We start from the raw sequence: 72089 nt of genomic DNA on the forward strand, positions 1-72089 counted from the left end.
CTAAAGTGCGCGTCATATATCTTGGCGGCCGAGTTTAGGTTCGTTCTGCGCATCTGACGTCACAAAACACAGTCAGCCAATGAACAGAGAACGACGTTGTCAGATCTCGACAGCAGTGCAGAGCACAGACGAGTGTCTTCAGTTTTAGAAACGTTCAGTCATAAATAAAGTAATAGAACAAAAGCAATGTCTTGATAGCAAACTTTCTTTTGCAGAAAGTTTGGAAAAAGCATTCTTTATACCAATTGCTTCATATTATATTAATTAATTAAACTAAACAAGCAATAAGACTCCTAATTCAGGCGATAGCAAGAAAAGGTGTTTGTTTCAGTCTCACGAACTGCTTTTTCGCAATAAAGAACAGCGGTAATTGTTTATTTCCTATTGTACTTCGACGAAGCGTGAGTAATTCATAGTCATACCAACAGTGTTTATAAGGAGTTGCGTGCGCTGTTAGAGTCCATATGGAGTTGCACTATTCGATCAGCTGAGGTAGCGCAACGATTAATGTCTTGGGCTGCAAAGTGAACGGTTATGAGTTCAAACCTTGTGTGGAGCTTAATATTTTCTTTATTTATAAAACAATATTGGAGTGCCTTATTTCACGAATTTTATTCGTTTGAATGAAATTTCTAGTGTTTTGCCTCTTCATTAACTTTTTCGCTGCTGCAGACACGTGGTGCCCGCATTCCGCGCTGTGCGCGATTTTGTCATCACTGTACTTCTAACCTGTGCAGACACATGGTGTTCCCACTGCTTTGACACACTTATCATTCGATTTCACAAAAACTATTTGGCCAAAAAATTTGATTTTTACACGTCTTCTTGCCTGATACCTTCCCCCCATAAATGACTTAATTTTGTTTTGATGTGCAGCATTAAATGTAGTAAACCATTGCACGAAATTTTGAAGAGTTTGCAGAGGTAAAAGTCCATAGCGTATACTTTCCGTATGGTCGATTTTAGTTGCCACAATGTTGAGAATGAAATGTGGACAAGATACCTAAATTTCATATAATATTTACTGTATAACAATATCTCATTTAATTTAAGTACCACATAGGTGTCATATGTAATATTGAGAAATATTCCGTCTTTCGCGACTGTAATAAAAGTTTTATATACACACGACACGTTTGACTTTATTTTAAAGCACTTCCATCCGTGAAAGGTATGGCACATACACAATGGTATTCATGTTCTATTTCTTGTTTTTGTTCCACAGTCGCAGTTTTACCAATGGTTTTGAAATATATCCCTCTTCTGCAACTGTAATAAGCGACTTATTTAGACCAGACGCGTTTCTCTCTTTTGAAGCATCATAAGAGGACTGTATTTTGTGTCCTCCATTGCCAAGTCACCTTTCGTAGTTTTGTGCTGCGGTAGCTCAATATTCAACGTTTGTGTTGGCTCATCAGTGTTTTAGCAAATAAATGCTGTTTGTGTGTGCCACACACAAAATTATATTTGACATAGCTCTGAGCACTTCACTGACAGACTGTATATTCATGTCCTAATGTTTTTGTAAGTCCACAGTTTTGTTTAATGTATTTTGTCGACTTCCTTTTGATTGATTGAAGTGCTTTGAAATACAGCCAAACGTGCCCAGTGTAAGTAAAACTTTTGTTACAGTCGCGAAAGGTGGAATATTTCTCAATATTACATACGACACTTATGTGGTACTTAAATTAAATGAAATGTATAGGTATCTTGTCCACATTTCATTCTCAACATTGTGGCAACTAGAATCGACCATACGGAAAGTATTCTCTATGGACTTTTACCTCTGCAAACTCTTCAAAATTTCGTGCAAAGGTTTACTATATTTAATGCTGCATAATAACTGCGTTGAACATCGAAACAAAATTAAGTCATTTATGGGGGGAAGGTATCAGTCAAGAAGATAGGTAAAAATCTAATTTTTGAGCCAAATAGTTTTTGTGGAATCGAATGATAAAGAGTGTCAAAGCAGCCGGAACACAATGTGTCTGCACAGGCGAGCAGTGCAGTGACAAAAGCGCCCACAGCGCGGAATGCAGGGAGCACGTCTTTGTAGCAGCGAAAGGGTTAATGCGGCCGTGGTGGCTTTACTTCATGAACTGCGCGCTCCCCCTACACGTAAGCTTGCGAACTATGCTATACTATGGCGCTGCTTCTATTGGCGCGTGCGTCGTGTGCAACTGGCAACGCAGCAATCTCCAGGGTCTGGGCGGGCATGCGCGAGCCGCCAAGATAAAAGAATTGAATTATAGACCGAAAGGCATACTTTCGACGGCTGCCGACTATTGTGCATAGTCTGGAACTTAGCGTACAGTCGGTATAGTTCGTATATGTTCATACCTCTTCGGTTAAGCCAAAATTATTCATCTATTCATTAATATCAACGTTTCCTGGCATTGTAATATTGTTGAAAGATAGTATTTATGACCCATAGACCCTAATGTCTAAGTAGCAAAGGGCAACAGTTGTTAGCAAGTATTTATTGATAACAATTACTGCGTATCTGTTTGCTGACGTCACGAGCGATATCTGCATCGGCACCCCATTAGACTGGCTGTGACAACGCCAGACAGCCAGAGCGCCTCTGCTGGGCTATCATGGGATTCTGCGGCTCGCTCCTTACTCCGTACATATTGCAACGCTGATACATTCACTTCACCGATGTGAAATAGCATAACTGAAAATCAAGTATAATGAGTTCTCACCCGAAAACAAGGAGTACCTTACGCACACAGTCTATGAGCCTCCACGGTTCTGCAAGTCTCCCCTTTCATAGTTAGTTTTTGTTTGCTGTGGCAGTGCTGTTCATACACTCCAATGACTGTAGACTTGGCGTTCTTCAGGCGGCGGATCACTGATGAATGGGGGCGAGGGAGAGTGGCGCTACTGCAGCTGTTTTAAGCTTCCTACCGTGGAGGTCTACAATGCAGGCATGGGACCGTGCAGCTGTTCCTTCTCCGCCGTCTGTGCAGGCAACCTTTATCCTCACTGCCTCTGCACCAATGGGCAGGCTATGCGCCGGCCGTTGTGACAGAGCGGTTCTAGGCACTTCAGTCCGGAACCGCGCTGCTGTTACGGTCGCAGGTTCGAATCCTGCCTCGGACATGGATGTGTGTGATGTCCTTAGGTTAGTTAGGTTTAAGTAGTTCTGAGTCAAGGTGACTCAGAGAAATTTGAACAATTTTTTGCTGGCTATGCGTTTGTGACCTGCTCGTTCTACATAACATCCACGGCATGATGCTGCACGCCACGACGCACCTCGTCCAGTGCTGCTTGGCAGCTTCTGGGCTGCACGAATAACGCAGTGTGCTGATTTCGCTGGGTCTGCGGGCATACCGTGGCGTTGGTGTCATCGCTTCCTCGCCTGTATCGGCGCATGGCTTGTGGCCGCGTGCTCACCGCAGCGCCTTCATCGGCGCATATGTGTTACTTATGCCCTGTGGGGGTTGGCTTCCCACGGCACCACTCGCCCACTGTAATACTGACAATAAATGAATTGTCCACAATGCTGTTTCTATGCTGTCTCGTCAGGCGTCTACCCATAACCCACACATTGCTCTACAGTATTCTGACCTGGGCGGTGTACTGCTGTTATCCGGAGCATGGTGTAACCCACTCCTCCATCCACCAAAGTGGCCATCTAACCTGGCCGCTCAAGTACTGTAGCTATTGCGACGATTAAATGAAATTAGTGATGAACCGGGCAATTAAGCTTTTTTCCTCCCCCGATCATTACGAAAACTGAAGAGCAATAATCCTTAATACGAGGTACAGTGTAAAGATAGGACACTTTTAGATGTACTTCACAGAGATTCACTATGCGCGAGTCAATATATAGATTTTGTTGATAATTTTTTGGAATATTTTGCACGTTAGACATACAAGGCTCACTATTATATAACTTGTATAGACCCATATGTAGAAAAGGTTTAATGTATCAGGCTCAGTAATGGTATATCCTTGAATGTATTCGGGTCGGGTGGAGTATGTGGGCCAAGTGGTTCAAGTATCAAGTTAAAAAACATTCAGTGAAGTCCTCTCAAAAGGTTGTTCAGCTTATGGTGAATACTAAGTAATGGTTCAAATGGCTCTGAGCACTATGGGACTTAACTTCTGAGGTCATCAGTCCCCTAGAACTTGGAACTACTTAAACCTAACTATTCTAAGGACGTCACACACATCCATGCCCGAGGCATGATTCCACCTGCGACCGTAGCGGTCACGCGGTTCCAGATTGAAGCGCCTAGAACCGCTCGGCAACACAGGCCAGCTGAACAGGCTAAATAAGAGTTGAAAACGTAAGCTGTTGCCAGATTTTTCTCTCTTGAATGAATGAAAAAGCATCAATCCGCAATAAATAGCGTTTGGACATTTTTCGGATATAGACAAATGAAAAAGTAAGCATTTCTTGATTCAGGAGAGATTCCAACCGAGAATTTCCATTTTTCTCAAGAAACGTTGAATGGTTGTTTCACGTCCTTGAAGTGTTTACTCTTAGATCCAAAATAATTTTGATGTATCCGAATTACAAAAAAAAAAAAAAAAAAAAAAAAAAAAGGCTCTGAGCACTATGGGTCTCAATTGCTGAGGTCATTAGTCCCCTAGAACTTAGAACTAGTTAAACCTAACTAACCTAAGGACATCACACACATCCATGCCCGAGGCAGGATTCGAACCTGCGACCGTAGCGGTCTTGCGGTTCCAGACTGCAGCGCCTTTAACCGCACGGCCACTTCGGCCGGCACCCGAATTACAGACACATCTAAGAAATATTCGAGAAAAGGGCTGCACAAGGGCCCATAACACACTAACAGCTGCCAAATTGGTCAACATAACATCTGTCTACTAGAGACTTGAATCTGATGCACTACTGGCGGGATACACTGATGGATGGAGATAAAATGCAAATGAAAGTACGTACAGTGTCATTTGGTCCTAATGTCTCAAAGAAAAAGGAAAAAGAAAAAAACCGAAACATTTTGGTCTTGTGGGTGCTATCCCTGTATTCAATATTGGATGTTTGAAGAAAGTAGGAATCCCAGCGACCCTTCATCACCATACCTGAAGAAGATCTGGTTATATAGAGACCAACGACGGATCAAATAGCTCACAAGACGTTGCCTGGAGAGCGAAAATTCCAATAAAAATGATGTACTGAGCAGGAAGGGAGTTTTGGCTAATTTTAATGGATATGAAACTTCCTGGCAGATTAAAACTGTGTGCCGGACCGAGACTCGAACTCGGGACCTTTGCCCTTCGGGGACAATTGCTCTACCATCTTTTTTTTTGTTGATATCATTATTGTTCGATATTGTTCGTTGAATATGTTCGTGGTGGACGTCCAATGACAGCCGTTCGGGTTGTTCGTTGATCCGTTCACTCAGTTTTTTTATTACAGAGGTTAGCTAAACTCTCTGACCGAAAACGCTGAGCTGCAGTGCCGGCGTCCATCGGAGCTACCGAATCACGACTCACGCCCTATCCCCACAGCTTTACTTCGGCCAGTACCCCGTCTCCTACCTTCCAAACTTTACAGAAGCTCTCCTTCGAAGCTTGCACGACTAGTACTCCTGAAAGAATGGATATTGCGGAGACATGGCTTAGGAACAGCCTGGGGAATGTTTCCAGAATGAGATTTTCACTCAGCAGCGGAGTGTGAGCTGATATGAAACTTCCTGCCAGATTGAAGCTGTGTGCCGGACCGAGATTTGAACTAGGGACCTTGGCCTGGCCGAAGTAAAGCTGTGAGGACGGAACGTGAGTCTTCCTTGGATAGCTGGCGGTCTGCCGCTGGTAGTGCTGCGAAGCGGTCTCGCGGCAGAGCGCTGCGGCCGAGGCCCGCACCGTGTGTTTGTGTTTAATTCGGCCGCTGTAAGTGCCGTTTTCCTTCTAGACCACCGTGGCGCACAACTATTGGAAGAAGTCATTACGTTTCAACTTTTGTTCCGACTTCGCGCGACCCAAGGCCCTAGCGGTAGAACGATTTATTCGTGATGAAGTTAAAATACCACCAACGGATCTAATTGGTATCTACTTGTCCATAGTTAGCAGTACCGTCTACGTCAAACCGATCAACGATGCGGCGTGCGACAAGGTGCTTCAACAGGCAAAACATAGACTGCGCTTCTGCCATTCCGACGGCAACGTCGGACCCGTTACCGTCGATCACGCAGGTCTCGGCACACGGACGATAAGGATCTTCGAACTGGCCTTCGAACTACCCGCAGACGTCATCATCGAGGCGCTCCGCCCTATGGCAACGTTCTGGAACATGTTGCCGAACGATTGGTACAATTTCAAACGTATCCCGATATAAACGGTGATAGACAGGTCCGCATAGAGTTGCAGATACACGTACCTTCCTATCTACGTATCAGAGGCTGCAGTGCATGTACGACGGCACCTCGGACCTGTTACGGTTGCAGGAAAGGTCATCTACGGTCTGAATGCATTCAACGACGTGTCTCGCAGCTCCCGTTGTCGGAAGCGTCCGTCACTCACATGATGTTCGCCCACCGGTAGCTTACGCAGCGGCTCTTGCCACGTCTACAGTTTCGTCCAGTCCGTCGCCCGGTCCTTCCGATCGGGACGTCCCACCACCGTTCCAGTCACCTACGGACGGTGCAGACGTCCCACCTGACAACCTTGCCGCCGAACAGGCTCCCGCACCGGACACTCAGGAGACCAGTATTTCTTCACAACACCTGTTCGACAATTTCACTGTACCCACCGACGCCTTCAAACCAGGTCGACGCTCCTCCTTGCCGTCGTCGGACACTGAGGAACACGTGCGCAAAAAACACTCGCGACGTAGGTACAAACGCCGCAGTCGTTCACGCACGGACTTTCAAAGCGTCGCCACCCGCGACGACGAAGGCGACACCCAACCAGCCGGCATTTCCACGCAGAGGTCAGCTGACAGCTTTCACGATGAACAAGACGTTTCGCAGGACGGGACCACCATTCAGGTCGCCACGCACAATGTAACGATCGGTGCCCATGTTGAGACCCCTGTCTCTCCGTCAACAACTCCAGATCTCTCTCACCACAACGCAATTACCATGGACATTGGACAGACCGACGGCAAAGGAGCATGGGCCGACGACTTTGAGAAAGATACACACCCACCACCGGATGAGTTACCTCCGCCGGACGAGGCAGCCTGTTAACATCAAAAGCGAGGCACTGCAGCTGATGGGACGGGACTTACTGTCGGTGCCCTCTTCATACTTCCCTTGGTGATGGTAGATGCGCGTCCACCACCACTGAAACAAACGTACCGGTTCGCCACACTGAATATCAACATGATCGGCACTGCATCCAAGCTGCAGCTCCTTTGTGACATGGTTCGGGCCTCTGACGTCGACGTCGCCCTTCTTCAGGAAGTACGCGTTGTCACACTACCACCAGTCTACGGCTACTTCTCATACACGTCCACATCTGATCAGTCAGGGCGTGGAGTGGCTTTCTACATGCGCGAAGGAATCCCACTTAAGGACACGACCATCCTTCTCTGTGGAAGGGGCATGGCTGTTACCATCTTCGACACACGCGTCATGAATATCTATGCTCTGTCTGGCTCCAGGAACCGTCGGCATCGGTCCTCTTACTTCGGACATGACGTGGCGCCCCAGTTTTCTGGACGCTATGATCGCCTCATCATGGCAGGCGATTTCATCTGCGTCCTCCATCCGCAGGACCAAATGCCTGGTTATTCGCCATGCCCAGCGCTGCTCACCTTAATCGCATATTTTCATTTAGTGGACGTTTGGGAGAAAATTCATGGCAATACCCCCAGTTTTACCTATTGTACAGCAGATTCTGCGAGCAGACTGGACCAGTTTTATGTCTCTGCCCACCTTGGCTACGAAGTCGCCCAAGACGAACGATGGCCCTAGCATTTTCGGACCACTGCGCTGTCATTTGCTCCCTGGCTCTGCCACCTCAGTTAGTGTGGTGCAGCAGAGGTTACTGGAAGCTTAATACCTCACTCCTTAATGATCCACATTGCCGACAATGTATTGCCACTACATGGGCGTCTTGCGAAAGACGCCTCCCGCAGTACACATCCAAGTTCCGCTGGTGGCTCAAATGTGTGAAACCTGCGATCAGAGAGGTCTTCATGCAATGTGGCAAGGAAGCAGCAGCATGCCATCGAGACACCACAAATTTTCACTACGCCATCCTCCGTGAGCTCGAGGCGCTCTCTCCATCACCTGAAATCCATAGGAAACGACAGCGTACTAAAGGTCGCCTCCTCTCTCTCCAACGTGGAGACTTCATGGTGTCATGGTGCGTTCCCGACGACAGGACCTCCACCACGACGAAACACTGTCCACAATCCATGCCGCATCCGACCATAGTCGACGACTTTTCGTCCCCAACATCAAGATCTCCGACGGTGTTCACCATAAAACATAGGCGGCAGTGGTGTTTGCCTTTGCAGGACATTATCGCCCATTTTATGATGATGAACCAATGGCAACGACAATTCCTGATGATCTCCGTCCTTCCCATGACTGGACCCTCACCGTAGCGGAGTCAACGTCCATGATGTCTGCAATCACCGCAGAAGAGGTGGTAGATGCGATCAACAAGGGAGCCAAGAACAAATCACTAGGACTAAATAGTCTCCCTGTGGAGTTTTACCGGGCGTTCACCACATTAATGCTTCCTCGCTGGACGGAAATGGTTCAGGACCTCTTTACTCCGTCATTCCCAATTCCACGTGAATTCGTCACAGGCATTCTTCTACCTGTGCCTAAGCCGAACGGAGGGTCTCATGTCTCTGCATGTCTCCCCCTTACACTGATGAATGCAGACTATAAAATCTATGCAGGCCTCTTAGCAGCACACAGACGCACCGTCTTACCTACAGACCTTTAACCGGAGCGGACTGCACGTGGTTGTGGGGCCACCTTACAGACAGCCCTGGGAGAATGCCGTGACCTCATTGCGCTGGCGTCGGTTTGTCGCCTTCATGCAGCACTGGTATCCATCAATTTCACGAGTGCCTTTGATTGCGTTCGACAACCAATCCTCCTCAAGGTGGCTACACGTATGGTGTCCTCATTACTTTTTGTCGATGCCATTTGCCGGTTACTACTTCCCGCGATGGTACAAGTAAATGGGAGGCTTGTAGGACCGATTCCTATACGCCACTCTGTGCGTCAAGGATGCCCTATGTCTACTTTACTATATGCCATTGCACTTGAGCCCCTCGTCACTGGTCTTACCTCTAGACTGCAGGGTCTCGCTTTATGTGACTACACCTCTCACTGCAGGGCTTATGCGGACGACCACCTCTTTCTCACCTGCTCCTCCACGGAACTCAATGACGCCATCCAATGGATCCACCAGTACGGACGTCTTTCTGGTAGCATTCTTAATGTCCGTAAACCGACTATGATGCACATTGGGCGCGGCCTCCCGGCTATGGTGCCGACCCCACTCCCAGTCAGTGATATCGAATTTACGAGCTCCACACACTGCACAGTGGCCCTCGCTTACCGACAGCTTTTGCAGTTGATTCGGCACCATGTCTGCGGTCAAGTGCACCGTAACTTAAACCAACTCCAACGTGTGTCCTATGTCATGTCGCCCCTAAACTGGTACACGTCGCCCAGATCCTCCCAATGCCACTACTCCTAGGCCGCCGCTTACAATCTGCGTTTGGATATTTCGTGTTACCAGGGGCACTTTTCAAAGTCCGCTACAACACTCTAATACCGCCTCCAGCAAAAGGTGGCCTCGGACTCGTCAACGTTCGGGCACGATCTTCTGCACTCTTTGTCCATACTATGTTGCCGTACTGGCTGGGGCCGGTCCCGTCCTTAACACGCAGTTTCTTAGATATCCTCCGACCAGCTCCTCTCGATCCACCGATCAATGTGGCACCTATTTCTTCATTATTGTACAACGTCGCCAATTGTTTCATGGAACTCAGCTACGTTCGGGCCGACCTTCCAGTCACACGTCCTCTCCGTACAAAAGATTATTATCGTTTGTTGATGCTGTCCAACCCTTGCGACCCCATGGTGCTACAGCACCCTGACATTAACTGGCGAACGGTTTGGGGGTGTGTGCATGCACCCTTTTTACCGTCGTCTGTGTCTGCACTCTGGTATGTTTCAGTCTATGACAAATTCCCGACTAATAGTCGACTTTATCGCATAGGACTGGCCACATCCCCACTCTCCCCTGACTGTCAGCTCGAACACACCGACGAGCACCGTCTTATGTGCCCTCTGAAACGGAAAGTATGGTTCCTCATCCAACGAATCGTGGGCTTTTACCTCCATATCCCGTCAACGATGGTAACTCCGGATTTCTTGTTTTTGCCCCAGACATTTCAGTACCGTCTTGCTAAGCACCATACCCTGATCTGGTTTCGAGGACAGGCTTTAGAATACCTCTATCAGAGTGATCCGTATATGGTCCTTGACTTCTGGTACAAAGTTGTGACCGCGCATAGCACCCTCATCCGAGAACCATTTTAACGACAAATTTTTGCCGGTTATCTCCGCAGCGTATCCCATGAACCCCCCCCCCCCCCCCCCCAAAGTTAGGATGTGCCATGCCTACCTGTCACATGAGGCAACACCCTTATCTACGTTCTCATGCATAAAAAAAAAGGAGAGAATATGTTATATTTTGTTGTATTTAATATTTTTCTATTTTTTTGTTTAACTAACAGTCATTTGTATATGTTTATTTGGTACCTTGAAAAACTGTTGCTTCGTGTATATATATGTACTTTCAGTTTGTTCAATAAAGATTATCATTAAAAGAAAGATGGTAGAACGCTCGCAAAGAAAGGTTGGTTAGTGCGTCGTGCTACAAAAAAAAAAAAAAAAAAAAAAAAAAAAAAAAAAAAAAAAAAAAGTTGTCAGCGCAACGGAATGTCATTCCAAACGGCCCGGGTTCGATTCCCAGGTGAGTCGGAGATTTTCTCCACTCAGGGACAGAGTGTTGTGTTGCCCTTATCATAAACATTTCATCGCCATCGACACCCAAGTCACCGAAGTGGTGTCAACTCGGAAGACTTGTACCAGGCGAACGGTCTACCCGGCGGGAGGCCCTAGCCACACGGCATTTACATTTTACCACTATTGTCACAAGTAAACTGAAACATGAACTCTAAAGATGTGTTTACGTGCACAGTGCTCTGATATTGGCGTTAAAATTATTTAGTATTTAGGTAAAGTCTTTGTAAATGGTCTGAATATGTAAACGCAAAAAAGCACTTGTCCGCAAAAGTCAAAGGTATGGGTATGAGTATTTTTCTTGTATTGGCAGTTTGTTTACAATAATCCGTTTTCCCGTACGTTTGTTTCTCTAAGTCCAAAGCCAGCTTTTTGTATACGAAATATTAACTAATCTCAGTTTTTGCAGGACGTAGTCTTTAGGTATTTGCGTAGTTCAACGCGTTAATACTATTGAAAATATAGTCTGTATGTTTTATTATAAAATTTATCTAGCGAGAATTAAATAAAAACTGAGTTTCAAATACGATAAAGTACTGGAAGAAAATTAATAATATTTCTCATAAAAAGAGTGCTCGGAAGTGTTGAACAGTTTCTTCTGAATGTACCTAAAAATCAGGAATGTGACAATTGAGGTCTGAGTACCAGAAGTCGGGTTTCAAAACTAGCTTTAAAAATCATATTAAATTTCAGAACTCAAAAACCATTTAATTTCTTTACTTGGTACATCTTTAAATGGTACACACGATTTTAGAATTCGGTAGAAATCGATGAGTTGGATGGAGTCTCCGCTCAAGAATCAGGCCAGATGGGCGAGAGACATTGATTTCTAACACACTAAGCAAGGATGCAGATTTGATTTTCAGCTGTCGAAATTATTTAAAATAATTAGCAGGATCTGTCTTCTGTAGTATAATCAGGATAAAGCAGTACATTCTCTTTTCAGTCTGACAAGAGTTCTTTTAGTCTTTTGTGCCACACAATCGCAGCGTAATTTCAAGCTGTGTCCTTGTACCTGTGACGGATTACATCCGCCTCTTTTTCTCTTCTACTCCACATCTGCCTACAACTCCACTTCAAGATCCGTCTCTTGGTGCACGTTTATCCTCAGCTACATACCATTTACGCGCGTTGCCAGAGTTCCCAGTACAAACTACACTACAGGATTTAATCCTCTGTGCGGAAAGCGCACACTCGAAATGAGGAGGCAAGAGGATTTCATGCACACGGCTTGAGTTCTCGGAAGAGAGCGGAGCAGTTCTGCCGGCGGAGGGGACGGCGGCAGAAAGAGATCAGTTCCGCCAGCAGAAATCCGCGGTGCGCGACGTAGCGGAGGGAAAGCGCTCCCCCCCTTCGGACCGCCACGTTCCTCTCATCGAGCAGGGCCCGCGCACTTAGCGTCTGTTAATTGCTTAAATACTGTGGTGACGTCGCTGGAATACTGTGAAGGCGTACGACGCAATACAAGATATTCATTACAGGGAGTGCTTTGTGTAGCCGCTTACATTTTCCAGCCGCGGGGGAAGAATCTTTTAGCGAAAATTCAGAAGAGCTGCGCAAATTGGATCGAGAATAAGAGCAGGCGGGAGTAGCACGAAAGCAAGATTCCCGTCTCATCTCGCAAGATGTGAGTTACACTGCGGCCATTAAAAGTACAACGCTAGGAACGGTGGAAAACAGCGAAATTTTACTTGTCCGTGTAAAATGTTTGCCTATATACCACAGGAGGAATCATTTCATTTTCGTGAGGCCCTAGCCCACTTCAACGCCGGGTCGGCCATTTTACTAGAGATTGGGCGATGTTAGTGTCAGAGGGTGGAATGAGTGTACCCCAGCTGTCTGCGTCTAGTGGAAACCGTAAAATAATGCGAACGGTTTTCAAATATCTGCCAGTCGTGTAACTGAGGTGGGACGTGAGGACTAGCCCGGTATTCACCAAGGAGGATGTGGAAAACCACATAAAACGACATCCAGGCTGGCCGGCACACCGACCCTCGTCGTTAATCCGCCAGGCGGATTCGATCCGGTGTCGGCGCGCCTAACCGAGTCTAGGAAGCAGCGCATTAGCGCTCTCGGCTAAAAAAAAAAAAAAAAATGGTTCAAATGGCTCTGAGCACTTTGGGACTTAACATCTGTGGTCATCAGTCCCCTAAAACTTAGAACAATTTAAATCTAACTAACCTAAGGACATCACACACATCCATGCCAGAGGCAGGATTCGAACCTGCGACCGCAGCGGTCACGCGGTTCCAGACCGAAGCGTAAAAAAAAAAGTAAAAATGGGTCTGAGCACTATTCGACTTAACTCCTGAGGTCATCAGTCGCCTAGAACTTAGAACTAATTAAAACTAACTAACCTAAGGACACCACACACATTCACGCCCGTGGCAGGATTCGAACCTGCGACCGTAGCGGTCGCTCGGCTCCAGACTGTAGCACCTAGAACCGCATGGCCACTCCGGCCGGCGACTGAAGCGTCTAAAACCACACGGCCACACCGGTCTGAGCTCTCGGCTAACCTGGCGGATATAAAGCCGATCAACATGTGAGTAAATTAATAAGTAATTTGGCGGTATATATGGTGCGAAATTCGGCAGCAAATTCCAACACGGGGGTGCGATTCGAGATGAATTTCGATACACGTATTGGCACGTCACTGGTCATGCTGCTTAACCTCTGGATCAGAGCTCGTACCGAATATCACAAGCAACGAGACAATCATTACATCTAATGAATACATCATACTGGGAGACGAATCACGAAGCTTAGGTTTGGAGGCTCCCCTCTGGCCTATGGCACCAGTCAAGGGAAACAGACTAATGCACGCAAAAGTACAACATACTAACACACACACAACATGTAGAACTACTTTTACATCTGGCAACACAAATATTGCTGTGGATATACCCTACATGCGAATAAGCATTTAAAAGATGTAAAGAGTAGTACTAGTTCTCAGACAGCAGAAACAAATGCAGACACAGTCATTCATGACGTGTCTCATTTAGTAATATAGGAAGACATAATTCTATATGCTACATCAGGTGGTACAGGATTGATGTTTCTGACGACGCGCACCTGCCTGGAATATCAACAACGCGAACCATAATTTGTAAGTCAACTTTCTGCTTTTTTCTTCCAAATAACTAACATTTATTATTTTAACATTCCGTTTCCTATAAGTAATTTAATTTTGTTTGTAAATCATTCTTAATACCCATGATTTATTGCTCATTTGTCAGTGATATGGAGCAATGTAATATTGTATAATGTACGACCTGTGTTTTAAAATATCAGGCAGCATGTAACTTAAATATGTAATATGTGAAAAACAGTCATACACTGTGACAGTACAAATATTAGTCAACAGATTAAGGAATGTTTAGTGAGCCTTTTTAACTCATGATAGCGTTTAATTAGACCTCTGGAACTTCTCTTAATCTGTCACACAGGGTACTGACTTCTCTACAGAAAAATGTTTGCAGATGTTGCTACTATAAAGCTATGAGAAAATCATTCTCATTCCTTCGCCAAACGATCACTCAGTGATACAAAATTTCTTAGACTGATGTTCTGGTAAACTTAACCTTCTTCTCTTAAGCAGCACAGAACAAAACAAATGTTCCCTCCAAAATAATACACCAGAAAAGAAATAAAAAAATAAGTAAGCTTTAAGAAATAAAAATGTAAGTAAGCTTTAAGAGCCTGTGTGTATCCATTTGTTAAGTAATCACTGATGTAGACAGAGCAGTTAGGCAACGCCTTTTGCTACTTATTGTTCATAAACAAGTGTTTTATACGGACACTGTATCCTGGCAGTTTTAGGGAGTGTATTGAAGTATGCTTGCGTGAGATACTGGTAGAGATCGGGCCTGAACTACCACTGCCAACTGCAGCAGAAAACTGCTCTGTAATTTCTAGCGAATGCTTTGTTACCCATTTCGCCTTGTGTTGCTGATGGTTTTTTTCTTATTTTGATATGAGTGAAGAGACTAATCCTGTCCCATCAAGGGATTCGAATGCGACTCTTATCACAACAAAAGCTATCAGCGATTCTTCTGAGCGTTATGTAAGTTATGTTTTCGTGGAAGCACAGAGCGCGAACGTAGGATGGCAGCCCTTCGAAAGGGAGGCGGGATTTATTCCCCTGCACAGCTCCTCTCCTCTCATGCAGTAATAAGTTCTCGTTTGTTTACGGTAGTGGCCGAATGCCACAATATACTTTCCGCATCATTGCGCAGTGTTTCAAAACATGAAACACATAGAGAAGCAAAACGTATTCTTCGTATTTATTCATTTAGTATTTTCATACCCATATTACAAATTTGAGCTCCTATGTTATGTTAGAAATATATAGTGCCGTCTATTTTGTATGCAATACAGCGGTCGCTTATCGTTCTAATACACGGCGGCTTCAGGAATGAGATAGGGGGAGGGTGAACGGGGAGAGAGAAAATTTCGGCATAAACACTACTTTTACTTACGAGCAGCACGTAACTGTGAGTTTAAAATGTGCACAAAGCCTTTAATTAACGGAACGTAAGAATGACGTGTAGTGTTATACCCGATTTCATTGCTTCTTCTTTTTTCTCTTGTTGGAATTTGCGCTAAAAGTACAATCAAACGTGACGTCATTTATCGATTCGTGACCATGTAGCCGGTGAAAGAGCTATTGTATATGTTTTACTCGTCGTATCGTCGTGCAAGTAAAGTTAAATGTTTTACTTTTTGAAAACTTAGAAAATTTCTATGGCTGCAGTTAGCTTCACATATTAGCCACGCACTGGATTCTTTTCCTAGTTAGTAAGAAATAGTACTGCCACTAGCTACTTTAAACAGCTCTCACTGAAGCAGACCGTTTCGATTTTCGATCACCGTCAGGCTTCTTACAGACAGTGCTTTTGTTGTTCTATACGCCCTAACATTTCTCCAAATTTTGGCAAACAATACTTCCTGCCTTTTTTTTTTTTTTTTTTGGTCAAGAACCAGCGTATTTCACTCATGAAACAGCACTTCACTTCTTGTTGAAAGGCATTGTGAGTAATTCATAAGATACCAATGTCATAAATGTGAGTGTGACTCTGTCACTTTATTAAGTCTGAACCAACGAATCGAACATAATGCAGTTTGCTATGGACATATCTCGAACCCTGAGGAAGAACGTAGGCTTCTCATAAAAATTAAATAAGAATACAGGGGTGACAATAGTCGATAACAGTGAATCAAGCCAACAAAAAATGCACTCTTTCACAGTACGTTGCACAGGCTATAAAAACTACGTCAAATTGAAATTATTCATCTCAAAGATAGGCAAAAGTCCATGAAAGTATATGCTTTCGTTTTACGGCTCACCCGTGTTCGCCATTTTTGTCTGTTGATTGCACATGGCACAGCGAATCCGAAAGCCATCACAAAATTTGTGATTGTGAGTGAACCATGAGAAATGAACATGTTCTTCCAGAATTTTTTGTACATATTTTTCAGATCTGTGTTTTGGTATGAAATCAATCTATGTACTACTTAATGATTAGGCAGCATGTTGCTGCCAGGAAACTCTTTACATTGTATAGCAGGTTATCTTTATAGGACTGAACAATCTTTCATCAGTTCTGATTAAAGTAGCCTTCAAATAAATAAAAAGTCTGCATTGGACTCAAGGGATTCGTGTCGGACTGTGATGCCACAGACATACAAAGACGATAAACGTACACTGAAGCGTCAAATAAACTGGTATACGGATGCATATTCAAGGACAGAGATCCGTAAACGGGTAGAAAATAGTGCTGTGGCCGGCAACGCCTATATAAACAAGTGCCTGAAGCATTTGTTAGATGTGTTACTCTTGCTACAATGACAGATTATCAAGATTGAAGTAAGTTTGAAGGTGGTGTTATACTAGGCACACGAGCGTTGCGACACAGCATATCCGAGGTAGCGATTTTTCCGTACGATCATTTCACGGATATCAGTAATACGGTAAACCATCAAGTGTCCGACATCGCTGCGGTCGCAAAAAGATTTTGCAAGTACGGGATCAACGACGCATGAAGAGAATTGTTCAGCGTGACACAAGTGCAACCCTTCCGCAAATTGCTGCAGATTTCAATGCTGGGCCATCAACAAGTGTGAGCGTGCGACCATTCAATGAAACAGCATCGATACGGGCTTTCAGAGCCTAATGCCCACTCCTCTACCCTTAATGACTACACGACAAAAAGTTTTACGCCTCACCTGCGCCCGTCAACACCGATATGGGACTGTTGATGAAAGGAAACATGTTCCCTGGTCTGACGAATCTCGTTTCAAATTGTATCGAGCGGATGGACGTGTACGCGTAAGAAGACAGCCTCATGAATCCAGGGACCCTGCCTGTTAGCAGAGGTCTTTCAAGCTGGTGGAGGCTTTGTAATGATGTGGACCGTGTGCAGCTGGAGTGATATGGGACCCCTGACACGTCTAGAAACGATTATGCCACATGAAACATATGTAACCATGTTGACTTATCACCTGCATATTTTCATGTTCATTGTGTATCGTGACGGACCAATTCTATACCCCACTCGTACAAAATTGCTACAGAGTGGCTCCATAAACACTTTCAGAGTTTAAAAACTTCCGCCGGCCACCAGGCTTCCCAGATATGAACATCATTGAGCATATCTTAGATGCCTTGCTACGTGCTGTTCAGAAGATATCTCCACACCCTTGTGGTCTTACAGGTTTATGAACAGCACTGAAGGATTCATGGTGTCACTTAGCTCCAGCACTACTTGAGACATAAGTCGAAGCCATGCCGCGTCTTTTTGCGAAACTTCTGCGTGCTCTCGGGAACCCTACATGGTATTAGGTAGATGTACCAGTTTCTTTGGCCCTTCAGTAAATAACGCCTGATGCGATGGGGCAGAAGACGGGACGGCACACATCGTCAATTGTGCTTCTATGATCCTTACTCTTCTTAAGAATGCTACTGATATGAGAAAGAAGCCACGAGTAAAATCTTTTGAATATGTAAATCAATGGACTTTGTTAGTAATCGATGGAAAACATTCGGAATTGCGTTCAGGTGGCACTCTGTTTAAGTAGCAATGTACAGCTATGTTTTGAACAGACCAAATTTTCAGACACAGTTTGTAGAAGGGCATTATCGTCTGTCACTATTCATACCTTCTTTCAATTATTTGTTAAACGAAATATCATTTAGGCTCCTCACAACTCAACCACAAGAATCGGACATCCATAGAAATTCTTTTCGCAAAACGTTTAATGATAACGATATGGAGCTTGTTTTGGAAATTGCAAAACCATACACATCTCCGTAGTCATGTAGCACTCAAGACAGAGCTCCAAATTTGCCAACTAACGGACGAAATTATGAAAAGGTTTCCAGTAGCGGGCAGTGGAAGAGCAACGGTGCTGTCGTATATTAGCCTTGTGTCACTTGTTGCTTCATGTAACAACCTGTACTGCGAAGAGACCTCTCCCAACATTACGTCGCCTGAAGACATATCTTCGCAGCAGGATGTCAAAAGATCGTTTCAATTGACTGGCACTGTTGCGTATCCTTCAGATATTGCATCAACGATGAACTCTGAGAAAGTGTTGAATAACTTCTGCAGGAAACATAAGGGTAAATTTGTATTGCAACTTATGTAATAATGACTATGTTAAATTATGACATATATATAATGGGTGAATATTAATACGACCGACAAACTGCAGGACGGAATCCTAACCGGAAATGGAGGAAAACAGGTTCTATGAGCATGAGTCCGGAAATGCATCATTGCCACAGTAGATGGGGCGACGAATGAAAGTCCCTCTGACCGCATCCCGTGCATTCCTTGTGTGTTGCAGGTTGTGTAATTGACGCAGCGTACTATGAGCAGTAGGATGGACAGGTATTGATGTCGGGAACAAGCTAAGTTTGTGTTTGTGTGCTGCCAAGCAGATGGAAACGGTCAAGAGGCAAATCATCAACCTCATCGCAAAACATTCCAAGCTCGGTTTGGACGTTTGCGTGATCATGGGTGATTTCAAACACACAACGTGCACGGAGGCCGCGGGATGACAGTACACCAGATTTGGAGGACCGGGTTCTCCAGGAAACTGAGACGGGCCCTGGTAAAAGCGTCAAGGAGGTGGCACGACAACATGGTGAAAGCCAATGTACGACTATGTCAATCCTACTTGACAGGTACAATACTGGCCATTTAACTTGCTACACCACGAAGATGACGTGCTACAGACGCGAAATGTAACCGACAGGAAGAAGATGCTGTAATATGCAAATGATTAGCTTTTTCAGAGCATTCACACAAGGTTGGAGCCGGTGGTGACACGTACAACGTGCTGACATGAGGGAAGTTTCCAACCGATTTCTCATACACAAACAACAGTTGACCGGCTTTGCCTGGTGAAACGTAGTTGTGATGCTACTTGTAAGGAGGAGAAATGCGTACCATCATATTTCCGAACTTGTTAAAGGTCGGATTGTAGCTCATCGCGATTGCGGTTTATCGTATCGCAACATTACTGTTCGCGTTGGTCGAGATCCAGTGACTGTTAGCAGAATATGGAATCGGTGGTATCAGGAGGGTAATACGGAACTCCGTGCTGGATCCAAACGACCTCGTACCACTAGCAGTCGAGATGATAAGCATCTTATCCGCATGGCTGCAACGGATCGTGCAGCCACGTCTCGATCCCTGAGTCAACTGATGGGGACATTTGCAAGACAACAACCATCTGCAGGAACAGTCCGACGACGTCTGCCGCAGCATGGACTATCAGATCGGAGACCATTGCTGCGGCTACCCTTGACGCTGCATCACAGACAGGAGCGCCGGCAATGGTGTACTCAAAGACGAACCTGGGTGCACGAATGGCAAAACATTTTTTCGCATGAATCCAGGTCCTGTTTACACCATCATGATGGTCTCATCTGTGTTTGGCGACATCGCGGTGAACGGACATTAGAAGAGTGTATAAGTCATAGCCATACTGGCGAATAACCCGGCGTGATGGTATGGGATGCCATTAGTTACACGTCTCGGTCACCTGTTGTTCGCGTTGAAGGCACTTTGAACAGTGGACGTTACTTTTCAGATGTTCCAAAAATGGCTCAATTGGCTTTGAGCACTATGGGACTTACCTTCTGACGTCATCAGTCCCCTAGAAGGTAGATCTACTTATACCTAACTAACCTAAGGACATCACACACATCCATGCCCGAGGCAGGATTCGAACCTGCGACCTTAGCGGTCACGCGGTTCCAGACTGAAGCGCCTAGAACCGCATGGCCACACCGGCCGGCATTTCAGATGTGTTACATCCCGTGGCTCTATCCTTCATTCCATCCCTGCGAAACCCTACATTTCAACAGGGTAATGCACGACCGCATCTTGCAGGTCCTGTACGGGCCTTTCTGGATACAAAAAATGTTCGACTGCTGTCCTGGCCAGCACATTCTCCAAATATCTCACCAATTGAAAACGTATGGTCAATGGTGGCAGAGCAACTGGCTTATCAAAATACACCAGCCACTACTCTAAATGAAATGTGGTATCGTTTTGAATCTGCATGGGCAGCTGCACCTGTGCACGCCATCCAATCTCTGTTTGACTCAATGCCCAGGTGAATCAAGGCCATTATTATGGCCAGAGGTGGTTGTTCTGGGTACTGATTTCTTAGGATCTATGAACCCAAACTGCGTGAAAATGTAATCACATGTCAGTCCTAGTATAATATATTTCTCCAATGCACACCCGTCTATCATCTGCATTTCTTCTTGGTGTGGCAATTTTAATGGGCAGAAGCGTATGTGTGAACGGATGCATTGTACCACATTGACGCTACTTTTAACATCTGTTGCCGTGTGAACGCGATGCATCTCTATACTGCGTTCCGGGACGATTGCCCGTGTGTGTGTGTGTGTGTGTGTGTGTGTGTGTGTGTGTGTGTGTGTGTGTGTGTGTGTGTGTCTCCTAATTGTAAAACTAGACTCCTAGACACACGTAGCCTTTAAGGATATGTGCACCAAAAATTGGTTCAAATGGCTCTGAGCACTATGGGACTTAACATCTATGCTCATCAGTCCCCTAGAACATAGAACTACTTAAACCTAACCAACCTAAGGACATCACACACACCCATGCCCGAGGCAGGATTCAAACCTGCGACCGTAGCAGTCGCGCGGTTCCGGACGGAGCGCCTAGAACCGCGAGACCAAATGTGAGCACCCTTCTAATCCTTGTAGCCCTCCAGAAAAAACTGTATCCGCTCCTGATTCACATTTAGCAGTTGCTCTGTGCAATGGAACATGTCTCGATTATAGGTTGGTAAATAAAATACAATATGCAAAGGTAATTATAGTGTCTCTATATTTATGCGCTTAGAGCAATAGTTACAGCAACTTTCCATACAGGACGAAGGAATAATTCGTTTCACTCTAACCACATCGTACCTCACGGCCCGGGTTCGATCCCCCGGCTAGGTCAGAGATTTTGTTAGCTCAGGAACTGGGTGTTGTCCTTATCATCATTTCATCCCCATTGACACGCAAGTCACCGAAGTGGCGTCAACTCGAAGGACTTGTACCAGACGAATGGTCTTCCCGATGAGAGGCCCTAGCCACACGGCCTTTGCATTACTCTGACAAAGGCAAACACGTTTTTTCTCTTCATTTTAAGATGAATGTATTATTTCTGGACAATGTGTGATTCTAGTGAGTGCACAGTGTACAAATTAATTGGGCACAAAAACGGTTCAAATGGCTCTGAGCACTATGGGACTTGACTTTTAAGGTCATCAGTCCCCTGTAACTTAGAAATACTTAAACCTAACTAACCTAAGGACATCACACACATCCATGCCCGAGGTAGGATTCGAACCTGCGACCGTAGCGGTCGCGCCGTTCTAGACTGTAGCGCCTTAAACCGCTTGGCGACCCCGGCCGTTAATTGGGTACAGTTTGAACAAAAATAATATCGGCACATTACACTAGTATGGACGCTCAATCAAGCAGTCAATAGCTGCAGTTTCGTAAATCGTCAGTCAACTTTCAGCTACTGTCACTGGACATTAGCAAATAAAAATGCTGTTAACTCATCCATCAATTTACTCTCTAAAGCAGCTCCTTCCGTAAATATACAGTCACCAAAATCGTCCACATCGGTTCCTGATAGGAGGGCATCGCAATAGCGTCTTTCCGCCTCTTTTTCAACAGATGATCCCCTAGTTAACCATAATAGAACTTGAGACTCAGTCTACCAACCACACTTAAAAGTGGTTTACACATGAAGGATGACTGCACATAAACATTATGTTACTGTACAGCATTATAGCAACAAATAATTGAAACAAACGTAGAGTAAAACAAATACGAAGCCTTACGCTTCTGAGACTTCAGGTTCTATGCTGTAAATAGTTGTGACAAAATATAATAGTTGCCTAGTATTCTCTTAGAGCTATCCCATGTCCAGGCAATTACTGCGGTCATTGTAGTTCAGTTCTACGGGTTCCACCATATGGTGTATGACTTTAGTAACAGCTTGACTACTAACCGGACCATGGAACATAAAAAACAGTATTTATGCGCGTACAGACGAATTGTTACGAGCTCAATCCTAACGGCCGGCTAATGCCTGTTTCTCGGCAATCAGTGACCAAATGTGTTCATTGAGTGAGAGATGAGGGGATGTGCTGTTCAGAACAACAATCAAACATCGTCTATTTTCAGCCTAGTATTCTCTTAGAGCTATCCCATGTCCAGACAATTACTGCGGTCATTGTAGTTCAGTTCTACGAGTTCCACCATATGGTGTATGACTTTAGTAACAGCTTGACTACTAACCAGACCATGGAACATAAAAAATAGTATTTATGCGCGTACAGACAAATTGTTACGAGCTCAATCCTAACGGCCGGCTAATGCCTGTTTCTCGGCAAACAGTGACCAAATGTGTTCATTGAGTGAGAGATGAGGGGATGTTCTGTTCAGAACAACAATCAAACATCGTCTATTTTCAGCCTAGCATTCTCTTAGAGCTATCCCATGTCCAGACAATTACTGCGGTCATTGTAGTTCAGTTCTACGGGTTCCACCATATGGTGTATGACTTTAGTAACAGCTTGACTACTAACCAGACCATGGAACATAAAAAATAGTATTTATGCGCGTACAGACAAATTGTTACGAGCTCAATCCTAACGGCCGGCTAATGCCTGTTTCTCGGCAAACAGTGACCAAATGTGTTCATTGAGTGAGAGATGAGGGGATGTTCTGTTCAGAACAACAATCAAACATCGTCTATTTTCAGCCGTTCTGGGAAAATATGGGCAACATAAGTACTCGCAGTACTATGGCTCGCCAATTGATCTCTGACCATGAACAGTTACTCGTTATTTAGAATATCATGTTTCAGGAGGGCTCTTGAAATTTCATTCTTTTGTAATACTTGCGTACTGTAGAATATTCGATGTCTGTATCAGTACTGACGGGCTACCTGCGGGTAAACTTCCGACCACTGCCGTCCGCCCACTGTGATTCGAGCGTGGGCCACCTAGCTGTCCAGCCGTCGTTGCCTGCGTGAGGAAACTGTATTGCTGCCCATCGTAGAATGAGCAGGAACAAGTCACTACTGCGAGCCGGTGACGCCCATGCTCGGCGCAAGATGGCTTTGCACGCTAAAGTGCCTCCCGCACTCAGCTGAATATACATGGCACCCTGTGCGGCTGCTGCTACACTGGTCGTTGTTCACCGCCCTGCCCCCGGGCATTAGTCAGCGCCATTGCTGCAGTCCAATAACCTCTCGTTGCCCCACCACCGACCGCTGTATATGAGGACACCACTCATTGAGCATGACAACAGGCCATTGTTCAGCTACAAACGTATCGGCGACCAAGCTCAGCCAACGTCTTCGGGGCTTTGGCATCATTAATACTCTACGACTGTAGGTTTTGGTTATGAAAAAAGTACGTACACGGCATTGCTACTTTCATTATGAAACATCGAATAGCCGCCTGGTATCTTACAGCCCCACCACTATAACCACGAAATGGGTGCAGGTTGCTGACCACTGACAGAACTGCTTCACAATCCACCATACAGCACATTTACTTCCGACCTCTGCAAGTGGTGCGGGAGTGGGATGTGTGGGTTGGCTATACATAGGATTATAGAAGTGACGAAGCAGATGATTTCTAACAGACATTCGCATGCCGTTCTGTATGTGTGACCTAAATCTGGACTCCCAGAAAGTAATATGGGAGATGCTACAACTCTTTTCAAAAATTGTCGACGGCAAAGTGATGACTGCAGCCTGTTTGACTATAGACCCGCCACTGCAATTTAAAAAAAATCTCGTGAAACAGAAATTATTACTTCAGTGTTGATTGGACTACTACCGGGAAACTTGCTTTATTAAACATTATTCGGTCGAATGCTGTTGAAATACTTTATTCAAGCGTTACTTCGTTTCGCTTACTGTGGACGAAATCACTACCAGCGGGCGCCCTGGCAGCAGGGGCTAGATGGTGAGCGTTAATTTCTGTAACATTCATCGAGCGCCTCTTCAGACCGGCAGGGAATTTCGTGTATCGACAAGAAGGCTTGATTTCAGCTTGTGCAGAGGTCAGTAGCGGATGGAGTCGTTCGAGCGAACACCTATTTGCGAAGTCGAGGATCAGAAATTATGCGGAATTAAAATAAGTATGGGTAGTAGTGTATTGAGAAGAGTATTTCGCAGAAACAGAAATGCCGAATCGTACAAGAATTCTGCAGACTGAATGGTTTTCCAATTTTGCAACATAGTTAGGCGTTGTTTACCACTGTTTAGGGATAAAGAACTCAGTGTATGCCCCACGATACGGCAACAACTTAACGAGTGGTAGGAAGGTGCACGCTGAGTTTACAGAAATCAGTAGTAACCGATTTAGACTGATTTTAGGGTGACAAACCAGAAAGACTAATCTACAATAAAACATCTATATCTTTTCTCGGACAAGGTATGCCTCTTCCAAATAACAAGTTCAACTTTCATAAAAATGTAACTCGAGAGCTCTTTGAGCATCCGCAAGATTTCAACCAGGCAAATGTGACTTCTCTACAATTACGGAAAGAGCATTACCACAAAAATTTGAGAACCACTCATTAAATAGTAAACTATAAACAAGGAAGGTGCCCCTTATTTACAAAAAATTTACAAGTTCAGCATTACGATTAAAATAACTTGAGGGCGCCTTAGGTGCTAGCAGTGTAGAAACCGAAGGATAACACCTTTTTTTTAATTTACAGGTTCAGCATTTCACAAAACTGGAGGACCTCTTTGACATTGACAACTTTTCAAACAGGAGGATAACAATATTCAAAATTTCACAAGCTCGCCCTCTGACAATATTTTAAAGTTTGCATGACCAGGATTACGACAAAGATTAGGAGTGTCTTTTAGGCACTAACAAAATATAGGTAGCAACGATTTCAATATTTACAGGTTCAGCAATCCACAGTTAAAGGATGGAAAGATCTTCAAATCAAAGCAAATTTTAAGGCAGGAGTAGCAATACAAGACCGGACTGGTGGAGGCAAGGCTTATCTGGGATGGCTTAGGGTAGCGGACACTTTGATTTAAAGTTAAGTCCGAATGCCGTAAAGATTAAGGACTTAACTTGCAGAGAGATGCCGTAGCAACTGAGGACGCCCAGACTCCTTAGTGGCTACTGTAACACTGGAGGCGGAACACCAAGCCGCACGCATGTACACAGCCGACGTGGACTAGGCTTGCGGGCGGAATCGGCATGTAGTGGATGACCCGCCGGGGCCACTGGCTCCAACGCTACGAGTAACCCGGGGAGCCGAGGGACAACAAACAGCCTCATAATTCATGAAAGAATGAGCATAAAAAATAAGTAAATTCTCAAGAACCGAGATAAGAGTGCAAAATGCCACCCCCACCCCAGAGCCGGCCGGAGTGGCCGAGCGGTTCTAGGGGCTACAGTCAGGAACCACGCGACCGCTACGGTCGCAGGTTCGAATCCTGCCTCGGGTGTGGATGTGTGTGATGTCCCTAGGTCAGTTAGGTTTAAGTAGTTTTAAGTTTTAGGGGACCGATGACCTCAGAAGTTAAGTCCCATAGTGCTCAGAGCCATTTGAACCCACCCCAGACACTGACCAAAATCAAAGCGTCACAATGATTGCATAACTACCACCAAGCTGATTAATTGGTAAATCGTTTAGTTGTAATAACCAAATATAGCAACTGATTTGATTAAACAGCCAATTGGCAATAAGAACCCCAAAAAACAAAATTCGCTTAAGTAAACTTAAAAGAAGGAAGAAATGCATGAGAGCTAATAAATAAGCACGAGATCACAGTAGTAATAAAATATACAACAGTAAACAATAAATTAATTACTTCCTATAAGGGAAGTGCTGAATCTCACCATGATTTTCCAAGGTGAGTGTGAAAACGAGTCAACATTCCTTGGGCCACTAGCATTTCTGTATCATGACCATGCACGATGCTACAGTTCATGCTCAAGTCGGGCAGGCAAGAACATGCCTCCTTAAAGGTCAGGCTCGATATTCGACCCCAGTTGTTACTAATATTTGTGATGCCCTAGAACATATTATAATCAAATTAATTTCACACTATAGCAATAACGACGAACTGTAATAAAACGGGAAAAATAGTTTAAATACACTCAAATTTATCACCGGCAACGGTTGCTCACAGAGAGAGGGGACAAATTTAGTTAGTAGCTTGAGTACGGAGTAATGGAGAACATGCGGCACAACGGCCTAACGGGAGCAAGTTCAGCACCGGAACACGTGTGCTAAAATACATAAACACAATTACCTCATCCCAGAATAAGGCAGGAGCGTTGATTACCAGAGAAAATCATCTTGATCGTGGCGATCACATCAGCAGACGATCACTCCCAAGTCCAGGTGGTGAATCGTGCGCGACAGCGTAGATCCCAACACTCCACACGAACACAGTCCCATACAAGCAGCCACTAAGACTAGCGACCGCCTGTCAGATCCCATAATGGCGCCCTCACCGTTCTCTCACTGCCCCTCTGTCCGTCAATAATCTCCTCCAACCCCCTTTAACCAAAGAGCCAAGTACAAGAAAACCGAAACGTCACCAGGGGGCGTGATAGGAAAGCTGATTGCGCCAGTGAGCAAAGATATAACACCACGCAAGACGAGCCGGCACGGATGGGGAATGAATAAATTAAATTAAAGGACGAACCTACCGTCTTTAATGATTTGTAGTAAATAACTACAATGAAGCCAATTACAGTTAGGCAGTAGTTTCATGGCTTGTAGAGTAATGGCTAAAGTAAGTATTTCACCCTATAGCCTGACAGGCATTTATTAAGATAAGGGTCAGATCACTTAAAATTACGGGGATGAGAGTTTACAGGAGTAAAGATAAATCTTCCATCTTTATCAGTGAGTCGTATTTATGTAACTAGTAGCTCTGTCCACCCTTCCAGTTTCTATGAGAGCATCAACGTTCATGTCAGATACATCCGTCTCAGTTACCGATACCTCCAAAACTTTCATTAAAAAAATTATGATCTGTAAAAAATTCGTTCATACTTCCTCAATATTTTCGAATATATGTCGAATTTTCCGCATGAGTTTTGGAATAAGCCGTATCCAGACCTCTCAGATAATGTGTTCTTAGACATATGTGCATCATAACATCTATGTATTGGTTATTACACTACTGGCTATTAAAATTGCTACACCAAGAAGATATGCAGATGATAATCGGGTATTGATTGAACGAATATACTCTCCTGGAAATTGAAATAAGAACACCGTGAATTCATTGTCCCAGGAAGGGGAAACTTTATTGACACATACCTGGGGTCAGATACATCACATGATCACACTGACAGAACCACAGGCACATAGACACAGGCAACAGAGCATGCACAATGTCGGCACTAGTACAGTGTATATTCACCTTTTGCAGCAATGCAGGCTGCTATTCTCCCATGGAGACGATCGTAGAGATGCTGGATGTAGTCCTGTGGAACGGCTTGCCATGCCATTTCCACCTGGCGCCTCAGTTGGACCAGCGTTCGTGCTGGACGTGCAGACCACGTGAGACGACGCTTCATCCAGTCCCAAACATGCTCAATGGGGGACAGATCCGGAGATCTTGCTGGCCAGGGTAGTTGACTTACACCTTCTAGAGCACGTTGGGTGGCAGGGGATACATGCGGACGTGCAATGTCCTGTTGGAACAGCAAGTTCCCTTGCCGGTCTAGGAATGGTAGAACGATGGGTTCGATGACGGTTTGGATGTACCGTGCACTATTCAGTGTCCCCTCGACGATCACCAGTGGTGTACGGCCAGTGTAGGAGATCGCTCCCCACACCACGATGCCGGGTGTTGGCCCTGTGTGCCTCGGTCGTATGCAGTCCTGATTGTGGCGCTCACCTGCACGGCGCCAAACACGCATACGACCATCACTGGCACCAAGGCAGAAGCGACTCTCATCGCTGAAGACGACACGTCTCCATTCGTCCCTCCATTCACGCCTGTCGCGACACCGCTGGAGGCGGGCTGCACGATGTTGGGGCGTGAGCGGAAGACGGCCTAACGGTGTGCGGGACCGTAGCCCAGCTTCATGGAGACGGTTGCGAATGGTCCTCGCCGATACCCCAGGAGCAACAGTATCCCTAATTTGCTGGGAAGTGGCGGTGCGGTCCCCTACGGCACTGCGTAGGATCCTACGGTCTTGGCGTGCATCCGTGCGTCGCTGCGGTCCGGTCCCAGGTCGACGGGCACGTGCACCTTCCGCCGACCACTGGCGACAACATCGATGTACTGTGGAGACCTCACGCCCCACGTGTTTAGCAATTCGGCGGCACGTCCACCCGGCCTCCCGCATGCCCACTATACGCCCTCGCTCAAAGTCCGTCAACTGCACATACGGTTCACGTCCACGCTGTCGCGGCATGCTACCAGTGTTAAAGACTGCGATGGAGCTCCGTATGCCACGGCAAACTGGCTGACACTGACGGCGGCGGTGCACAAATGCTGCGCAGCTAGCGCCATTCGACGGCCCACACCGCGGTTCCTGGTGTGTCCGCTGTGCCGTGCGTGTGATCATTGCTTGTACAGCCCTCTCGCAGTGTCCGGGGCAAGTATGGTGGGTCTGACACACCGGTGTCAATGTGTTCTTTTTTCCATTTCCAGGAGTGTATTATACTAGAACTGACATGTGATTGCATTTTCACGCAATTTGGGTGCATACATCCTGAAAAATCAGTACCCAGAACAACCACCTCTGCCCGTAATAACGGCCTTGATACGCGTGGGCATTGAGTCGAACAGAGCTTGAATGCCGTGTACACGTACAGCTGCCCATGCAGCTTCAGCAGGATACCGCAGTCAATCAAGAGTAGTGATTGACGTATTTTGATGAGCCGCTTGCTCGTACACCATTGACGAGAGGTTTTCAATTGGTGAGAGAACTGGAGAATGTTCTGGCCAGGGCAGTAGTCAAACATTTTCTGTATCCAGAAAGGCCCTTACAGGACCTGCAAACTGCGGTCGTGCATCTTCCCGCTGAATTGGTTTCGCAGAGATCTAATGAAGGGTAGAGCCACGGGTCGTAACACATCTGAAATGTAACGTCCACTGTTCAAAGTGCCGTCAATGCGAACAAGAGGTGACCGAGAAGTGTAACCTGTGGCACTCCATACCATAAACGCCGGATGATACGCCAGTATGGCGATGACGAATACACGCTTCCAATGTGTGTTCATCGCGATGTCACCAAACACGGATACGACCATCATGATGCTGTAAACAGAACCTGGATTAATCCGAAACAATGACCTTTTCCGATTCTTACACCCAGGTTCGTCGTTGAGTTACACCATCACAGGCGCTCCTAACTGTGATGCAGCGTCAAGGACAACCGCAGCCATGGTCTCCAAGCTAATAGTCCATGGTGTTCCAAACGTCGTCGAACTGTTCTTGCAGATGGTTGTTGTCTTGCAAACGTCCCCATATGTTGACTCAGGCATCTAGACGTGGCTGCACGATCCGCGACAGCCATGCGGATAAGATGCCTGTCATCTCGACTCCTAGTGATACGAGGCCTTTGGGATCCAGCGCGGCGTTCCTTATTACCCTCCTGAACCCACCGACTCCATATTCTGCTAACAGTCATTGTATCTCGACCAACGCGAGCAGCAGTGTCGTGAAACGATAAACCGCAATCGCGATAGGCTACAATCCGACTTGTATCAAAGTCGGAAACGTGATGGTACGGATTTCTCCTCCTTACACGAGGCATCACAGCAACGTTTCACCTGGCGACGCCGGTGAACTGCTCTTTGTGTATGGGAAATCGGTTGGAAACATTCCTCATGTCAGCTCGTCGTAGGTGTCGCTACTGGCGCCAACCTTGTGTGAATGCTCTGAAAAGCTAATCATTTGCATGTCCCAGCATCTTCTTCCTGTCGGTTAAATTTCGCGTCTGTAGCACATCATCTTCCTGGTGTAGCAATTTTTATTGCCACTAGTGTAGTTTGATGTTTTATTGCCTGCTTCAACCTGTAAATGTTCTCTGGATTCATTTGTGCATTGTTCCATTATCCTATATTTCCAGACCTTGTCCGACCACCCTGGTCGATTTTATGATGTTGATTTTTCTGATAAATATTGAAATCTCAAGTGTATGTTTTGTATGTCATCGATTATTGTATTGTTGCCCTCTTGTGCCTTGTGATCGATTCAGTGTGATAAATGACAAAATTTTTTGGTATCACATGTTTGTTGACTTCTCGCAGAACAAGGTTTACAGATTCTTAACGTCAGTTTAAATCAGTAAATCCTCCTTTGCTTTATCACTTAGCTAGGCATTAGTCTCCTAATTTTGTTTAACGTATTGTGTAGAAGACTGAGGGTACGTTCCTCGTGTTATTAATGAGTACTTAACACCTCACTGGCGATTTTCAATCTGACATTTACTTAACATAGCCGCCTCAAACGCGTTGTAATTATGTTCTTCTTTCACAGCTCCGTAACTAGCCGTTCGATAACTGAAATTATAGTTTTTATCATAAGTCACTATAAAAAGTACAATTTGAATTGTTTAACGGAAGCCAATTGTACACAATAAGAAGGTTTTGTACGTACACCGTATTGAAACAGCAATTTTTACCAAAAATTGAATTTTATTTAGCAAGTGGTGCAACTACGGTAGCTCACAAGCTTACGCTCTAAAGGGAAATACAGTTTTTTATTTTAAATTACACTACGCAATATAAAACAACTAATGTTGGTCAATAAGCTGTTGGATTATTAAGAAATATATTACATCTATGGAAATGTTAAATGTAATTCAGAAATGTCAAAAAGTCATTCACTTGGTTGATGTGGTGACACCACATATTATAAGCGGGTTTCACTGGCATGAAGACAAAATAGTACGCAATGGATATAATAAGACTGGTATCTCACCTGAAATCTGTTTCTTTCTGGCAGGTACTTTGTATTTCTAAGTGACTGTAGTGCTGAAGCAAGAAGTTCAGTTACATACGATTTAAATTACAGAACGTACAGAGAAAAGTCTTTAATGAGTTTTAAGTGATTCTTTATTGTAAGTATATCCTACTGTTCCTAGTTTATATTCAATATGGATAAAAATGGTTAATTCAAGAATTAAATACGTTAGTTACAGTAACAAACTTCACTTTTCTCCTTGTCATGAATTCACTTCCTGTGCTTTCATTCTTTTCTTGATGCTCTAAGCAAACCGTCTTCCTTGGAGCTTACTTACACATATCGGTTCCCAACTTTAACAACCACTGTTTCCATTTTATTCCGGTAACTTCTACCAATTCCTATAGTACTTATTTCAATTTCTGTTTGAAACAGATAAGCTGTTCCAGTTCTTTGGATTAATCATTGCTGTAGTCTATCATTGGAAGTGGTAAAAGAACACTTATGTAGTGGCAGTGCTAAGTTTTCGATTTACCGTATTCCAACAGCGATGTCGCAAGAAACTAATTTCTAGGACTGATAAAGCACGAAGTGAGAATTTTTCAAGCACCGTAGCAAAAGATGAGGTCACAGATGTACAAATTACTAAGATGCTTGTCCTTCAAATTGTAGGTAATCACGTGTTGGAAAAATTTGGAAGAAACACCTTTTTTGACGGCGGCGATATATTAATGTCCAACGACAAAATTCTTTACATAGAACGATTTAAAAAATTTTAAAACTTAAGTTAACTTCTTAGCTTTCTTATTCCATTTACAGGCGTCACTAACTTCCTGCCTTCCCTGCCGTGAGTGGCAGCAGCAGCGCCTATCGATAAGTGCACTGTCGTGCCGTCTCTGGAGCCGCCAATAGTATTTACGGGTCGTCGTGTGTCTGGAGTTCAGTCGGGACGCAGGTGCAGTGAAGTCGGGGACGGAGCGCCGGTGAGGCCAATGCTCGCTGACCGCTGGCAACACACTTTAACTGTCCGACGGAAGGAGATTGGAAGAACGACCGTTGGCTGGTCGTTCGGTCGGTCGTCTCATCCGCCGACGTGTATTTGGCCCTTTGGCCGTTTCCGGGCCTAGGCAGTCAGTTGGGGCAGAGCAGCGAGGAAGTCTTCGTGGCGCATAGTCAGGCCGGAGCCGCTGGCTGCGTGCACTGACGGTTGGAGTTGTGAGGCGCTTCTTGCGAGGTTTACGAAGTTCGTCGCCCAACGATCCTGGGCACTAAAGTTGAGTGCTCACTTAACCTCCTGTAAAGTCTCAACTGTTACCAAATCTCTTCGTTTGATCCTGGTGGTCGCTTTCTGGAAGATTCCCACGAGCAGCAACGTGTGTGCATACAAGCCGGCTAGAATTGCAGCCGTCTTACTGTGTGGTGTTTAATTTAATTCATTCCTTCATTAATGAAGTGTATCAGCTGTATGTTCTGCCTTATGGACATTAACGTTCCGGTTACCTGCCCTGGGCATTGACGTAGTTTTCGGCAGTGTATTTTCCTAGTCGTGTTGACGCTGTCTAGTACGGCGTGTAGTTCGACAGCTGAGGTGTTGTTGGTAGTTTTGGGCGTTTATTCTGACTTGACTGGTTTGAGCACCAGTATCCAGAACGTTGTGCTGTTGACATCTTGTTGTCGTTTTGCTGGTTGGGTGGAGCAGATTTGATCTTGTCTGGCTGCCTGTCTCACCTAAACGTGCGTTAGTGTTACGTCCAAGGCCGAACCTGGGAACCTTCTGAGCGCCGCTCCTTGTGGTTTACGTAGTGATTTCCTTTTTAGTCTTAAGTACTCTGTGTGGCCGTGACCACTATGGGACTTAATTTCTGAGGTCAACACTCCCCTAGAACTTAGAACTACTTAAACCTAACTAACCTAAGGACATCACACACATCCAGGCCCGACGCATGATTCGAACCTGCGACCGTAGCAGCAGCGCGGTTCCAGACCATAGCGCCTAGAACCGCTCGGCCACCCTGGCCGGCACTCTGTGTGGCCTTCGGCCGGGTTGTAGCTTATTGAAACTTCAGACCTTTTCTTCTCAGGCCTTAAGTATTAAAAAAAGTTGTTTCTTGTTTGGTATGTGGCTTTCAGCCGAGTTTCCGCCTTTCAAAATTAAAATAGAAAATTCCTTGTGTCTAGGCCTTAAGTAGTAAATTTTTTTCAAGTTGGTGTGTGGCCTTCAGTCGAGTTTTCAGCTTTTCAAAACCAAAAGTTGAGAAATTTTGTCTAGGCCTTAAGCCATGAGAAAGATTTGTAGTTTTTATGTGGCCTTCATCCAAGTTTTCCAGCTTAAATTAAAAATTGGAAATTTCTTTGCTTGGGCTTCAAGCCATGAGATTGTTTTCATTTTGTGTGTGGCCTTAAACCGAGTTTCATATGAAGCATTTTAGGATAAAGCCTTTAACCTATTTTATTTGAAATTTTGTAACCTTCTCCCTTTAGGCCTTGAGCAGTAAAACTGTTTTCTGCATGGTGTGTGGCCCTCAGCCGAGTTTTAATCTGTCTTAAATTAAAAATTCAAAATCCCTGTCTTGCCCTTAAATCATAAGATAGTTATTCTTTAGTGTGAGGCCTTCAGCCGAGTTTTACACGAAATATTTTAAGATAAGGCCATCAGCCTTTTCAAATTGAAAACTCTTCTTCCTAGGCCTTAAGCTGTTAATATGTTTTGTTGATAGGCGGCCTTCATGCAAGTTTTCAACCTATTTAGATTAAACATTGAAAATCTTGATCTCGGCCTTAAGCCATAACACTGTTCTTGATTAATGTTTGGCCTTCAGCTGAGTTCTATGGGAAAAATTTAAGCTAAGGCTTTCAGCCTATTTATATAGAAGATAAAAAAATACTTTTCTAAAGAAGTGAAACCTCCAGGAGAACTCCTGTACCTCAATTCCTGGCGTAGGGCTTGTGTCTTGGATTTTAGATGTGGCCTTCAGCCGCTCTAAATTAAATCACGGGAGGTCTTTCGTTAAAACTTTAGATTCTTGCTTGTATGATTGTGTGTTTTAACAAATAAAGTTGATATGTTGAGTGCAGCTGACAGTAACATATATTCGTCCCTTTCCACAAATGTAACCTCATCCGCTCTGTGCTGCTAGTCCAGCGATTTCACCAGAGTCCTACAGGGACAGAGGAAGATCTGTTGGCAAGAGTTCTGGTGGCTAAACTAGGAACTGAAGGGACATCATGTGGGATGGGTTGTGTGTGTGAGAACATGCTTGGTAGTTACAATGTATGTTAGAACGCTAGTGGTACCGCATCGAAGCGCTGTTGTAATGCACCCTTACTGTTCTGTACGTACAGTATTCTGGGTCTCTTTAATACAAACAAATGTGCTTCAGTGATATATGGATGATTCGTAATGTTTACTTTCGAATGGATACCTAATAAATGTGCTTCATCACGCCTTGTTCAGTTCTTCACGCAGAAGGGAATGAGGTAAGCAACTGAACTGAAACCGTCGTAGAACGGAACCGACACGTTTCCACACATGGATTCCGGTTCACGTATTTTTTACACACTGTCCTCTTGAAGTCCTCGAAGTTCGTTTCCAACGGGAAATCCCGAACACCCTGTATAAGATTTCAGAGTCTCAAAAACTGTGGATTCTCACTGTCGGTTGGTAGATCAGCCTGTATAATTTCCCCATTACCAACTGAAACGAAGTTGCAGACTGGTGTCAGTACGCACGTTGCCATGAAGCACCCGTCCTCGCCCGGAGCCGCTGTCTAATGACGGAAATTGATCTCGAGTGGCAAATTGACGAGGAAACGGACGGAAAGCTGGATGAATGTGAGTAGCAGAGCAGTAAAAAGAAAGGGGACTGTGAGGGATTCGCGCTCTGGAAGACCGTCTGCGCCTGGGGGATAATGGCGCTGCATATATCACCCCCGGTGAGTGAATAATAATGGCCGGCGCCATGGCAGGAAGGGCCGCCCGGACGGTTCATCCGTCACGGCCCACCGCAGCCGCACCGTCAGCGCCCCTGGCGGCCGGCGCCGGCATCTACGGTGGAGTCCGTCGCTGGAGCAAGAGCAGTGGTACTCAGCGTTGCTCAGACCATTAACCCTGAACATCACCAAACAACATCGAGAACCCTTAACGAAAATCGGACTCTGATTAAACATTAGATCGAGATGAAAACGTTCTGATTACACTGACCATAGAATGAAGGCTCTCACGACCGGTTGTCCTACATGCTGATGAAAATTCGGGGATGTATGATCGTGGTTCAAAAATGATAAAATTGTATGTGAAATCTTATGGGACTTAACTGCTAAGGTCATCAGCCGCTAAATTACACACTACTTAACCTAAATTATCCTGGGGACAAACACACACACATGTCCGAGGGAGAACTCGAACCTCCGCCGGGACCAGCCGCATAGTCCATGACTGCAGCGCCCAAGACCGCTCGGCTAATCCCGTGCGGCTATGACCGTAGTCCATGCAACTTTATTGTTCCTGGCATTTCGTCTGTGTTGTTCTCGACAGCTTCATATGTGCCTCTGGTACCGTTGAGTCTTTACCACTGACGGGTCTGAGAGCGCCAAATACAATGTAATGGGAGAGTGGTAAAAGTTTACACGTGATTGGGGTAGAAAGTACTTGTGAAAGGGAAGAGTAACTACAGTAATGTCGCCTGAAGACAAAAGTTACATCTACATCTACATTTACACTCCGCAAGCCACCCAACGGTGTGTGACTGAGGGCACTTTACGTGCCACTGTCATTACCTCCCTTATCTGTGCCAGTCGCGTGTGGTTCGCGGAAAGAACGACTGTCTGAAAGCCTCCGTGCGCGCTCGAATCTCTCTAATTTTACATTCGTGATCTCCTCGGGAGGTACAAGTAGGGGGAAGCAATATATTCGATACCTCTTCCAGAAACGCACCCTCTCGAAACCTGCCGAGCAAGCTACACCGCGATGCAGAGCGCCTCTCTTGCGGAGTCTGCCACTTGAGTTTGTTAAACATTTCCGTAACGCTATCACGGTTACCTAATAACCCTGTGACTAAACGCGCCGCTCTTCTTTGGATCTTCTCTATCTCCTCCGTGAACACGATCTGGTACGGATTCCACACTGATGAGCAATACTCAAGTATAGGTCGAACGAGTGTTTTGTAAGCCACCTCCTTTATTGATGGACTACATTTTCTAAAGACTCTCCCAATGAATCTCAACCTGGTACCCGCCTTACCAACAATTAATTTTATATGATCATTCCATTTCAAATCGTTCTGCACGCATACTCCCAGATATTTTACAGAAGTGACTGCTACGAGTGTTTGTTCCGTTATCATATAATCATGCAATAAAAGAGCTTTCTTTCTATGTATTCGTAATACATTACATTTGTCTATGTTAAGGGTCAGTTGCCACTCCCTGCACCAAGTGGCTATCCACTGCCGATCTTCCTGCAATTCGCTACAATTTTCTAATGCTGCAACTTCTCTGTATACTACCGCATCATCCGCGAAAAGCCGCATGGAACTTCCGACACTATCCACTAGGTCATTTATATATATTGTGAAAAGCAATGGTCCCATAACACTCCCCTGTGGCACGCCAGAGGTTACCTTAACGTCTGCAGACGTCTCTCCATTGAGAACAACATGCTGTGTTGTGTTTGCTAAAAACTCTTCAATCCATCCACACAGCTGGTCTGATATTCCGTAGGCTCTTACTTTTTTTTATCAGGCGACAGTGCGGAACTGTATCGAACGCCTTCCGGAAGTCAAGGAAAATGGTATTTAACTGGGAGCCTGTATCTCATATTTTCTGGGTCTCATGAACAAATAAAGCGAGTTGGGTCTCACACGATCGCTGTTTCCGGAACCCATGTTGATTCGTACAGAGTAGATTCTGGATTTCCAGAAACGACATGATACACGAGCAATAAACATGTTCTAAAATTCTACAACAGATCGATGTCAGAGATATAGGTCTATAGTTTTGCGAATCTGCTCGACGACCCTTCTTGAAGACTGGAACTACCTGTGCTCTCTTCCAATCATTTGGAATCTTCTGTTCCTCTAGAGACTTGCGGTACACGGCTGTTAAAAGGGAAGCAAGTTCTTTCGCGTGCTCTGTGTAGAATCGAATTGGTATCCCGTCAGGTCCAGTGGACTTTCCTCTGCTGAGTGAATCCAGTAGCTTTTCTATCCCATGGACACTAATTATATTTGGATTCCACAAGGTTATTGCACGTATATCACTTAGTTTCACAACTTCTTCTTTTCTGTTTAAATTTCGATTCAAATGGCTCTGAGCACTACGGGACTTAACTGCTGAGGTCATCAGTCTCCTAGAACTTAGAACTACTTAAACCTAACTAAGGTAAGGACATCACACACATCCATGCCCGAGGCAGGATTCGAACCTGCGACCGTAGCAGTCGCGCGGCTCCAGACTGTAGCGCCTAGAACCGCTCGGTGTTAAAACTATTCCGGTATTTATATATTTAGTTGAGAACAATTTTAGCAGAAAAAAGGAGCCAAAAATCAAAATAATACTAGTATCCATGGCTGTATAGAGAAGATATCGAAATAGATAAACGTGGGGATAATTTTAGCAAAAGAGAAGAAATCGTGGAACTTAGTGATACATGAATAGCAGCACTGCAGAGCTGATAGATAAGTTTTGTCTTCCACAGACGACAGTTGCATAGTTAAATTTTATATGTGACAGGGACTAATTCTGCCGATCACATGTAAACTTCTACCACGCTGCGTTCCACGACATTTGTGTCACTCTCCTACGACTAACCTGCCCGTTGACCAATTCAACGGAACCAGGAATGTCTCTCAGGATGTCCAACACATTTCTGGACGAAACGTGGGGTCGTTAAGGTTTCATGGACCACGACCATACAACTCTGAAGATTGACCAGCAAATCTGAGCCACATGATCAACAAAGCTTTTGTTGCAAAATATGGCGGTAGTGGTTCTTGCCAGGTCTTCGGGGCAATCGGTTTCCGTCTATCGGGCTTCATCGGCTTACTACACATTGTCCTCACTTGATCGAAACCATCGTAAAGTCTGGATTTCGATTATTCTTCTGTGTCTTTACTTAAACCTCAAGCAGGCACGCCGTTTTTTATACCACTTGCATAATCGCTGCTTGCTTTGTATACAATACATGTTACCAAGGAAAATATGTAGGAGCAGTATCACATTTTTACCTTAGGTTAATTCAACAACGATAAAATAAACTTACATTGTACGAGCTAAACAATAACAAAATAAACTTTCGTTACATTATTGGGTTGCAAATTACACGTATTACCCCGCAGTAATGAACTACTCGAAGCATTCAATACCACAAATGCATCTTATTTCAGCCAGTTGCTTATTCGGCTGCTCATTATCTCGTAGATGATTTTCTGACTGTAGGATTGCGCTGCTAGTACTGGTCTGCGTCTGGCGTTTGTGCTCGTTCGAATTGCTTCGTGCATGTAGTTACAGGAAGGTCTGACCGATGTCAACGTAGCCGCTGTCGACGAGTGGAGACACTGCATCCCACTTTCTTCACGCTCGTTCGAGCGTGCTATGCTCGTATGACCTGACCGTCTACGCTTACCTGATCGCCACTCAGTCACTGGGTGCACGATCATGTATCGTTTACGTGACACGATGGAGAGTGTGAGAGGGAAGCTTATGTCCTCAGGGCGAAAGTAGGGGGTCACAGCAATGTTTGGGAGAGGTTTTCACTATCGACTGATAATGGAAATCATGTTCGTTACGAGTACTGTGGCACGTATTCTGCCCTCCTCTCTTACAGATCCTGTGTGACGCACCTGAAGGCACGTGTCTGCAAAACGCGACAAAGTGGATGTTCTGAAGCATTACCAGCTTCAGTGGCAGACTATATAACTAAAAAATTCGTATAAATGTGTGTTAGGGACCTTCGTCTATTTACATTAATATCTGGGGGAAGATCTTGCTCATTATGTCAGGAGCTTGTGGATGCTAGAGCCGAATTTGGAAAGGTGGATGACTCCAACATTCAAACTCATCATACGACGATGGCATGGAATACTGAACGACAAGCGAATGAAATACGGGCGAGTATAATGCCACGGACTGTCCAGGTCGTAGCTGTGAATGTGTGTGAACGTGCTGTGGATTTTTGGACTGAATCCATATCGCAAAAGGCGTTATCTGTAAAGTACTGCACACATTGTGAATCAATATTGGCAACAGCTCACTGTTCTGAGAAGAAAAAATTCTTGAAATTTTATTGACAACCATACTGAGGAAACTTTATTTTGTTTAGGAGTAAATCACAAACACTTTACTAAGGTTTCATTTGTCATCGAGAAACGCACTGCATCCCTTTACACGTTATATATGTATTGCGTATCTTTTGAAAATGGTCCTTCAACACGTTTTCGATTACGGTTATTTGAAAAATGTAATTGTAGCGGTTTATTCCACGTGTAAGTAGGCTGTTTATGTTTTCTTATTGGCAACGTTACGTAGCGCTCTGTATGAAAATCACTGGCTGTGCTGTGTGCGGTATGTGGCGAGTTTGCAATGTTGTCTGCCATTGTAGTGTTGGGCAGCGGCAGCTGATGTGAACAGCGCGTAGCGTTGCGCAGTTGGAGGTGAGCCGCCAGCAGTGGTGGATGTGGGGAGAGAAATGGCGGAGTTTTGAAATTTGTAAAATGGATGTCATGAACTGCTGTATATATTATGACTTTTGATGACTATTAAGGTAAATACATAGTTTGTTCTCTATTAAAATCTTTCATTTGCTAACTATGCCTATTAGTAGTTAGTGCCTTCCGTAGATTAAATCTTTTATTTAGCTGGCAGTAGTGGCGCTCGTTTTATTGCAGTAGCTCGAGTAACCAAGATTTTTGTGAGGTAAGTAATTTGTGAATGGTACAGGTTAATGTTAGTCAGGGCCATTCCTTTGTAGGGATTTCTGAAAGTCAGATTGCGTTGCGCTAAAAAAATATTGTGTGTCAGTTTAAGCATAGTCCTGTATAATTTTTCTAAGGGGACGTTTCATATGTCGACCCTTAGCCGAGGATACCTCACTGGAATCTTCTGATGATATTTTTCTTGTAGTTTGTGTAATTAGTGTAGCTATTGTTTATTGCTAGCGCGTAATTGTAGAGAGAATCTCCTTTGTAGTTGCAGTCTTTCATTGTTGTACAGTAAAACAGTTGTGGCATGTATGTAGATTTGCATCATGTATTTCGCAGCTGAACTTGCAATTAACTAGATATTATTTTCAGTGCTATGTTAATGTGTTCTCTTATCTTTGCTCTTCAAATTGTGTTTTTCTGTGTTGTCGTGTGAAATATTGTGACAATAATGGCGTGTGAAAAACGTAACACTAGGCTTCAAAGTAAACTGAGAAATAATAGTGAGGACGAGCCTAGCTTATCAGCACCACTGTGAAGTGAATTAACAGACACTCTAAGTAGTAATTTGGTAATTGTGCACAGGGAAATGGAGCGGGCGGCAAATAATGGTGTAGACAGTGAAACAGGTAGTGAACAAGGAAGCATTATCGATCGATCGGTCGGCAACACCTCGCCTCAGGAATCCAATATAACAGAACACAATATTGCAAATACTGTAGACTTACGTTTTGGGTCCTCACCGTTTTCTCAAATGAGTCAAGACACATTTTCTGCCTGTCAAAATGTGAATGTTGCCGGTGAAAATGCACTGCCAAAAAGCATAGAGAAACAGATTCCAGACACTAATACATTATAATTGCAATTAATGCAACAAATGGAACAAAATCAGAAACAAACACAGCAACAGTTAGACACAATGGAACAAAATCTTCAAAAGTTAGACACAATGGAACAAAATCAGAGACGAACAAAGCAAAAGCTTCAAAAGTTAGACACAATGGAACAACACCAGAGACAAACACAACAACAGTTAGACACTATGGAACAAAATCTTCGGAAGTTAGACACCACACTTGAACAAACACGTGATGATTTAACTACTGAGTTACATAACATTGAATCGAAATGTCAAAAAGTCCGTAATGACGTAAAAACACAAATTTGTGAGCATTTTCAACCTATTTTTTCGCGGCATGAAGATGCATTACAGAATCACGAAGCAGCCATAAAATAACTGCAAACCATTGTTCATTAAAATCATGAGACCTTGTGGGGTAAAATTGACTCAGTTGCATCTACCGATTCGGTTACGCAACTTGCAAAAACTCAGGAAAACTTAAAGGACGCAGTAGATTCGATTTCAACACAAATGGACACTCTGAAACTTGGTTCAGAAAAACACACTGAGGAAATGTGTTCAGTATCGCAGAAAGTAGCCGAACTTTCGGATCAGGTCACTAACTTATCTACAAAGGTAGATGATGATTTGAATGACACAAGACCCGTAGCCTTCACTGACACAGAAGAGTATGAACAAATTAGAAAATTCAAACAAAATCAAAATCAAATCAATACACAGTACAAAAGAGAAATCCGGGAAGTACAAGATCAGTTGACGCAGGTAATACAAGAATTACATATTTCAGAGGACACTCGCGCTCCAGTACGGGAAGAGGGACATAGAAATACGGAACAACCACAAAATAATAACACAGGACACTTCGGAAATTATGAAAGAAATTGGCAAGGCGCATTGGATTTTGAGATGGAACCGCCGAAACGAAGTAACAATGAGCGATGTGCGACTCGCCAACACGATGATTTCGACTATAAGCTGTTCATTACTACACGTAAATTCTAAACATTTAAGAATTCTGACAACGAGATTCATCCACAAGCATGGCTTCATCAATTTTCTCATTGTTTTCCTCCCAATTGGTCATTGGAGCACCGGTTAGAATTTATGTGTGGCTACTTGGAGAATGAGCCAGCTGTAAGAATGCGATCGGTCATTCACGATTGTCACAGTGAAGGAGAATTTTATCATGCCTTCCTCTCAGTATATTGGTCTCAAGCTACACAAGACCGAGTAAAACATAGCATCATAATGATGAAACATTTCGAACAATCTGAATTTTCCAGTCTTGTGAAATATTTTGAAGACATGTTGCACAAGAATCAGTACCTGTCAAACCCATACAGCCCCTCAGAACTCATCCGCATTTGCTTAATCAAATTACCTGAACATTTACGGCATATTGTTTTAGCAGGACGTTGCAAAGACGACATTGAAGCTTTTCAGGGACTGTCACAAGAACTGGAAATTGACACTGACAATCGTGGAACGCGAAAAGAAGAGTACAACAATTACAGGTCACATCTGTCACAATTCCGCGATGACAGAAATAATAAATGGACACGACAAGGCTATTCTTACAACGTAAATCGTGACCAAAACAGACACCACCCGTATGACAACCGTTGGCAGAGTAGTAATAATTACAGGGAAAAATCACCTCTCCGCGGTAATGACTATCACAGAGACAATCAGAGAAACAGACAATATGGCAACCAAAATAATTATTATCAAGGGAGACAGAATAACTTTAGACGCAACGGTCCAGCGCGCAGTTACGACTCAGGGAGAAATTCTCCACCACGTGACCGACAAGAAAGATACTATGAAATCTACCGACATGACGACAGATGATATGATCGTAACGACAGAGCTGAATTGCATCAGAACTGGCGGGATTCAAACAGAGCAGGTCCTTCTCGTCAAAGTGAATTTGTAGAAGTTAGGTCTCCTAATCCCAATAACGGCGCGCGCCAACACAGAGACAGACAATGACTCGCACAGCAGGCAGCCGCTTGCGCCAGCTGGCTCAGAGAAAAATAACGTAGAAGCTAACCTTGAGAAACATTCCAGTATTCTTTACCGACATATAACACACGATGGTTTCGTTGAAGCTGAAACTCTGCGCACTAGAAAGGGTAAAAGATTGCAATACATTTCACATATAACACCATTTATTGAGAGATAATCTGTATTTTTAACTTAGTCTTTGCTATAAAAATTTTCACTTCACGTTACTGGTACTCTATGTCACACTTACAAACTGTTAACATGCAACTATGTTTTAAAGTTAACTATCCAGTCAAGAACCTAGGGAACTTAGACAAGTAATCACGAATGCATTGTTACAGTGAACAGACGACACAGTGTTGTTATTTGTACATTCTTGCTTGTTAGTTGCACGATTACGTAACGACTATCAGGCTTACATACTTAGGACACATGCTGGTACTGCTAATGAGATTCAAATGCAACGTTTTGGTTTACTTGAAAATACATTCTGGATTTAAAGTACTTTCAGTGAGATACCAGATGACATAGTGGTTAGTTTATGTGACAGCTACACGATTTTATCACGACGCTACTAATGAGTGACAATTTACAATGTTGCTTTTGCAGTGTTTCTGTTTTATATCTGCACAGTTTTCTGTTTTATTCTGGAAAGTAAAACATGTTTTAGAAGTAACATTTGTGGTATAGCAGCAATGAGACAGCCTTTTTCGTAGCACAACAATACGTTACATTATAGTACTTTCTTGATCATGGTAAGGTACATAATAACTACGATATCTGTATGCAAAGATCTTCACTTTCGTTTATGATGAGGTAAGTACATTGACTTCTGCAGAACGTACCTTTCGGAGGACGATAACTACGACACTTCCACAGAGATTATCTTACAACAAGACTCACAGTTTAGCGCTATAGTACACGTATTTGAGTGATTAATTTTGTACTTAAAACATTTGTTTTTTAAAGATATTTGAAGTACAATGATACAAAGGTTTTCCGTGATACATTTCATTCCATTGCTGTAATCTGTAACACGGTATAATTACATTAATCCTCAGGGGGTTCACGCTTACTTTGTGTATCATGTGTTTGGCAAGCACAAGGAGCCCTAGCTAATATGGTATTTGCTTATACAACTTTACACATCGGTACCATATTTCTCTAACACATAATTACACAGCTATCTGATCATTTAACTGAGCGAAACAAACTTTTTTACAACGGCAGTGACAGATGTTTACGTAATTACACCGTTGGATAACTTCACACTTACGAAATTGTATTTCGTCTGTACTTTGTGAACTGTTCATATTTTTTCGGACCCACTGTAATATTATGAGAGCTTTGAATGATATATTTGGTATGGGATCACGATTTTTAAAGTACGTTTGAGGCAGATGAGACTTTTGACATGAGCAGAGAATTTTTTTTAGGTTTTGAAATTATTGGAGGAAGCTACGACGATTTTGAGACTTGGCTGAGGTTTTATGATGTTATGATGACGATGTGTATTATGCTGTTGCGGTATGTTTATGATCAATAAGCTGATGCTATATGAGGAATTTGATTATGCTATGTATTTATTACGATGAAATATTGAAGTGTCGTCGCAAGATTGACGTGTCGATGAATATGTATACGTGTAATAAGGTAAGGAGTAATGATTAGTGATTAGGGACTCTGACTTATGGAAAAGGATGTTGGAAACCAAGAATTGTACTTCAGAATTATGAAATGTGTGTACATGTGTGAATGTATCACAATGCCACTGAAAATTTTTTGGACACTGTTATATTCATAGGATTTTGTTTCTACACATTTGCAACGCAAATTCGCGGCCGGTGAAATTTTTTATGTGAGACTGGCACTGTTATGCAAGCTGGTGTCGTAAATATTTCGGTAAGATAGTTAAGTGACATTCACGTAATGCGTCGTGGGCACCTAGATGGGTGACAGTCGCCTGGAAATAAGTCATTAGTGAGTGCCTTTCAGAGGCACAGGTGAAACAAAAGGGAGGCCATTATTGACATTCCTTTGTAGAAAGCATCGCAAATACGACACGCTCAAACTTGAAAACATATGATTATACTGTGGAGCTCTTAATTTATGATATTTACTAAAATGCCTAATGAAATGATGAGAAACATTTTACATCCATTGTCTTTCTAGTTGAGAGGTTGCTCATTTTGTTTAATATCTAGTTTCTAGCGGCACTGCAGCATTGGTTAAAATAAAATTTTATGGATGTACTAATATAAATATTTTCTGTCTACAGATCGAGTAAAGAATAATTTTTTTCAAAAAAAAGAGGGAGCACAAAAAGACATTTACCTTCACAGGAACTGCATTCATAATTTTCTTTCCAAGTACATGGTAATTAATCTTGTAGAATAAGTTGTGGTGCAGCACTTTAATTACATAGACATTAAGATGTGAATATACATTTTCCTTGTCTGCATTATTGTCTTTAGTGTAATATTTTTTCTGCTTGAGCTATGTCATGTTTAGATATAAGTTATTTCATTTGCTGCTGCTGTTTGCCAGGCATAGTGTTACTGAATTTCACTTTGTATTACTCTTTTAAGCTAGTTTACTACTGATTTATTTTTCTTGTTTGCTGCACATTGCCTTATATTAGTTGTAATATTGCAATTGCTTTGCTAATTTCTATAATGCTGCTTGCTTTGCAAATTTGAATTTTTTTGTCATTGCTGTTTGTGTTAATTGTTTTGTGCTGTTGCATTGCCTCGTCCCTTAGTTAAGCTCAGTAGATTTAAGTTAGCTTAAGAGGGGGTAGACTATATAAGAGAATGAGTTGCAATGAATTGGAAGAAATGCATTGAGAAGTTATACGAAAAAAAAAGTACAGAAAGCAGGTATAGATAGGACTTTTGCGAATAATGATGAATCAAGGGAGATCTCCATGCAAAATACTGCAGTAAAACAAACCCTGTCCTTCCCTTTTGTGTTATCCCACTATGTGTTTGTGTACCCTTGTGTATTTGTTTTCTTCCTGTCTCTGTGTAGTCTCATTGAATTTTTTTTTCCTTCTAATACTAAGCTACGTTCACTATGATGAGGAATACTGTTATCCTCAAATATAATTGACATTAATAATATGTTATTTACCTTGTAAATATGCTTAGACATTATTTATTCTGTTTTGTCTTAATGCTCATGTGTAAAGTTGATGTTTCAAAAGTTATTCTGATCTTTTATGTATTTACTTATGTCATAATTCCTGTAACACTGATGTATATGTTAGTTCGATTCTTTTGTAAAGCCTGTACCACAAATGTTACCTGTATTGTTATGTTCTTTAATGATGTATTTTGTACCTTTGTTAGTGTATTTTTATGTTATACAATTGTAATTGACACCAGTTCATCAAATTAAGTAACTTGTAAGTTACATTTCACTGCACACGTTTCTGTTGGTCGTAGTATATGGACAATATGTGAGAAGTAGGGACTGTTAGTGTTTACATGTGTGTTAATAATTCAGCAAGGGACTGGATAACAGCATTTCTGGTTCTAAGGACAATTCCAAAAACTTTGTGAGTGCACAAGTGGTGGTTATGAACTTGCTATATTGTCCGCAAGACTCTTCAATAGTGATTGTGCACCTGCACAGTTGGAACAGATGGCTGCTGGCCATCTCTACAAGGACTACAGGGGATCTACACCTTTGATGATTCATCAGTACCATTATTTCTACAAGGACTGTAGTGGGTGTGCACCTTTGGTGGCCCACCTATACGATACTCTCTACCAAGACTATAGTGGATCTGCTCTGCGATGACCTACCTACCAATATTCTTCATAACGTCGAATGACTCTGCTGTGGGTTTGCGCTAATGTGGCCCATTACCTGTCAGCATGTCAAGAGTCAGCACTGTCTTTCCGTTGGAAGGACAACAGTACTTCTCCAAGACTGCATGGAAATCTACTATTTCCGTGTGCATTCTCTTTTACTACTCAGACTTTGAGAAAAAAAACACTGTAATTTCACTGTGATGAATGATCAGGACTGTCTTTATGGACTGTGAGAAAATTTTAGCTTTTGACCAACATCGTATTAATAAGTGTGTGCATTGGATATCTTTGTTATTGTAATTATGAAAAATTTTATCAAATCATTATTGGCCAGTGCCCAAAATAACTTGTAAAATTTTTTGTGGGGAGCATGGGGGCTATGCAAGTAGGCTGTTTATGTTTTCTTATTGGCAACGTTACGTAGCGCTCTGTATGAAAATCACTGGCTGTGCTGTGTGCAGTATGTGGCTAGCTTGCATTGTTGTCTGCCATTGTAGTGTTGGGCAGCGGCAGCTGATGTGAACAGCGCGTAGTGTTGCGCAGTTGGAGGTGAGCCGCCAGCAGTGGTGGATGTGGGGAGAGAAATGGCGGAGTTTTGAAATTTGTAAAAATGGATGTCATGAACTGCTGCATATATTATGACTTTTGATGACTATTAAGGTAAATACATAGTTCGTTCTCTATTAAAATCTTTCATAGTTTGTTCTCTATTAAAATCTTTCATTTGATAACTATGCCTATCAGTAGTTAGTGCCATCCGTAGTTTGAATCTTTTATTTAGCTGGCAGTTGTGGCGCTCGTTTTATTGCAGTAGCTCGAGTAATCAAGATTTTTGTGAGGTAAGTGATTTGTGAAAGGTACAGTTTAATGTTAGTCAGGGCCATTCCTTTGTAGGGATTTCTGAAAGTCAGATTGCGTTGCGCTAAAAAAATATTCTGTGTCAGTTTAAGCATAGTCCTGTATAATTTTTCTAAGGGGACGTTTCACACGATTCGTGCTGCTAAAGGCTCTGTCCGCCTCGAGAAGGAAACAGGTGACGTGAATTCGTTACAGACAATATACACTCCTGGAAATTGAAATAAGAACACCGTGAATTCATTGTCCCAGGAAGGAGAAACTTTATTGACACATTCCTGGGGTCAGATACATCACATGATCACACTGACAGAACCACAGGCACATAGACACAGGCAACAAGGCATGCACAATGTCGGCACTAGTACAGTGTATATCCACCTTTCGCAGCAATGCAGGCTGCTATTCTCCCATGGAGACGATCGTAGAGATGCTGGATGTAGTCCTGTGGAACGGCTTGCCATGCCATTTCCACCTGGCGCCTCAGTTGGACCAGCGTTCGTGCTGGACGTGCAGACCGCGTGAGACGACGCTTCATTCAGTCCCAAACATGCTCAATGGGGAACAGATCCGGAGATCTTGCTGGCCAGGGTGGTTGACTTACACCTTCTAGAGCACGTTGGGTGGCACGGGATACATGCGGACGTGCATTGTCCTGTTGGAACAGCAAGTTCCCTTGCCGGTCTAGGAATGGTAGAACGATGGGTTCGATGACGGTTTGGATGTACCGTGCACTATTCAGTGTCCCCTCGACGATCACCAGTGGTGTACGGCCAGTGTAGGAGATCGCTCCCCACACCATGATGCCGGGTGTTGGCCCTGTGTGCCTCGGTCGTATGCAGTCCTGATTGTGGCGCTCACGTGCACGGCGCCAAACACGCATACGAGCATCATTGGCACCAAGGCAGAAGCGACTCTCATCGCTGAAGACGACACGTCTCCATTCGTCCCTCCATTCACGCCTGTCGCGACACCACTGGAGGCGGGCTGCACGATGTTGGGGCGTGAGCGGAAGACGGCCTAACGGTGTGCGGGACTGTAGCCCAGCTTCATGGAGACGGTTGCGAATTGTCCTCGCCGATACCCCAGGAGCAACAGTGTCCCTAATTTGCTGGGAAGTGGCGGTGTGGTCCCCTACGGCACTGTGTAGGATCCTACGGTCTTGGTGTGCATCCGTGCGTCGCTGCGGTCCGGTCCCAGGTCGACGGGCACGTGCACCTTCCGCCGACCACTGGCGACAACATCGATGTACTGTGGAGACCTCACGCCCCACGTGTTGAGCAATTCGGCGGCACGTCCACCCGGCCTCCCGCATGCCCACTATACGCCCTCGCTCAAAGTCCGTCAACTGCACATACGGTTCACGTCCGCGCTGTCGCGGCATGCTACCAGTGTTAAAGACTGCGATGGAGCTCCGTATGCCACGGCAAACTGGCTGACACTGACGGCGGCGGTGCACAAATGCTGCGCAACTAGCGCCATTCGACGACCAACACCGCGGTTCCTGGTGTGTCCGCTGTGTCGTGCGTGTGATCATTGCTTGTACAGCCCTCTCGCAGTGTCCGGAGCAAGTGTGGTGGGTCTGACACACCGGTGTCAATGTGTTCTTTTTTCCATTTCCAGGAGTGTAGAAGAAGGAAACGGAGACTTTGTGGAAAAATTGATTTAGAATGCTACTGTCTGTAGTTAGCCATTAGGACAAAACCATGAAGAAACTTGCCGAGAAGGGTATCCCTGAAAAGCTTACTGGTTACAACAACGAAACTGCAAAATAACTCATGACATCTTTGGAGTCATTCAAAGATGCAACAGAAGTGTTAGAAAGTGAGTCATATCCTTCTGTTCAGTTTGTTCTGTTATGAATTCGTAAACCGAAAAGTAATTGAAACGCAGAGCCTGACGATACAGAGGAACGTTTCTTTACGTTACTGTAAATCATCTTTCCTTTAGTTGCTGAACAGCAGTGTCAATGTCAATGGTATTTGGCAGTAGAGTACAAATGTCACAGTATTATTTCTTTAACTGTATGTATTATAGGCACTGAAAGAGCACTGTCTCCATCTCACGGAGGAGAAAGTAGAAATCCGGACATTGCACGGAATAGCAACATTCCTGTGGCCACCATTCCAGCTACCGCAAATGATTTCCATTGCTGACAAAAGACGTTAAATGGTGTTCGTCAAATTTCAGGTGAAATATCAGCTCCATGTAAGCAAGAATTAAATTTTAATCTGACAGTGATAGGCTCTTCTTTTCTTCTCTTCTTTTAAGTCTCCCAAGGTTGACCCGTTGCTCATTCTTGATCAGTCCATCTTCCCTTGGGTGTACCAATGTTCCTTCTTCCTTTACGGTTGTACTGTTCAGTTGTTTGGGAAACGTTCGAAGCTCGTTCCTTCTATACATCATATAAGTGTTTTCGTGTTCCATAACCTTTCCATTTATGAAGAAAATTGCTACATTATCTACATGGTCTCATTTTGTAGTCTGTCTCTTGTTGTGACTCCTGGACTGTTCTCAAATTTCTCATCTTGGGTGCATGGAATTTGTTATGTGCTCTAGGATTCATAGTCCAGTTTTCACTTCGATATAGTCCACAGAGAACTGCCATAACTTTATAAGATTCTACCATTGCTTTATTCGTACTTTTCAGCTGAGAGTTTTTCCATGACAACATCGTATTGAATTTCTCAATCTCTTTTTTTAAAACCTCTTGGCCGAGTTATGATATATTGCAACCGAAGACTCTGAATTTCTTAGATTATTCGTAGATCTGTTTTCGAGAATGAATATGCATCTTAAAGGTTGTGATCCTAAGAATACCAAATATTTGGTTCCATATCGATATACTTCAATTATGTTTCTCTGGTACACGTGCCTAATAGTGTGTAGGGGCCCCACGAGCACGCAAAAGGGACGATCCTGCAGGGCTGTCCAAAACCCGTAAGAGTGGGTGGAGGTCTCTTCAAAACACCACGTTTCAAGGCATCACAGATATGCCCAATGATGTTCATGTCTGAGGAGTTTGGTGGTCAACGGATATGTTTAAACTCAAAAGAGTGCTTCTGGAGACACTCTCTAGCATTTCTGGACGTGTGAGGTATCACATTATCGTACTGGAATTGCCCAAGCCTGTTGGAATGCACAATGGACGTGAATGGATGCAGGTGATCAGACAGGATGCTTACGTATGTGTCATCTGTATGAGCCATATCTAGACATATTAAGGGTCCCATATCACTCCAACTGCACACATCCGACATCATTAGAGACATGCAGGGTCCATGGATTCATGAACTTGCCTCCATGCCCGCACACGTCCATCCAGTGGATACAATTTTGAACGAGACTACTCCAAACAAGTAACATGTTTGCAGTCATCAAGAGTACAATGTCGGTGTTGACGGCCCATACGAGGCATAAAGCTTTGAATCGAGTAGTCATCAAGGGAACACGAGTGCACCTTCGGCTCCGAGAACCCATATCGATAATTTTTCGTTGATTGGTTCGCGCGCTGACACTTGGTGACGGCCCAACACTAAAATCTGCAGTAATTTGCGAGAGGGTTGCACTTCTGTCACGTTGAATGATTCTCGTCAGTCGTCGTCGGTCCAGTTCTTGCAGGATCTTCTTCCGGCCGGAGCTATATGGGAGATTTGATGTTTCACTGGATTCTGATATTCACGGTACACTCATGAAATAGTCGTACGGAAAGATTCCCATTTCGCCTCTACCTCGGAGATATTGTGTCCCATCGCTGGTGTGCCGACTATAACACCACGAACAATCTCACTTAAAACTTGATAGCCTGCCATTGTCGCAGAAGTAAGCGATCTAACAACTACGTCAGACACATGTTGTCTCATATAGGTGCTGCGGACCACCGCGCCGTATTCTGCTTCTTTACGTATTTGAATACGCACGCCTGTACCAGTTCCCTCGACGCTTCAGTGTATAACACTCTCTGTTCGTTATCTTTCTTATTGGCAGCTTGAATTAGGTCGTCAGCAAACAAATAGTTATCATGAAACGTCTTCCTTTCAAGCTGTCGTCTATATAAAATTTCATAATGCTCTGTTTCTATTCTGCTCACACCATCGTCAAAACATAAAATGTATCGGTTAAATGCGCCCTAATCTGTACCCTTTGTTAATATTTCCTTGGGCGGCATTTCCAGATTCAAGATTTAAGTTTATAACTTCGATCAGATGCAGTGGTGTTATCCTTCTTTCATAATATCCCTTAATTTTACTCTGTGCACACTCCAAAATGCTTTCTTATTGTCTGTGAAGACAATGGATGTTATTATAATACATTCTCTTTCTTCTCTGTTTTGTTTTAATGAGAAAATATTATCTTAGCAGGCCCTTCCTTTCTGAAAAGCAGTTTGTTCTTCGAGTAATATGCTGATCAGGACTTTCCTTATTCTCTTTTGCTAATTTATCATGGTTTGTATATACCGTATTTAAGAGACTTACACCTCTAATTTTCACAGTCTGCTACCGACCCTCTTTTGAAATAAGAATCCAGCACTGACGAACTCAGTCTAAAGCTTATACTTGGCTTGTTTTGGTTTCTTACATTATCCGTTCTAGGAGTTCTTCGGATTATACAGGACTGTGAGGCCCCATGAAGTACTTTAAATTTGTTTAAACAGTTGATTTCTTATACTTCCTCAATGTCTTCTTCGTCCGACCTCAGATTTTTACACAACAATTTTTCATTTGGTATTCTTCGGGCTGGCTGTTTGGTATTAAATAATCTATTACTGATCCACTTTCGTGGAACGCTCAAGTAAATTAATGAATGTATCTATGTTTGAGAAAGTTATTTCCTATTTACAGTGAATTTATCTATTTATCTATTATGATTAAGTGCTGATACTCCATTTATCTGACTGGGAGCTACCTGGGCCGGTTTCTTTCTTATTGGCAGCTTGAATTTGGTCGTCAGCAAACAAATAGTTATCATGAAACTTCTTCCTTTCAAGCTGTCGTCTGTATAAAATTTCATAATGCTCTGTTTCTATTCTGCTCACACCATCGTCTAGGCCGGTTTCTTGTTCGCCCATTAGTATCTCGTCATATGATAATATCGTCTTTCTCATTTATGAACACAAGGGCACTTTGCAAGGTCCTTTAAGTTTCTTCCTTCATCCGGGGCGCACATCGATATAATGTTCAGAAGCCCTCTAGCTATTTTAGTTATGGGTGTTTGACTCTTACATTTACCCAATTGTAAGATTTTATCCTGCTACTCCCGTTTATGTGCAGTTTACGATATATTTATTTATGGACGTGCACAGAATGTCGGCCTGGCTCTCCAGGTAAAGAATTAAGTCAGTTTGTTCGGACTGGATGGACTGTTGGACACCCAGCGCTCATTCTTACGATGATATTTATGAATAGTGGATATGACGACGATCCGCTTCAGTGGTGGAAACGTACCGGCTTCAAAGGCAGCTGTTGTTGTTGTTGTGGTCTTCAGCCCTGAGACTGGTTTAATGCAGCTGTCCATCTCTCTATCCTGTGCAAGCTTCTTCATCTCCAAGTACTTACTGCAACCTACATCCTTCTGAATCCGCTTAATGCATTCATCTCTTGGTCTCCCTCTACGATTTTTACCCTCCACGCTGCACTACAATGCTAAATTTGTGATCCCTTGATGCCTCAGAACATGTCCTACCAACCGGTCCCTTTTTCTTGTCAAGTTGTGCCACAAACTCCTCTTCTTCCCAGTTCTATTCAATACCTTCTCATTAATTATGTGATCTACCCATCTTATCTTCAGCATTCTTCTGTAGCACCACATTTCGAAAGCTTCTATTCTCTTCTTGTCCAAACTATTTATTGTCCATGTTTCACTTCCATATATGGCTGCACTCCATACAAATACTTTCAGAAACGACTCCCTGACACTTAAATCTATACTCGATGTTAACGAATTTCTCTTCTTCAGACACGCTTTCCTTGCCATTGCCAGTCTACATTTTATATCTTTTATACTCCGACCATCATCAGTTATTTTGCTCCCCAAATAGCAACACTCCTTTACTCCTTTACGTGTCTTCTTTCCTAATCTAATTCCCTCAGCATCACTCGGCTTAATTCGACTACATTCTATTATTCTCGTTTTGCTTTTGTTGATGTTCATCTTATATCCTGCATTCGAGACATTGTCCATTCCGTTCAACTACTCTTCCAAGTCCTTTGCTGTCTCTAACAGAATTACAATATCATCGGCAAACCTCTAAATTTTTACTTCTTCTCTATGGATTTTAATTCCTACTCCGAATTTTTCTTTTGTTTCCTTTACTGCTTGCTCAATACACAGATCGAATAACATTTTCTAACCAACCTGCCTTGCAACTACTGAAAAGGATGCTGCCCCTCTTCAGGAACCACACGTTGGTATGGCCTCTCAACAGATCCCCCTCCTTTGTGGATGCACCTACGGTACGGCCATCTGTATCGCTGAAGCACGCAAGCCTCACCGTCAACGGCAAGGTCCATGGTTCATTTCACTGCTGCAGGGAACCTATTTCGGACAACGAAGCAGACATGATCCGAAACGAGTGGATGATATTCTAACAAACATTGGTTAGGAGACCATTTTTCTTTTAGATTCCAGACTTTTTAGATGTTAACATTCACATAGGTAGCTCTAAATCAATAAAGAAAATGATGTTATGAAAAAACTGCAGTGTATTTTTTCCAATCTGAGAATGCGTGTAAATACAACAGTTGGTAATCACTTAGTTTTTCTTTGAAACTTTTAAGTGTTTCCAAACAATTTAAAGTCTCTTATGGGTCTTAATGATCTCGCGATTAGAAGCTACCATGCTGCATCTACAGTGTAAGTAATCTGATGTTTGAGTAGTACTATCAGCTGATGAGAGAGACACTGAGATACTGCTACATTCGCAGCAGCACAGCAGTGATCGCACCAGACCCTTCTGCTTCCACCCTCCCCGCCCCACGGCGCCTCATTTGACCGCAGCCTGCCCGCTCCGAGCCTTCATACTTTCGCACAACATGAACGAGTGCGGCGCGATCGAGGTAGTAAGAGCGAGCGAAACCCACAATTTACTGACCTCTAGTTGCTAACTCGGACAATGAGTCATTTTCTGGCACGGATCATAATTATTTCCATGTAGCACACTGTTATTATTGCTGCCGCTCTCTTAGACGTTGTTGTTGTTCTGGCCTTCAGTCCAGAGACTGGTTTGATGCAACTCTCCGTGCTACTCTATCTTGTGCAAGCCTCTTCATCCCCGAATAGCTACTGCAACCTACATCCTTCTGAATCAGCTTAGTGTATTCATCTCTTGGTCTTCCTCAACTATTTTTACCCTCCACGCTTCCCTCCAATACTACATTGGTGATCCCATGATGCCCTTGAAGGTGTCCTACCAACCCATCCCTGCTTCTAGTCAAGCTGTGCCACAAATTCCTCTTCTCCCCAGTTCTACTCAGTACCTTCTCATGAGTTTTGTGATCTACCCATCTAATCTTCAGCGTCCTCCTTATCACCACATTTCGAAAGTTTCTGTTCAGTTCTTGTCGGCATTATGTATTGTCCATGTTTCACTTCCATACATGTCTACCCTCGATACAAGTATTTTCAGAAAAGACGTCCTGACACTCAAATCCATACTCGATGTTAAAAATTTCTCTTCATTAGAAACGCTTCCCTTGCCATAGCCAGTCTACATTTTATATCCTCTATACTGCGACCACCGTCAGTTACTTTGCTCCCCAAACAGCAAAACTCATTTACTACTTTAATTGTCTCATTTCCTAATCTAATTCTATCAGCATCACCTAGTTTAATTTGAGTACATTCTATTATTCTCGTTTTGTCTGTGTTGGTGTTCATGCTATATCCTCCTTTCTAGACACTGTCCATTCCGTTCAGATGCTCTTCGTGTTCCTTTGCTGTCTCTGACAGAATTACAACGTCGTAGGCAAACCTCAAAGTTTTTATTCCTTCTCCAAGGATTTAAATTCCTTTTCGAAAATTTTCTTTTGTTTCCATTACTGCTGTCTCAATATGCTGATTGCGTAACATCGGGGATAGATTACAACCCTGTTTCACCGTACGACAGCACAACCTAATACATAATTACCTTAAGCTATGATAAAGGAATACATACCGGATGGCAATATCAATGTTACTTGTGGGTGGTTCACTTTTTACAAAGGCGCAACCGCTCAAGGTTTATACATTCTACACTACAGGCCATTAAAATTGCTACACCAAGAAGAAATGCAGATGATAAACGGGTGTTCATTGGACAAATATATTAGACTAGAACTGACATGTAATTACATTTTTACGCAATTTGGGTGCATAGATCCTGAGAAATCAGTACCCAGAAAAACCACCTCTGGCCGTAATAACGGCGCTGATACGCCTGGTCACTGAGTTAAACGGAGCTCGGATGGCGTGTACAGGCCCATGCAGCTTCACCACGATACCACAGTTAATCAAGAGTAGTGACTGGCGTAATGTGACGAGCCAGTTGCTCGGCCACCATTGAATAGACGTTTTCAGTTGGTGAGAGATCTGGAGAATGTTCTGCCAGGGCAGGAGTCGAACATTTTCTGTATCCAGAAAGGGTCGTACAGGACCTGCAACATGCGGTCGTACATTATCCTGCTGAAATGTAGGGTTACGCAGGGAACGAATGAAGGGTAGAGCCACGGCTTGTAAAACATCTGAAATGCAACGTCCACTGTTCAAAGTGCCGTCAGTACGAACAAGAGGTGACCGAGACGTGTAACCAATGGCACCCCATTCCATCACACCGGGTGATACGCTAGTATGGCGACCATCATAATGCTGTAAACTCAACCTTGATTCATCCGAAACAATGACGTTTTGCCATTCGTGCACCCAGGTTCATCGTTGAGTACACCATCGCAGGCGCTCCTGTCTGTGATGCAGCGTCAAGGGTAACCGCAGCCATGGCCTCCGAGCTGATAGTCCATGCTGCTGTAAACGTCGTCGAACTGTTCGTGCAGATGGTTGTTGTCATGCAAACGTCCCCATCTGTTGACTCAGGGCCGGCCGGAGTGGCCGTGCGAATCTAGGCGTTACAGTCAGGAGCCGAGCGACCGCTACGGTCGCAGGTTCGAATCCTGCTTCGGGCATGGATGTGTGTGATGTCCTTAGGTTAGTCAGGTTTAATTCGTTCTAAGTTCTAGGCGATTGATGACCTCAGAAGTTAAGTCGCATAGTGCTCAGTGTCAAGATTTTGTTGACTTAGGGATCGAGACGTGGCTGCACGATCCGTTACAGCTATGCCGATGAGATGCCTGTCATCTCGACTGCTAGTGATATGAGGCATTGGGAACCAGCACGGCGTTCCGTAGTACCCTCCTGAACCCACCGATTCCATATTCTGCTAACAGTCATTGGATTTCGACCAACGCGAGCAGCAATGTCGCGATACGTTACAATACGACCCTTATGAAAGTCGGAAACGTGATGGTACGCATTTCTCCTCCTTACACGAGGCACCACAACAACGTTTCACCAGGCAACGCCGGTCAATTGCTGTTTGAGTATGAGAAATCGGTTGGAAACATTCCTTATGTCAGCACGTTGTAGGTGTCACCACCGGCGCCAACCTTGTGTGAATGCTGTGAAAAGATAATCATTTGCATATCACAGCATCTTCTTCCTGTCGGTTACATTTCGCTTCTGTAGCATGTTCGTGGTGTAGCAATTTTAATAGCCAGTGGTGTATTTATTTAATTTTTAAAAAATATAGGAATGTGTAGCTGCATTTACCTCACACAAACTCCATTTCGGATATCTAGCTCTAGGAAAAGTGGATCGATTGTCAACCCTTTTCTGGTTGACTAAAAGAACAAATATCGAGTTCCGCTGCACATAAAGCTTGGTCTTATCAAAAACTTGGTTTTAGTCCTGCGCAACCGCTCATGCGGTTTCATATAATTACAACAGTTGTTTACTACGGTCACTGAAAAACAAATAAATGAAGGAATATATTTTGTAGAACTATACCTTAGAGAATCAATGTCTGATGAACATTTCCCTGACTGGTTGAGGGGTTCGCTTGTCATAGTTACCTGTAACAACTACTTAGGCAGCCGTAGGGCAGTGGCCTATGTAGATTTTGTGCAAGAGCTACTGAGATCATGAAATCCTCTGAAAGGTATCATGCCATTCAAAGGACTTTTCTTCAGTGGGCATTTGGACCTATTTTTCAACGACCGTACCACCGGTAGTGAGGGACGTGCAGAACGGTCCTAGTACGGTATTTTTCAAATTGGACGACATAAGAAAGTGAAATCGGGTAGTATATAGTTTTACGTCAAGCGCCGGTCTTTACGAAGGGCCGTTAATGAGACGAAGATACCTGGAAGGAAATATTTGCTGGTATGTTTCTCCATTTTTCTTTTATCGCCCTGGCGCGAAACCAAATTTCACACCATAATTATGAGAAAAAAATACAGGTTGAAGACAGTTTGTTTTCCTGTGTAAAGTACCACCCATTTGTCGTGGAGATAGTTGACAATGACACATATAAATTTAGCTGTGGTTTAAAGTATCTGTCTCGCTATCGATTCATTTTGTCAGAAAATGTGAGCTGGTGTAATCTTACGAAAATTCCGGAAAATATGCACTTTGATTGAAATTGGTTCTTTGTGTAAGAAGGGGTGAATGTGGCAATCGGAGAGACATTGCAGAAATCATTTCTACAGACTGACGTGATAAAAAAAAACAGTAAATGATAGTGCTGGTTGAGGAAAATCGATATTTTAATTTTCATTTCCCTTTAACATGCAAAGTAGTGCACTATAATATAATGTGGAATTATCTACGTCGCTGCTGCTACGGTCGCAGGTGCGAATCCTGCCTCGGGCACGGATGTGCGTGATGTCCTTAGGTTAGATAGGTTTAAGTAGTTCTAAGTTCTAGGGGACTGATAACCACAGCAGTTGAGTCCCATAGTGCTCAGAGCCATTTGAACCATTTTTGAATTATCTACGTGGAAAACAATGACTTGGAACTTTTGGGGGGAATTCTGAATCATTATCAAGCACTGGAAGTGTGGACTATCACTTGAAAGATCACACGGCGATATGTTTTCGGGGTGCCGTGGGATGCTTTAAAGATTTCTTTATATGGGGATGAGGTAAATTCTGCCTTCTGGTTCGCTCCTAGTAGAGAACAGGGAGCTCTGGTGCCACATTACGACACAGTCCTAAAATGAAACAATGGGGTGACAGAAATGGAAACGAGCGTACGGCATTGTCGGCCTGGAGTCCTCCATTCGGGAAATTCCACCACCGAGGGCAAGTACTTATTGCATTCGACGCCACAGTGGGCAACTTGCCCGTCGGAGATGGGAATGAAATGATGATGAGGACAACACAGCACCCTGTCCCTGAGCCGAGAAAATCTCCTGTCCCAGCCGGGAATCGAACGTGGGCCCCTTGGCGTGGCATTCCGGCGCGTTGACCACTCAAATAACATGGCGGACCGGGTGACAGAGGCGCTTGGTTTCAGATGAAAATTCGAGGTACAGTACCTGCAGACGATTCACATCCTTAGAAACAGGAGATACTTTCATTTAAGTGTCTGAATGGCATCAATAGTGGCCTTAACATTATATTTTTAAATTTTGTGTGAGACTGGTAAAATACGCTCAGCTAACAACACGGGAGCCATATTTAACAAAGACTTCGCAACAGGTGTGTCTAATAAAAATGTGGTGGCATACCATAATAAAAGTCTCCGGTAAACATTCATAGTGCAGTGTCAGTATCAAGCCGGCCGGAGTGGCCGAGCGGTTCTAGGCGCTACACTCTTGAACTGTGCCACCTCTTCGGCCGCAGGTTCGAATCATGCCTCGGGCATGGATGAGCGTGATGTCCTTAGGTTAGTTAGGTTTAAGTACTTCTACGTTCTAGGGGACTGACGACCTCAGAAGTTAAGTCCCATAGTGCTCAGAGCCATTTGAAACTTTTTTTTGTCAGTATCAAGCTAAATCTTTACATCAGTTGTTTTCCCGTCTAAGGTGAGTCAAGACATAGAAGTAGAACCTACAGTGCGCAACTTCTCCTACACCGAATGAAATTTTGTCCATCATTGGCGTAGAGTGGAAAAGAATCTGCGCCATGCATTTAGCTGTTCACTTGAACGACCCAGCGATCTGTTAGTTGAGGAACAAAATTACAGCTCACTCACGTCTTCAACAAAAATGTTGAGGTGATAGAAAAATTTGCGTTCTTCGCATCACTGTTATGGTTCAAAAGCGTAGTGTTACCGCTCGATGGTACTGGGGAGGAAGTAGTACATAAAGGGCAGGGCAAATAAAAGTTGTCCGGACGAGAGGATACGACTCCACATGAATTGTGTATACAACCACAATAGTTATTACCAAGAGGACGAAGCAACTGCCCATACAAGTGGCCGAACCTTGCCGCGCATTTACACCATCCTCACACCTGAAAGGGTTGTTGCCAGAGGTCAGTCTGGTGGCGGCCCTAGCTAGCGACCCAGCTCACCTGACCTCTCAGTGTGCGGTTATTTTGTGTGGGGAGCCGTCATACTCTTCGAGAGCTGCAGCAGTACATTTCGGATGAGATTGCAGCTGTTTCAGCAGTCCACCTACGATCCGCTTTCAGCAACTTGCTGTACAGGGCGATAAAAGTGTCGTGAGATAAATGGTGGTTACTTTCAACATCTGGTGTAGTCAGGTTAGTACTGTATTTCCTGTCTCCTGTTGTGCTTCTTAGTACCCGAGTAAATTATTAAGAGTTGTCACCTTGCTTTGAAAACGTAACTTGCCTTCCAGCCGCTAGGAGAGGAGGTGTTGGTTCTTAAGCTCGCACAGCTGACGTTGTGAGCGAGCGGTGTACGTGACTAATGCTACATGCAAACGTTGACATATTCTCTATGAATCTGAAGAAGTATTATTAAATATTAATCAATCCTTTTCATAGTTAATGTACCAAACTCTATAGTTAACAGAACCATGATGTTAAACCCTTTTGGAGATGTGAATTTTTGCCTAAAACACATAATAATAGTGCGGGCATTGTGAAAACGAATTAGGGACTGTAATGTAATCATCTATAGTATCAATTGAAACTACAACCAAAAGGATACGTTCATACAATCTAATTTGCTGGAATTTTCTTTAGTTTCATTGCCACAGATTTCTGACTGTCATTAACAGTACATTGAAAATTTATTACTTCTGGTGTTTTGGTTGTATGAGTGTTTTGGAAAGACTGGGAGAATGAATGGAGGACATACGTGAAGTGAGAATGTGATATTTTATTAAAGCTATGAAGATGTAAGCGTGATAAAAGTTGTGTAACAAGGGACTTTGCGACGTATATCTGAGTGAGCTTGATTTTTTAAAGGGCTGCCAGAAGGGGAGTTGTGTATTAAATTTGTTAGTAATTTATTATGTGAAAAGGAATAGTATTTTGTTTTCATTCAATTTTATTTAGTCTAAATTACAATTAATGTGATTGGCTGACATTAGAAACAGCGCGTCTATAGAAGTGCTGGAGATGATCGTATTGGTTGCTTAACATACTAGCCAATAGGAATTCAGAAATTACCGCGCGTTTGAGTTGGGCATTGTGCCTCAGATCCATGAGTCTAGAGTAACTCGCAAGCTGTCTTCTGGTAAACGTTAATTAAGCTAATCAAACTTGTACCAAAATGAAGAAATCCCAACGTTTTATCCGATTCTCATGTTGCTGATGAAAAGTGACTACAGTGTCGAGTATTTTGAGAAAGTTTGAGTTTTGTGAGTGATTTATTTTAGGAGATTTCGCGTGTGAACATTTCAAGTCGCACATAAACTCCGTGTGACGTGTTTCGTGCCAATTACGAGGCGTTATGGTGAACACTTCTGTACATGAAGACTACTGAAAGACTGAGTGTGTTAATTCGCAAGTAGTAGTGAATTAGTGACTGTTTAGGACGTTTAGTATATCAGGTCAGCCTAAATATCTTCTTGCTGCTGTTGGGTGTGAAAGTATTACAGAGACAATCAGTAATATTGTATGAATGATGTCGCGATATTAAATACGTACTCGATAGTCATTTTCCTTGTCTTTTAAAAAAATAAACCAACTTACAGGAAATTTTAGACATTTCTTCAAACGAATAACGGAAGATTCCCGAATGATCAATAGTGTGACTGTCTACCAGATGCTGCCCATGGACTTGAGTTATGTGGCCTCTGGTGGTAGGCATTAAGCCGAATTTTCATCAACGTTGCTTTTATCGGCTAAACCAGTATCTGCCACTGAAGAGCAAAGGGGCAGCCAACATGAGGCCTATCTAGGTAAGTGGACAGATTTTTGAAAAGACAGTGAGAGAGAGCATCAGCCGCCCACATGTCCTCCTGGCGACTTTTATTTGCTCCACCCTGTAGGTTACGGTCGGGTAAGAGTACACGTTTAGAGAGAGTTCGTAGTGGTATTTTCTCTACATCGGCAACTTCGACGGACAACGAAAATCCACCTTATTTGTTGTTTCTAGAACGACGCCATCACATGTAATCTTGAAGGGCTCCGCCAGATTATTGATCGTAGAAAGTCAATATAAGTTTTTTGTTTCATACAAAGTAATCTTCATGTTGTATATCGTAAGCAATATGCTCTATCTAGGTATGCACTAGAAAATTAACTTATTTGCTACAAGAGTCGCAGTTATGTATAAATTTTGAATACGTGTGGTTAGCCTCGTGTGAATATTCAAATTAAATCAATGTAGAACTTTTCGAGATTTATTTTAAGAACATTCCCCCTATACATAGTATGACATAATTTTATCTCTATGTGATATATGTTGAGAAATATGTAACCAACTTCCCTCACAACATTTATTCAGAAGTTCAAATGTGTGTGAAATCTTATGGGACTTAGCTGCGAAGGTCATCAGTCCCTAAGCTTACACACTACTTAACCAAAATTATCCTAATGACAAATACAAATACCCATGGCAGAGGGAGGACTCGAAACTACGCAGGGACCAGCCGCACTGTCCATGACTGCAGCGCCTCAGACCGCTCGGCTAATTCCGCGAGGCACAACGTTTATTAGAATATCACGCTGAAATTTGAAGTCGGTCATAAATTTTTCCTGAAATCTGGTAAAATGCTTGAACAAGGACTTGTCTTTATATAGTAGTATGAATTACTGCTGCCACGCGGGATTAGCCGAGCGGTCTAGGGGCTGCAATCATGGACTGTGCGGCTGGTCCCGGCGGGGTTCGAGTCCTCCTTTGGGCATGGGTATGTGTGTTTGTCCTTAGGATAATTTAGGTTAAGTAGTGTGTAAACTTAGGGATTGACGACCTTAGCAGTTAAGTCCCATAATATTTCACACACATTTTGATCGTTTGAATTACTGCTGGATAATTAGCATGTTTTCATTCATGAAACATGTAAACTGGATCTAAAATTTCAGATAATCTTGTTTATTGCAGAAGCAGGCGACATGCAGATGATTACAACGTCAATTTAATTACAAAAGTTAATCATCCGAAGATGGGCATGGTAGCCACAGAACGGTTGCGACATTGAAATAAGCGAATTTAAAAAGGATTTGGGGCTGGTTGCATAAACTTACCGATAACTTTTTAATGATTGTATACAGGAAGAGGAGAAACATAAAGACACACCATACCTAATACTGTGTAGGAAAACCGCGGGGTTCAATACACATTCCAGTCGCACCGGAATCAATAAATACAGGTCATGAATGGTTTCCTGCAAAGAAGTGGAAAGTTCGTGTGCCGGAATGGAGGTGAATGGCGGTCATACACCCCGATCTCCAATCTGGACGACAAAGGCTCAACAGTAATGTGAGCTGGTACTGTTGTGGCTAGTTCCCTCGTGCTCACAAAAGCTGTCCTGGACGATGCGAGCTGTGTACGCTTTTGTGCTGTTCGTGTCGCTTCACGTTTCCACTTAACTATCACATCGGAAACAGTGGACATAGGGATGTTTCCGAGTGTGGAAATCTCGCGTACAGACGTATGACACAAGTGACACACAGTCATCTGACCACGATCGAAGTCCATGAGTTCCGGGGAGCACCTCATTCTGCTCTCTCACGATGCCTAATGAGTATTGGGGTCTCTGATTTGGAGTACCTGGCTGTCAGTGGCATTACAATGCACCTAATATGAAAAACGTATGTTTTGGGGGTGTCAGGATACTTTCGATCACATAGTGTGGAAAAAAGTGAAGTCAGCTCCCAATCCTGATATTCCCACTCACATTGTCCGTGTATTCCTTATGTACACTGATGGTTGAATATATAACACAACTACACACTAATGAACATGAATGTCTGTAGTTCTTTAATGTTCATTGTAAAGTGCAATTTTTCCTTTGTTATATTTTTTCCTTTAGTATCTCAGTATCCGTCGTCGTTACCCAGCACGTATGTATTCTATTAGCGCGTCTTCTACTTCCCCTTCTCTTAGTCCACCTTCTCCACCATCCACATCTTCTCCCACACGCTCTGTTCATTTCATCAACCCTAAACTCTATGCCTATCTCTTCCTGTCCGTCCATCAGCAACTCCCTTCTCTCTCTGTCCATCTGCTCCCCCGCCTCTCTCTGTCCACCTGCTCCTGCAGCTAGGGCCCATATCCTCGTTCCCCATCTACAATATTCTCCTCCCGGCTCTGAGCCCATCTGACCCTCTACCTGCTCCTCAGTCGCTTTACATCCCCATCCCCTTTCTGTTCATCTCCTCCTTCCCCTCTGAGTTCAACTCAACCTCTTCCTCTGTCAGCTTCCCCTATCTCTTTGTATTCCTCATCCTCATCTCCATGTCCATTTCCTCCTCCAACCCTCTCTCAGTCCATCTCCTCTTACTCCTCCTCTCCCCTCTTTTTCTGTCCATCTTTTCCTCTTTCCTTCATCTGTCCACTTCCTCTTCCTTGACACTGTGTCCTTCTCCTCATCCCTCATATCTGTATCAATGTCGTTCTTCACTCTCTGTCTGTCTGTTGCTGACTGCTCTCCTGTGTCCAAGTCATCATTCTCATTCCAAATGGTGGTTACTGGTTATTACCCCCAAACTCCCATTTTCCAGATCCTAGTTTGGTTGAAAACGATCCAAAGGTTTAGGAGAAGGTTAGAACCCAAGGCTTTGCCAGTGTACGCACATGACACATGTATATAAGATATTTAGCAGATACCTATGTCTAGCAAATTTCGTCTGGCACTTTCGTTTCCTAGCAGCTCAATCTCTCTGACAACGTACCTGCTAAACAACATGTCCAAAAGATATAATTTTGCACTACGTTTAGTGGTGTATTTCTATAGTGTCTGCGAAATGTGGCCGCAGCTCGTGGTCGTGCGGTAGCGTTCTCGCTTCAGGCGCCCGGGTTCCCGGTTTCTATTCCCGGCGGGGTCAGGGATTTTCTCTGCCTCGTGATGACTTGGTGTGGTGTGATGTTCTTAGGTTAGTTAAGTTTAAGTAGTTCTAAGTTCTAGGGGACATATGACCATAGATGTTAAGTCCCTTAGTGCTCAGAGCCATTTATCTGCGAAATGTGTTGCGAATAGATTTGAACTTAAAGAAGCACCAGATTAATATTTTATGCATGATGTGGCACTTTTACACGCATCTCGCTATTTATGACGTTGTATCTCTTGAACTACGGAGCATACAACGATAAGAATTTGTAAGAGCATACAGTAGTGCAAGTGGATGATGTTTGCACCATTTGTTGCGTATAGAGGTAGTAGCAGAGAACTAATAAATGGAAACGTCATCCACGATGCGGCAGTTTTTCACGTATTTCTACGTTTACGACGTCATAAATCGTGAGATATCAAAAATGATATACATTTTCCACGTACATTCAATGGTATATGCGAACACCGTCTGCAAAATATCTCATCCATACTTTTAATAGTAAAGAAGTTATATATTAAAACTTCGTCAATGATGCAGCCGATCTACTACTAAACACCGAAAATGTAGTAAGCGACAGAGGTTTTGTCTTTCATCATTTTGTGGAGGTTGACATAAAAAACTTTTTCGGGAGAGGTTTGAATTATGTGTTAAGTTGGTCGTAAGACACCACATTCTCTCATTCTAAAATACTCAACGAATAAAGTCGTGAGCCACACTACATTTTCACCCGCACCCCTTTCCATTAAATCCATTAAATAGGTACGTGTTTCTTATACTCACAGCCATTGCTTCCTGACACAAAGTGTATCAAATTTGGTTGAAATCGGTCGATTGGTTTAGGAGGAGATGTGGCATATATATACATATAAACGTACATCCATTTTTATTATATAACCGCGCCGGCCGCGGTGGTCTAGCAGTTCTAGGCGCTCAGTCCGGAACCGCGGGACTGCTACGGTCGCAGGTTCGAATCCTGCCTCGGGCATGGATGTGTGTGATGTCCTTAGGTTAGTTAGGTTTAAGTAGTTCTATGTTCTAGGGGACTGATGACCACAGATGTTAAGTCCCATAGTGTTCAGCGCCATTTGATTTTTATTAATTAACCGGATTCATTATTTTCGAATTATTTATTTACATGACGAACCCAAAAACGGTTTAAATATTACAGATTAGAAAATTTATAATCAAATATTCCAGAAATTAACAATACACAAAAAAGTTAATGTTCGGATAAACACCGCACTCCAGAGAAAACTCCTCAACTACTGTGAGGGGCTCCTCTACGCAAAAGAATGAATATGCCGCAAGGAAACCTTTCAACTAGGTGGTCTCATGTTACGTGCACAACAGTAAACGCTCTCGTCCTTGTGTTACCTTTGCACTTGTATTTACGATGACGGAAATCATTCCGAATCGCGCCATACAAACTCTGTGTTCAATAAAATCATTCTCCGCTTGCTGTATAACGTTTATGCGATCTGGGCAGCTTAACTACAGGTCTACGCTTATTTTCAACTTCTACTTAAATATCTGAGCCTTATAATTTAATTTTCTTTCTAATTGTGCTAGAAGAATATTAAAAATGAAATCTGCTGAACAGTGCATGCCTTTCTGTAGAATCTTTATGGAAGTCTTATCTAAGCGCATACCTCTTTAGAGATAAGTCTTCACCGTTTCTTCTGTAGGTGGCAACAACAAATTCCATGACGGAAACTATGCACAAGGTGACCGAGCTAGAATTGTGAGACGCCTAAACAACGGCTTACATCTAGTCTTTGAACTGACATCACATGTTCGTCTGACCGCCTGATCCGGGCTAAGAACATCTCCCTGAGTGCTGGGAGTGGCTTCGAAATATAACACCACACGAAATATAGAGTGAAAATTACGTGGGTATGTAAAAGCCTTCGTGTTTCAGTGTCAGGGAGAGTGGTGACCATTCTCATAGTGATGCTAGCAGCATTCAATACTTGTACAAAATCTTGAACGTGATATTCGTTGCACTGAACTGCACTGAAACTGCCCTCATTCCTAAGAACTTAAAATGGTCGACTTCACTGCCTGTTTCACCTCCGGTCAAGAAAACTGCACTTGTGTACAGAGTTCCATTCCAATGGTTCAAATGGCTCTGAGCACTATGAGACTTAACATCTATGGTCATCACTCCCGTGGAACTTATAACGGCTTAAAACTAACTAACCTAGGGACATCACACGCATCCATGCCCGAGGCAGGATTCGAACCTAAGACCGTAGCGGTTGCACCGTTCCCGACTGAAGGGACTAGAACCGCTCGGACACAACGGCCGGCAAAGAGTTCTGTGTCAGAAATTTTACGCATTGCATTTTCTTACAGTTACTCATTAATCTTTTCTCCAAATGCCATTTGCTGACGTTACCTCTTTCCTTTTCGGTAGGCTGCGAGGGGTATCTCCACGGCTCTCCCTGTCGGAGGTTCTCGTCCTCCCTCGGGCTTAGGTGTGTATATTGTCCCTAGCATGCGTCAGTTTAAGATAGCTTAAATTGTGTGTAAGCCTATGGACCGATGACCTTAGCAGTTTGGTCTCATAGGAACTTACCACCACCACCCAGTTGGTACATAATTTTTACTACATTCCGTGTCTTTCACAATTACACTTTTTTCATAGGCTAAGAAGAATTTTATTAGTCATCCATCGTGTTTAGTATCAAATCATTGATGCACATAAGGAAAAGCAACGCTCGCAGAGCAGAATGCTGTTGCAGCCTGCTCTCCCCCTCCCCTTTTTCATAATCACAGATTCAAATCTCTTCCCTGTACATAACAGTGGAAGACAGCCCTCTCCTATCTACATTCCAGGTAAAAAGTGAAAGATGGTTGAACATTTTCTCTAATCCCATAGTGTTTCAACTCATGCAAAAATGTCACACAAAAATTCACCAAATCAAATGTTTTTATCACATCGAGGAAAAAATCTACTGTCCTTATGCGATAGTTATTACTTTTGTCCTGAAGCCCAATTTAGATTCTGACAGCATATTATGTGTACTATGAAGTCACAACAATCTCACTTGACAATACTGTAACTTGGAATTTTTTTTTTGATTATGATCGGAACAAAGAATTTGCTGGTGACTGTCTACATTGCCTCTTTCACTCTCTTTTTAAAGTGATTTGACGAACGAGTATTTCAATCTATCAGGAAACTGTGATCTGAGGTTTTCCCTGCGTACAGAAATCTTGAAAATTTCTCGGGTGTTAGGCCGGGTAGCGTCGTCCAAAAGGCGCGATATTTCGGCAAGCCGACTTTTTGCCATCTTCAGGCGTTCATGGTGTCTGATTGATCTCTGATGGATGCCGATTTTATATAATCTCTACCCCTCTCCCGCAGCCTCCGTCTGGGCGCTTTCGAGTGGTCCGCAGCCAGTGGTGGGGGAACGGCGTCGCTGGGTGGTGGGGGAAGCGCAGCGCCCCGCGACAGATCATGGGCCGCAGTCCTTCCGCGCCTACGGCCGCTTGCGAAACTCCGTCGTCTTGGTGACAATGCTTCTTCTTCTGGTGTCCTGACCGGAGCGACAGCGATCATCCCATATGTCGGGAACACATCGGCAAAGATCGGCAGAATACTCAAAAAATATAATGTTTCACCCTCCATCCAAAAAGAAAGCATTATTAGACCAGTTAAGGACAACATAGGACTCCGGAGACCAGGAGTTTACAGCAACCTTGCCAGTGCGGGAAAATGTATATAGGCCAGACCATCCGGACAGGGCAGGAGAGATGTAGTGAACATAAACGCCACACAGACAACGCACAGCCGAGCAAGTCCGTCGTGGCACAGCACTGTAGCTCACATGGACATAACATGAACTACGGTGGCACAAAGGTGTTACAGCAATCGAACAGCTTCTGGGACTGTATCCTCAAAGAGGCAGTGGAGATCCGGCTGCATGACGAAGTAATAAAATAAGACAACGGTTTCTAGCTAAGCAAAGCTTGGGATCCAGCTCTGGTGTGATTAAAAGCACAACGATCGTCTACACAGAAATCCGCTCCTGGCAGGACACCTGAAGTAGAAGAAGCATTGTCACCACGACGACAGAGTTCCGCAAGCGGCCGTAGCCGCGGAAGGACTGCGGCCCATGATCTGTCGCGGGGCGCCGCGCTTCCCCCACCACCCAGCGCCGCCCTCCCCACCACCGGCTGCGGACCGCTCGGAAGTGCCTAGACGGAGGCTCAGGGAGAGGGATGGAGATTATATAAAGTCGGCATCCATCAGAGATCAATCAGACAACAAGAACGCCCGAAGATGGCAAGAAGTCGGCCTGCTGAAGTATCGCGCTTTTTGGACGTCGCTACCCGGCTGAATACCGGAGAAATTTTCAGGATATCAGGAAATCGATCACACTTGAAACACTCATAGCGCTGTTGACTAAGTACGGAACGAATGCAGAGTTTAGAGGTCCCCATAATCCTACTCGATATTCCTCGGGGGTCATTATCGTTTAATGATGCAATAACTGATTGAGTCTCAAATTTTCTTGCTCCTGTAGTGGCATGTCAAATATTTGTTTCGGATCACCACCTTTCTATATTTCTACGTAATTGTCAGCACGAAAATATTTTGATTTTACTTTCCGACTACTGAGAACACTAAATTATTCAATATTTTGTACAACTGTGTAGGTCTCAATAATTTCGTTCTCACAAAAGACAGGTGTTATATAGGGAGACTCATTATCTGCTATGATAGCTTTTTCTCATCTTCAACACATAAATGAAGCAATCAATAAGTAACACCTTTTTCCTGAAAACCGATTGATATCATTCAGCATTCTAGTATACTATATCATTCCCCACTCTTTGGCTACAAATTACTGTTTCTCAACACAGTCTCTGTACAATGCGATGGCCTTACGCTATCTTACAGCGGGGTCCTGTATGCCCGCATGGCACCACTCTACTGCTCGACGTCAGAGCCGACATCTTGCTGCTTCAGTGACCTCCCCATCATCAACGTACTGCTTCCCATGGAGTTCATCCTTCAATGGGCCAGACAGACTTCAGTCGGAAGGTGGTAGACCTTGGCTGTAGGATGGATGAGGGTGTCTAATGAAGTGTGCAACATTGCCGAAGTCAGAGCCACTTGCGGCCGGCCAGCATGCAGGAAATCTGACAGGTTAGCTCGACCTTGTTACGGTAAAGACAGAAGCCTCGTCCAACAACCGACAGCGTTTTTGTTCGCTAACAGGTCCCAGTAGATATTCTGCTATAGCCTATGAAAATCTGCCATGCTCCGGTTTTTCATCAAAATATGTTCAATGACAGCTCTCCACTTAGAATGCACCTCTGTTACAGACGCCCTTTGGAAGGCAAAGTATAGCGTCGCCACGTACCGGAACTTCATCTACATCTACATCTACATGGATACTCTGCTAATCACATTTAAGTGCCTGGCAAAGGGTTCATCGAACCACCTTCACAATTCTCTATTATTCCAATCTAGTATAGCGCGTGGAAGGAATGAACGCCTATATCCTTCCGTACGAGCTCTGATGTCCCTTATTTTATCGTGGTGATCGCCCAACCAAAATTGGAAGAGAAGGAAATGTGGTCTAATACTTATTTAAGGAACCTCGCAATACTTTTTTATTTTGAGGCGCCTCTGCTATATTGCTGGATAAGGTAATAATTATGTGGCAGTCACTTGCACAGTGTCGACGAGGTGATTTTCAAGATGAAACGTGTCTAGAGCAGGCAAACCGATGACTTCCAAAACAACAGTTTGCAGTGTCACCTATCGCTGGAAAAATGCCGCGTCGGTTCGTGGGTATAAGGACAAGGGGTAATGTCATCACCAGCCACAATGTGACAGGTTAATTGTATTAAGGATTTTATTAAAAGTTTATGACTGCCCAAGGTAACGTCAGAGTGCCTGAACGAAACAATGATGGCAGCACTACGTCGGCTGTAATTCAAAATCCAAGATCACATGAAAATTTATTTATTTAGAAACGACGTGTTTCGTCAGACTTTTCTGACATCTTCAGGTGATCAATAATTTTTCTTATAAATCGTGTTCATTTAAACAAATTTGATAATAAAAATTTCTGAATAATTCTCAAAACTGATTGTTAGTAAATAAAGAAATTTTTATGCTGCCTCGACTTTACAAAGTTTTAACCAAGTAAATGAGATCGCCCCTTGTGATAGCTCAACATTAGAAAATTCAGTACAGTTCAAAAAAGTCGTCGTATGACGCCGTAGGAGTCACTTTGCGAGTTGCTTCACTACTGCAGAGCAGCTACTGTGCTTTGTGTAGCGCAACAATAGGTACGTGCAAGGGGAAGACGCCGCGCGCCGCTGGGAACTGTGGGGTTTCTAATCACGGCTGTGCAGGCGGACGCACAGGGCGGCCCGCGGACACAGGCTTGGATCGAGGCGCAGCCCTGGCGCACACCCGGCCCCGGATTAGAGAGGCACGCCGCGGCGCTGCGCCGGTTTACCCGCGGCCCGCGGACAGTAATTAGCGTCCTGCGGGGATTAGGCAGCGCTTAGCCGGCGTGTCGCCACGCTGACAGCTGCGCCACGCCCCCACACCGCCCAAATCCCGTTACCACCCGCACCCCTTCCCGTTTGCCCTTATGACGTAGACAGCGTCGTGCTGCGGCTGTTTTCAATATGTAAGCGCATTGTCAGTGTGAATCAGCGTAAAGGGATCGAGGGCAGAGCAAAGTAGCGAAGATTA

The sequence above is a fragment of the Schistocerca piceifrons genome, chromosome 7 (genome assembly GCF_021461385.2).
Source record: "Schistocerca piceifrons isolate TAMUIC-IGC-003096 chromosome 7, iqSchPice1.1, whole genome shotgun sequence".
Lineage (NCBI taxonomy): Eukaryota > Metazoa > Arthropoda > Insecta > Orthoptera > Acrididae > Schistocerca > Schistocerca piceifrons.